Source organism: Akebia trifoliata, chromosome 8 (genome assembly GCF_017979445.1).
Source record: "Akebia trifoliata isolate Shusen 1 chromosome 8, ASM1797944v1, whole genome shotgun sequence".
NCBI classification, from domain to species: Eukaryota; Viridiplantae; Streptophyta; class Magnoliopsida; order Ranunculales; family Lardizabalaceae; genus Akebia; species Akebia trifoliata.
In genome coordinates, this window is record NC_141382.1 from 13,630,347 (window position 1) to 13,690,764 (window position 60,418).

The 60,418-nt window shown below is 37.9% G+C and overlaps 1 protein-coding gene and 1 long non-coding RNA gene across 2 annotated transcripts; one reads left to right on the plus strand and one right to left on the minus strand.

Moving 5' to 3' along the window:
- Positions 1-13,864: 13,864 nt before the first annotated feature.
- On the minus strand, positions 13,865-15,815 carry LOC147396201 (uncharacterized). The gene is made up of 3 exons (XR_015180701.1): positions 15,401-15,815; positions 14,211-15,156; positions 13,865-14,102 (listed from the first exon to the last, which is right to left on the minus strand). It is a non-coding gene; the product is annotated as an uncharacterized LOC147396201 (long non-coding RNA).
- Positions 15,816-33,013: 17,198 nt separating this feature from the next.
- LOC147396202 (uncharacterized) lies at positions 33,014-48,843 on the plus strand. Its single transcript, XM_086449874.1, has 5 exons — positions 33,014-33,168; positions 33,799-34,132; positions 35,157-35,261; positions 35,338-35,385; positions 48,259-48,843. Exons 2-5 carry the CDS (start codon positions 33,866-33,868, stop codon positions 48,496-48,498), a joined length of 660 nt encoding a protein of 219 aa, XP_086306000.1. The 5' UTR covers positions 33,014-33,168; positions 33,799-33,865; the 3' UTR covers positions 48,499-48,843.
- Positions 48,844-60,418: the final 11,575 nt, after the last annotated feature.

Genomic DNA, 60,418 nt, shown 5'->3' on the forward strand with positions numbered 1-60,418 from the left:
TCTCATCCTTCACCCCATTATACCCCTAAAATACATCCCAACTTCTATAAAAACCCCTCCATTCTCTTCCTACACTAACTAATGAAAATTTAAGAAAAAATCCTCCAAAAACTACAACCCTCTACTCTACTCTACTCTACTCTCAATACCTCACTCTCAACTCAACTCAATCTTCTACAACTTCAAGCAAGTCCAAGTCAACTCAAAAGAAGAAGATCAAGAAAAGCTTTGAAGATCAAGATTGGGACAAGGTGGGTTTGAAAAAGGATCATCCCCTTCTAACCCCCCACTTCCACTCTCCCCTCTCTCTACACCTTGCACACACCACAATGATTTGAGTCCTTCAAGGGCCCCTTTTTCAATAAGGGTGCCCTCAATGGACTAAATCAATATCAAAGCCCCTCACACTTGAGGGTACACATCAAATTATTTTTCATTTATTTTCTTTTATTTTAAAAATGACCGAATCCGAGGTTACCACATTATGTGGGTGGAGTAGGGTGCCTAACACCTTCCCTACTCCATAAATGGACCCCCTTACCTTGAATCAAGGTTGGACCAAATATGCTCTATCCATATGTGAGTCATCAAATGTCTAAATGACATGTTTTTCAAAAAATACAAATTCGGGTGACCATTCACACCCAATTCCGCATTTGAATGGTGGCGACTCCAAAACACCCCAAAGTGGAGGGATGTTTCAAAACATTGAAAATCCCGTGTCCACAGCTTGGCGACTCCACTGGGGATAGGACTAGTGGGTCCGACCCTCTTCTTCAATTCGGTTAATTTAAAAAAAAAAAAAAAATGTTGGCCTTCCTTTTGTTGTGTTTTCTTTTTGCTTATCTACTAACATTTGTTTTGTTTGTTTTATTTTATTTATTTCACAAGTTTCACATGGGAAGGGTTGTAATATTTATTTACATATGCTTTTGTTTTATTTTTATTTTTGGACAAGGTATGTAAGGATGGATACGATTCAAAAAAATGCACGCACATGCACATGCGATTCATACCCCTATGCATGAGCCACCCCCCTCCCATTTAATTTTTTAACCACGGATGCCGGTACTCTCAAGCCCCCGAGATCGCTATTTTGGGTGGCTGGGAGGAGAACATCCACCCCATTCACCAACCCAAGATGTGTGCACTTCGGTGTCCATCAAGGTTTGAAGAATGGGTAGCCGAAAAACCACCCACAAACCGCATGCATCGAAGCGTAACTAATAGACAAAGGACACTAAGGTTTCCAAATTTAATTCCGTATCCATCCCACTTGTGTGTGTTGTAATTTTATTTTATTATTTTTCTTGTAGCCCACGATGGCAAGTTGTATAGATTTTAGGATTTTTATGTTTTGCTCTCATTTATATGTCCCCCTAGGTAAAAGGGGGAAATCTATTTTTTTTTATGTCATCAATTGCATCATCCAAAAAAAAAAAAAAAAAAGTGACATTTTTTGTGGCCCAAGCCAAAAAACAGAGGCTATGTGCCTCAAAACCCAGAAATGTTGGGCCAAAATGGGATGAGGATCAAAAACAGTGCAAGGTTGGAAGGCCAGAAAAGGTTCTGGTCCGTGCTTGAAGCACGGACTCAAGAAATCTTGTCAAGTCCGTGCTTAGAAAACGGACTGGGCAAATTTTCTTAGGTCCGTGCATGAAGCACGGACCAGTAAAAAAAAAAATTTTGATGTTCTGGTCCGTACTTGAAGCACGGACCAGCCAAAAGGTGTTAGGTCCGTGCATGAAAAACGGACCCAAAAAAAAAAAAAAAAATTTTGATGTTCTGGTCCGTACTTGAAGCACGGACCAGCCAAAAAGTGTTAGGTCCGTACTTGAAAAACGGACCCTAAAAAAAAAAAAAAAAAAAAAATTTTTTTTTTTGCTCATTTTGTTCCTAACGTCAGTCTTAACAACTTTTCTTCTTGAAGTTTTTTTTATTTTGAGTTTTAAAGCTTGAAAATGATCAAATGATTCACTATACTAGAAAACTCAGGGCCTACCACTTGTAATCGATCCCGCTCCAAACGAATTTTGCCCAACGCGGCTAACTATTGATCTCGGTCATAATCAAACTTGTCCTTCATCGAGTATACACTTCAAAATGGGTCCATGACCCAGATCCATTCCGAACTGGGTCCACGACCCAGATCCGTTTCCAACTGGGTCCACGACCTAGATCCAACCGAACTGGGTCCACGGCCCAGATCCGTTTCCAACTGGGTCCCCGACCCGGATCCATGTCCGACTGGGTCCCCAACCCAGATCCACTCCAACTGGGTCCATAACCCAGATCCATTTCAGTTGGGCACGACCCAGATCCACTTCAACTGGGTCCACGACCCAGATCCATGTCAACTGGGCACGACCCAGATCCAATCAAACTGGGTCCACGACCCAGATCCATTTCAGCTGGGCATGACCCAGATCCACTTCTACTGGGTCCACGACCCAGATCCAATCCAACTGGGTTCACGACCCAGATCCACTTCAACTGGGTCTACGACCCAGATCCATATCAAACTGGGTCCACGACCCGGATCCAATCAACTGGGTTCCCGACCCAGATCCATGTCCAACTGGGTCCACGACCCAGATCCATTTCAACTGGGTCCACGACCCAGATCCATGTCCAACTGGGTCCACGACCCAGATCCATTTCAAACTGGGTCCACGACCCAGACCCATTTCAAACTGGTTCCCGACCCAGATCCATGTCAACTGGGTCCATGACTCAGATCCATTTCAAACTAGGTCCACGACCCAGACCCATTTCAAACTGGGTCTACGACCCAGATCCGTTTCCAACTGGGTCTACGACCCAGATCCAATCAACTGGGTTCCCGACCCAGATCCATGTCCAACTGGGTCCACGACCCAGATCCATTTCAACTGGGTCCACGACCCAGATCTATGTCAAACTGGGTTTACGACCCAGATCCATTTCAACCGGGTCTCTGATCCAGACCCATCTCAATTGGGTCCACAACCCAGACCAACCTCAATTGGGTCCATGACCCATATCCATTTCGAATCGGGTCCACGACCCATATCGAATCAAGTCCACGATCCATCTATGATCTAACAAAGATAACAACCGATCAATCAATTCAAATACATGCAACTTTCTCAAAAAAAAAAAAAAAAAAAAAAAAAAAGATTTCGGAAAGTACCAATTGCAGTCCTTGATCAAAGTCGGTGCCTAGAAAGATCTTACCCTGTTGATACGAGGGGGATAGACTACGTCTATTCAGGGAACAAGGTGATTTAAGAGTGCCATTGTGCGTCGCCTCTTCCTTGGAGATCGGCCTGGCCGACGATGATTTCATAGAACTGAATTGGAGGCTATCACAAACATGGGTTTTTCCAACTCGATTTATTTCAGAAACTACCATTTTAAAATATTTTACCGACTCCGTGTCGATGCCAGCTCCGTGCTGATGAAATTTCTCTTTCAAAATGATTTACCGACTCCGTGTCGATGCCAGCTCCGTGCTGAGGTAATTTCTTTTAAAATGTTTTACCGACTCCGTGTCGATGCCAGCTCCGTGCTGATGTAATTTCCTTTAAAAATGTTTTACCGACTCCGTGTCGATGCCAGCTCCGTGCTGATGTAATTTCCTTTAAAAATGTTTTACCGACTCCGTGTCGATGCCAGCTCCGTGCTGATGTAATTTCCTTTAAAAATGTTTTACCGACTCCGTGTCGATGCCAGCTCCGTGCTGATGTAATTTCTTTTTCAAAATGTTTTACCGACTCCGTGTCGATGCCAGCTCCGTGCTGATGTAATTTCTTTTTCAAAATGTTTTACCGACTCCGTGTCGATGCCAGCTCCGTGCTGAGGTAATTTCTTTTAAAATGTTTTACCGACTCCGTGTCGATGCCAGCTCCGTACTGATGTAATTTCTCTTTAAACTATTTTACCGACTCCGTGTCGATGCCAACTCCGTGCTGAAGTAATTTCTTTTTCAAAATGTTCTTCCGACTCCGGGTCGATGCCAGCTCCGTGCTGATGTAATTTCTTTTCAAACTGTTCCACCGACTCCGTGTTGATGCCAGCTCCGTGCTGATGTAATTTCTCTTCAAAATGTTCTTCCGACTCCGTGTCGATGCCAGCTCCGTGCTGATGTAATTTCTTTTCAACTGTTTTACCGACTCCGTGTCGATGCCAGCTCCGTGCTGATGACATTTCTTTCAAAATGCTTTACCGACTCCGTGTCGATGCCAGCTTCGTGCTGATGTAATTCTTTTTTCTCAAACAATCTAGCGCCACGCTGACGAACCACCAATCGAATCACCCAACAAATCACTTTCACATCTCATCCGCCCCCTCAGAGAAGGGGAGACACTACACAATTGGGAAGAATTCCCTCTAACCCTTGAGGCTACCATAGCCTCAAAAAAAAAACGCCGTTAGGCAACATCAGTTTGCCCGAGGATCATAACGAGCCCTCGTCCTCGGGTAAAGACTGTTTTAAGGGCTCCCTATCTTTACTAATGCATGATTGTTCTTCTTATTTCAGATGTCCGGAAAATAGCACTCAAAAATCAAAAAAATCAAAAAGTCTTCAAAAACCAAAAAAATCAAAAAGTCTACAAAAAACAAAAAAATCAAAAAGTTTTCAAAATCTCGAAAAAACAGATATATTCCAAAAACCAAAAAAAGAGTTTTCTCAAAATTTAAGGGATTTGTCTCAATCGAATGGACCTTTGGACAGAACAGAATATGAAAAGGACGAGTATGACTTCGATCTTGAACTCGACTTCGATCTCATGGGAATTGAAGAAGAGCCTGAGGACGAACTGGAATACCCTCCTAAAGAAATCAAGGACCTGTTAGAACGACATGAAAAAAGTGTTCAGCCAAACATTGAGGATACAGACTCAGTTAACTTTGGCACTGAAGATGACCCACGTGTTGTGAAAATCGGAGCCTTATTAACCCCTCAGCAAAAAGAAGAAATGATTGAGCTATTGCGTAATTATCAAGACATCTTCGCCTGGTCCTACAAAGATATGCCTGGGTTAGACACAGATCTCGTTGTTCACAAACTGCCAATCGCTCCTGGGAGCAAGCCGATCAAGCAAAAATTGAGAAGACTCAAGCCAGAATGGACACTCAAAGTCAAGGACGAAGTGATGAAACAGTTTCAAGCAGGATTTCTCGCAGTCTCCACGTACCCCGAATGGCTAGCCAATGTCGTTCCGGTACCAAAGAAGGATGGGAAAGTAAGAATGTGTGTCGACTATCGGGATCTGAACAGAGCCAGCCCTAAGGATGATTTTCCACTACCTCACATCGACACTCTAGTCGATAGTACAGCAGGGCATGGTATGTTCTCATTCATGGACGGGTTCTCCGGGTACAATCAGATAAAAATGGCAGAGGAAGACCAAGAAAAGACAGCATTCATTACACCCTGGGGCACTTTTCATTACAAAGTCATGCCGTTTGGGCTTAAAAACGCAGGGGCAACCTATCAACGTGCAATGACGGCTTTATTCCACGACATGATCCATAAAGAAATGGAAGTCTACGTAGATGATATGATCGCTAAATCGGGCATAAAAGAAGACCATCTTGTAAATCTGAAAAAGCTGTTCGACAGGCTAAGGAAATACAGCTTAAGGCTCAATCCAGCAAAGTGTGTCTTCGGGGTAACATCAGGCAAACTATTGGGCTTCATTGTTAGTAGAAGAGGCATTGAGATAGATCCAGCAAAGACCAAGTACATTCTTGAAATGAAAGCACCGGTATCAAAAAAGGATGTCCGAGCATTTCTGGGTAGAATACAATATATCAGCAGATTCATCGCACAACTCACGCCTATCTGTGAACCAGTATTTAAGCTGCTCAGAAAAGATATGCCAAAAGCATGGAACCAGGATTGCCAAGAAGCCTTCGACAAGATAAAAAAATATCTGCTCAATCCACCAGTTTTGGTTCCTCCTACGCCAGGACGACCCTTACTGATGTACATCTCGGTGCAAGAAACGTCTATGGGCTGTGTACTGGGGCAACACGATGAGTCAGGTAGAAAAGAGCAAGTCATTTACTATCTCAGCAAGAAATTTACTGATTATGAGGCGAAGTATTCGGCACTTGAAAAGACTTGCTGCGCATTGGTATGGGCATCTCAACGACTACGACACTACCTCCTCAGCTACTCGACTATGCTCATTGCTCGAATGGACCCGCTCAAGTATCTCTTCGAGAAGCCAGCGTTAACGAGTCGTACTGCAAAATGGCAATTACTGTTATCTGAGTTTGACATCACCTATATCACTCAAAAGGCCATCAAAGGGCAAGCCATCGCCGACCATTTAGCCGAGCACCCATTGACTGATTATGAACCATTGAAGACAAACTTTCCTGACGAAGCCATATTGCTCACTGAGATTGAAGACGATGATGAAGAACCGGGCTGGAAAATGTACTTTGACGGGGTAGCAAACCAGATGGGTCCCACGTGCCAATTGCAATCAGACTAAAGTTCCAATGTTCTAACAACGAGGCTGAATACGAAGCGTGCATAGCAGGGTTAAAGGCAGCACTGGATCTCGAGGTAGATGAGATCGATGTTTTCGGAGATTCAAGCTTAGTGGTCTATCAGACGACTGGAGAATGGAAGACCCGAGAGCAAAGATTGATCCCTTACCATGAGTATCTAGAGGAACTAAGCTCACGCTTCGATAGAATCTCATTCACTTATATGCCGAGAGCCAAGAATCAATTTGCTGATGCACTAGCAACGCTCGCTTCCATGATCAGTATCTCAGAGGACTTAGTCATTGACCCTATTGAGATTGGACTTCAAGACGAGCCAGCTTACTGCCTACCTGTCGAAGTTGAAGAATCTGAAGAAAAGCCTTGGTACTCAGACATCAAAGCCTATCTCGAAGACCGAACTCTCCCATCAGACGCAACGTCAAATGATCGAAGGACTATCCAGAAGCTAGCAGGCCAATTCTTCATGAGCAATGGCATTATGTACAAGAAATCACATCATGAAGTATTACTCCGATGTGTGGCAGAAATAGAAGCAAAACGACTGATCGAAACAATGCATGGTGGAGTCTGCGGACCTCACATGAATGGTCACATGCTTGCTAAAAAGATCATGAGAATGGGATATTACTGGACAACAATGGAAAGTGATTGTTATCAACACGTCCGTAAATGCCATCTTTGCCAGATCTATGCCAATAAGATCAACGCGCCACCATCAGAATTGCACAACATGACTACTCCCTGGCCCTTCTCACTCTGGGGCATGGACGTTATTGGACAGATTTTGCCAAAAGCTTCAAATGGGCACCGCTTCATCCTAGTCGCTATCGATTACTTTACGAAATGGGTAGAAGCAGCTTCTTATGCCAATGTCACAAAGAGCAGTGTTATGAAGTTTTTCAAGAACAATATTATCTGCAGATACGGACTTCCTAGTGGGTTGGTAACCGACAACGCCAAGAACTTCAAAAACAAGGACATGATCAAGATGTGCGAGGACTTTCAGATCACTCATCACAACTCTGTCCCTTACAGGCCCAAAATGAATGGAGCAGTTGAGGCTGCCAACAAAAACATCAAAAGAATCATCGAGAAAATGGCAGTCACCTACAAAGATTGGCACGACATGTTGCCTTTCGCCCTTCACGCTTATCGGACTTCATTTCGAACCTCAACTGGGGCAACTCCGTACTCATTGGTGTATGGAATGGAAGCAGTCTTACCCGTCGAGGTTGAGATTCCCTCCCTCCGGATCTTAAAAGAAGCAGAGTTGGATGAAACAGAATGGGTTCAAGCTCGATTTGATCAATTAAATCTAATTGAAGAGAAGCGTCTCGCAGCTATCTGTCATGGTCAAATTTACCAACGGCGAATTGCACGGGCTTACAACAAGAAAGTCAAACCTCGGAATTTCTCACCAGGAGACCTTGTCTTGAAAAAGATCTTACCAATACAAGAAGATGCTAGGGGAAAATTCAGACCAAATTATGAGGGACCATTCATTGTGCAGAAGGTGATGACGGGAGGAGCTTTGATCCTTACAGAAATGGACGGTCAAGTCTTCCTCAGCCAATCAATGCTGACACCGTTAAAAAGTACTACGCTTGAGATCTGACCCTGAGATGACGAAAGGCCATCTTTGCTATCCCAAACAAACTATCTAACCCTAGTCAAACCCCTTTGAGCCATCACATTCATTTCTTAACCCAAGACCGGGGCAAGTCAACGTTACAAAAAAAAAAAAAAAAAAAAGAGGCAAAAGAAAAAAAAAAAAAAAAAAAAAATCCAAAATGTCAAAAGCATCAAAATACTCCTGGCCCGCATGAGGATAAACTGTGAACGGCTAAAATACAAAAAAATTCAAAAATCCAAAAAACTCGGACACTTGATCTGAGCTCGACCCAAATCTCCAGTAAACAAGTTCGAGAGACGCTGGGAGGAGACATAGATCACCTTTTCGAAACAAAAATAGACGAACCCCAAGTCTAACCCACTCTAGACGCAACTACCTTAACCTTTTTGTACCTTTCCACTACACTCAGCCTTAGCCAACACTTCGTCCCATTAAAAGACCTTTCGGATCAGGGAATGTTCTAAGGCATCATAATGGCGGTGGCAGCACCAATGATCTGGCAGCTTGATCCGGACCTCAAGTCTTATTAGTCGTTGGAAGACGCAAGAGGGGAGTCCAGGTCGGAAATTCGAAAAAAAAAGAGTACTCGAAGTGTAGAGTAGCCGATCTTGCGGCTCAACTTGAGTTGCCGAACCACGAATAGTCGTCAGCAAACTCGAGAGGGGAATCTAGATCTGTTACTCAAGAAAGAGTGCCACTACAAGAGTAGAGTCGCCGATCTCGCAGCTCAACTTGAGTCACCAAGCCACAAAGACACAGAGGCTCCCACAAGATCTGTAATGAAAAAATCCAAAAAAATACAAGCACAGTCTGAAAGGGCATAGTGAAAATCCGAAAGGGCGCTATGAGTAAAAAAATCAGACTATGGCAAGATCAAAGCCACCGGCACGATGAAAACCCAAAAAGGCATCGATGCGCAAAAATGTGGAAACCGGGTCTGGTGAAAACCGTAACTGGCACCAGGGGCAATAAAGAAAAAAAAAACAAAAAAAAACAAAAAAAACAAAAAAAAAACTCCTGGCCCGCATGAGTATAAACTGTGAACGGCGAAAATTTCCCAAAATCCCAAGTCCCATGCTCAATCGATATTCACCCAGTACTGGGGCACTGGGGATGACTCTAAGAAGAACCTGAGAACTGCTGACATCTATATCCTCAGTAGTTGGCAAAAACACCAATATCATCGAGATAACAAGAGTTTTTCGAAAATCTTCATATTTTGGATCTACAATATCTATTCGACAAAGATAAATTACCAAAAATTCAAATGTTTTCAAAACTACTATTTTGGCCGATGATGAAAAATCTAGGACTTATTCAAACATCATGTTTTCAAAGCAATAGATACACCTGAGGCCAAGTAAGTAAAAAACCTATTTTCCTTCAATTTCAAAAAGTTTTACATTACATTTTGTAAACACAAAAACAAAGAAAAACAAAAAAAAAAAAAAAAAATGGTGCCAATCGCACATCTCGTTGAGAAATGAAGAAGGAATCGAGTCTCCCTTCTAAGGCGCGAATGCGGGCAGCTTGTCCCATCATTACCACCTCAGCGTCGGAAGCATCACGACTCACCAGGTAGGATGCAAAGGCATCAAAACAGGGACCTTGAGCAAGCTTCTCCCGGGGATCATCAACCTCCGCCCTCAGGATAGAAGACCCTTCATTTTTCAAAAACTCGAGTCGAGCTATCTGGTTCTTCAGATCATTCTCAGAACGTAGCCAAATCTTCTCAATCCGCTTATGAGACACCTTCATCTCCACTAGTCGATCACGGTGGTTAAAAGAACGAGAACCAGAAGATGTCCCTTGAACCAAAGGCGTGGCACAAGTTCTCTCAGCAATCTGTTGTTGCATCCAAAGTTGGTAGTTCTGAAAAGAATAATCAGGAAATACAGGATGATCAAGAGTCACCACGCTCTTCCAAGCTTTCTCTAACCGATTACGTAATTGCCATGAGGGGGGAGAAGAAGATGAAGAGAAGGAAACGAATCGAAATAGCCAAGAGAAACATTTGGCGCGACGTTTTGAATATAAAAATGTTCTGGTCCGTGCATGAAGCACGGACTGAATTAAGTTCGCGAAGTCCGTGCTTCATGCACGGACCGAAAAAAGGTTTAAACAGTCCGTGCTTCAAGAACGGACCACCAAAGAAAAAAAATAAAAATAAAAATAAAAAAATAATAAAAAATAAAAAATAAAAATAAAAAAAAATAAAAAAATAAAAAATAAAAAATAAAAAATAAATAAAAATAATAAAAAAATCAAAAATCAAAAAATCATCAAAAAATCAAAAAAATCAAAAAAATCAAAATGGTATTCTTGCAAAAGCCAAAATCAATTGTTTAAAGACTCGTTTGGAAATACCTAAGTCAAAGTTTTTCTCAAATCATCACAAATCCAAGACCTCACACGAGCTCCGCGCCACGAGGTCAAGGAAATCAATCAGCACCCTGTCAGACCCCGTGCTTGGGTAGCCATCTCTTATCCATCGAATCAAATCGGTGTTTTCAAAAACTTGTCTAAGCAAAAACCTCGGACCCGCACAAATCAGGGTTTCGTCTATTCTTTGCAGTTCTTTGCACGCAACTCCTGCAAAGAGGGGCAGCTGTAGACACCCGAATTTGAGCGGGCCCTCGACGTAAGATGCCCCCAAAAATCGAAAATTGGAATGGGCCCTGAAACCCAAACCTACACAAAACCCATTGCATTTTCCATTAATAAACGTTCGAGGCCATTTACGTAGCCCATGGACCCGCACACCTCACCACTCTCATATATCCTTAAAATCAACCCAAACTATTTTCCTAAACACCAATTCAACGTTAAACCCAACCCAATCCATTATTAAGCCCACAACCCTACCCAATCCATTATCTAAGCCACACCCTACCCAATCCATTATCTAAGTCCACAACCCTACCCAATCCATCACTAAAGCCCAAAGCCCAATCCACTACCCAAACCCAACCCAACCTATCAATTCATCAAACCAATCACCAAGAGATGACACATGTCATCATCCCCTTCCCCCTCCCTCATCTAATCAACTCAACCATAACCCTACCTAACCTAACCTATTCCCCATCCTCTCATCATCACCAACCATAACTCAACCCATAACCCTACCCTAACCTAACCATTTCCCCATCCTCTCATCATCAACACCCATAACTCAACCCATAACCCTACCCTAACCTAACCTATTCCCCACCTCTCATCATCAACAACCCACAACTCAACCCATACCCTATACACCCTAACCTATCCCTCATTCTTAACCACCCACATCACAACCCATACCTATCCATCACTTCCCTTAAACACTCCCATAAAATCACCTCAACTCATACCTCCCATACTCTTCTCTCTAATCATCTAACCACCATCACCAATCAACTAATCTCTCCATCCCTCCATTTGCCACATGTCATCATCCCTTCAATCCTCTCAAAATCAAACCAATCACCACTCATCTCTCCAAATCAAACACCATACTCCTTTAACCATCTCAACACTCCTTCTCCAAACAACTCCCTACACCACCACTCCTCCCATCAACCATCACTCATCTCACCCCACCAAAACACTCTACCCAAATGGATTTGGGTAAGATCCAAACCATTTGGGTTAAAACATAACCCATTTCCATCATTACAAAAATACCCTCATTTTCATCTCAAATTTCATACCCTTCTCCTCTCAAACCCATGCCATTAGCCACTACTCTCACTTCACCCCATTATACCCCTAAAATACATCCCAACTTCTATAAAAACCCCTCCATTCTCTTCCTACACTAACTAATGAAAATTTAAGAAAAATCCTCCAAAAACTACAACCCTCTACTCTACTCTACTCTACTCTCAATACCTCACTCTCAACTCAACTCAATCTTCTACAACTTCAAGCAAGTCCAAGTCAACTCAAAAGAAGAAGATCAGAAAAGCTTTGAAGATCAAGATTGGGACAAGGTGGGTTTGAAAAAGGATCATCCCCTTCTAACCCCCCACTTCCACTCTCCCCTCTCCTACACCTTGCACACACCCCAATGATTTGAGTCCTTCAAGGGCCCCTTTTTCAATAAGGGTGCCCTCAATGGACTAAATCAATATCAAAGCCCCTCACACTTGAGGGTACACATCAAATTATTTTTCATTTATTTTTCTTTATTTAAAAATGACCGAATCCGAGGTTACCACATTATGTGGGTGGAGTAGAGTGCCTAACACCTTCCCTACTCCATAAATGGACCCCCTTACCTTGAATCAAGGTTGGACCAAATATGCTCTATCCATATGTGAGTCATCAAATGTCTAAATGACATGTTTTTCAAAAAATACAAATTCGGGTGACCATTCACACCCAATTCCGCATTTGAATGGTGGCGACTCCAAAACACCCCAAAGTGGAGGGATGTTTCAAAACATTGAAAATCCCGTGTCCACAACGTGTTTTAGCCAGGGTATAAATGTAATATTACGAATTTCACAAGGATTTTACCAAATTTGTCCAAGTTAAAGATTTTATAGGTTGTTGAACTCATGCATTTCACGAAAGTTTTTTTTTTTTGGTGAGATATATCATTGAGTAGAAATAATTATGAAGAAAAGGTCAAAAAAAAAAAAGGAGGATCTCGTTATGGTGTCTCGTCTTGTTTGTAAACGATGTCTTGACAACTCGAGCAAATCACTTTGATCTTGGAAGAGTTTTATAATAAAATCATTATTGTTAATGGACTAATTATGAATGGTTTGATGCAAATCAGACCTCAAAATGTTAATCCAAGGTCAGGTTGTCTAATATTTGACTTGAGAGTTAAATGCGTGATTATAAATTCTTGAAAGCCAGAAGTTAGATTGATGCCATTAGTTTAATTACAGGTGAAGGAGCGAGTGAAAGGTCATAGATAAAAAAGAATTCATTTTAGTGCAATAGTAGTTGTAGAGAATGTTGAAGTATGGCTCAAAACATTTTAGGTTCGATCCAAGTGTGTGTGTTGTGTGTATGTTTTGAGTCGGTCTAAGGTAATTTGGATTGGACTTGTAACTTATATAAGTGATCCACTTATCTGGTGCTTCTCGAATGGGTTTTAATTTCGTTTATTGTAACTCCAAGTCTTAAGTTTTTTATAGATAAAGGAGTGGTGAAAGAGAAAAAACTCAAGAGATGAGAGGTTGAGAAGTTTGGGAAGATTGAGATATAGAAAAAGGTGAAGCTAAGTAATAGAGGTGACTCTGCTACTACAAAATGACTATAGACATCGATTTAAAAGTTGGTGGCTTTTGGGTGATGTCTAAGGTCTTAGACTTTAGACATAGGTTTTACCTGATGTCTAAAGAACACAAAAATAGATGACTAAAATTGAAGACATCGTTTTAAAACAGATGTCTATTGTATACGATAAAGTACAATTTAAAACTGAAGACACTATGTGAAAAAGGCCCATATTTGACGGTCTTAGCCCGTCAAATTTTGAGAAATTTGACGGACCCTCCCGTCAAATATTCTCTTGTAGAATTTTTTTTTTTACGGCCCTGGCCTATTAAATTATTGGAGAATGGACTTAAAAAAAAATCCATAGAGTATGACCGACAAATTTGGAGGTTTAACAAACAATAGCACGGTCTTCTAATTCACCAATCACAATGAACGAAATAATATATTAAAAAAATCAGAAAAAGAAAAAACAAAAAAAAAAATCATAAAACAAGTTCCAAATTAAATTAAATAACCCAAAATTAATATACATGTAAACCTCTTTATTAAGATCGAAAATTATGTCAAAGCTACAAATAACTGACAATAATTAAACTAACAAATAACTTTGTAGCAGAAACCACCTTTATATAAGAACCTTGAAGCACATCAACTTTGCATGGTAACTTCTGTATGCGCGCATTCCCAGTACCGAGTTGATAGTTTGCACCACTTCCCCAACTGAAGACCTCCGAAGAAACTGAAAACATAAGTGATCACTCATGATATCAACTAACCCATCTATGGAAGCCACAATAACAAAATGAACCTCAGAAGTTTAACATATAGTCACATTGTGATAACAAACCTGAATTACGCTCATTTCCAACAACCTGCAACACAGACCCGCAGAGGAGATCAACAGGGGTACGATTTTTGGAGTCCTCCAATGCAAGTGAAGCACCAGATTGAAGAATGCTCCCCACTACAAAGCAGATATCTTGGTGTTGTGTAAATAAATATACAACAAAATGAACTTTTTGGTAAGTAGAGATGTAGACCAACAAGGCACGCATTGTCCTAAGGAAGATTAATAGTCCCCTGCACTTGATGGTGTGTTGCTTAGAGGCTCAAGTATTTTTATCCTCAAGATTTAACAATCTTCTATCGAAGAGAAGGTATAGAACTCCATTTATCACTTGGGTTTAATTCATCAAAAAATATTAAACCAATGAAATGTTTATTTTAAAGACGAATGATTGATTTAAGACATTGTGATTGTTCAATGTATCCTATGTGTGCATGTGAACAAATGTGCTGGTTTTCCTCATTAAATCATCAAAGAGATATGACGCATGGTTGGACGAGAACCTATGCAGATGGTTACGTTCATCAATGCACCTATCTCTTTAATATGCAATTTTACAGACCAACTTGCTACCAATGAACACCATAATAAGATTGGATTGGCTAAGTGCAACTCAAATATCTTCACATACAAAATTGAACGAGGTACTGTATTCTCAGTCGGTAACAATTACAAACCAAAAGCATTAATGTTTTTCACTTACTCTATAACATGAATAGATTTCAACCAAGACTTTTTTCTTTTCTTTTCCTTTAGGAATTGAATAGTGCTCACTCTTTAATTTCTCCATTTATAATGTCTCATTTGAGACATATATTTCAGCCATACATACCTGTTGAGAGAACGCATAAGCTAGAGCCCTTTCACGCCTGGTTGTTGCTTCCAATCTATTTTGGATCCTTAGTTTCAATATGTTGCTACTCACTGTGCTGTCATCCCATTCTTCCTGCAGAATGCATTTAACATATAAAATGATTTAATCTGAATAGATGTATTCAAGGTCTAAAATGACTTAGTCAAGTGTTTAACTCATCTGAATCACCTCAGTTTAGATTCAAACAAACAAGTCAGATAAATTAAGTAATTGAAACCTTGCATAAAAAACCTAAATCTTCAATCCAGATCTAAATGTATAGGATAAAAAACCTTAATACAATATATATGAAGAAAAGAGGGATTAAAGAGAGTACCTAGCCTGAAGTCGCAATGATTCCTGGCTTGTCGCATGAGGTGATGCAGCAATCTGATCCTTCGAGCTATTAGAGACAGATAACAAGATCGATAGGTCACTTTGAGCTATCAGAGACAGGTAGCGAGGAGATACAGAAAGAACGAAGATCAAATCTAGGAGATCGATCGATCAAATAGAGTGGGAGATGAGATCTATCGAGGGAGACAGATCGAAAGAGAGATCGATTGAAAAAGAGACTGTGAGAGAGAGATAGAGAGGTCAATCGATCGTTGGAGTGGTCGATCGATCGAGAGAGCCATTGTGAGAAAGCGATGGACTGTGAGAGATCGATCGATCGATCGATGACTGAGAGAGAAGAGAGAGACTGTGAGGGAGAGAGCGTGAGAGGCGATCGATCGATGAGAGAGGCAGAGAGGTAGAGAAACAGTGAGAGAGAGAGAGAGAGAGAGAGAGAGAGAGTGAGATTATAATTTGGGTTTTAAAACGTGGTCCACGGGCCGCGGATTTTGGGTTTTAAAATTTGACGGGCCAGGCCCAACAATTTTTTTACACAAATTTAGGATTTTCACGTAGTGAGACATCTGTTTTGCCAAAACTGTTGTTTAAAGTACGATTTAAAAAAAAATGATTTTCTGGTTTTTCTGTGCATCACCTGCATCAGATAATACACCCAAAAAGAAGAATAACATCGATTTGATAAAACAAACAATGACAATACAATATATAAAAGCAATTTGATATATATAACAAAAACATGCGGGCCAAGCTCCCCAAAGGCTGTTTTTTTATATTGTTCAATCATGTGGGTACCACTAGGTGATAGTATTAAAAAGCTTTAACAACAAAATACGCCGAAAAACATTACATGGTATTGTGGTAGGTGTTCTACGGGAAATGTCCTCATATAAAGCATCTACCAGTACGGGTGTTGTTATCATTGAGGTGGTCGAGGTTGCGGGTTGTGCTGCTACTGAGGCCTTGGTTGGTTCTATTGAGGACAAGGAAACTGGTGGCCTACACTTTGCAGGCAGCTCTTCTTGATATGCCTCCATTGGCCACATTTGTACTAATTTTATCTTCCTTTCTTGATAGATTCAGCTTCTTTGGGTGCTGCTGTAAGGGCAACTCATGGGTGGTACTCCTACAGTAAGGGAAAATATGTGTCCTTTTCATGCTTGTATGAGAGCAAGTTGGAGAACACATCTCTCAGCTGCAAGCTTTCAATGCTAGCTGGAGACCCACAATTGCTATCCAAGTACACTTTGATGATGAAGAAACGAATTGATATTGACAACAACCACGTCCAAAATCTGGGTCGCTGATAAATTCATAAGTAAAAGTGGAAGCATAGGTTCAGGTTAGATTAAGAATGGATGAGCTCACCAATAATAAACCTTCACTTAGAATAGAGTATCTTCCAATAAAGTTGGCTAAATATAGGGAAATTATTTATTTGAAGATATATCAAGAGTCATGATAACCTGACTCCTCCACGTGGCATACTCAAAATACTCTATTGACATGGCATGTGCTAGAACCATAGATTTTATGCCTCAGGATACACATCTGCACATCCCCATAATATATGTGCAATTGTGTATCCTGGGGAGAAAGGAACTATGTTTCTAGCACATGCCACATCAGGAGAGTATTTTGATTATGCCACATGGGGGAGTCAGGAAATCATTAGTCATATAAGGTACAAATAGTTGAGAGCATAGACACCAGAAATCATGATGATGCTAAGATGGATGACTTTGTTTAATTGCTTTTTAAATGCATTTCCCAAATTCTTTACCTACAGAGAGTTTTTGGACTTAATTCTGATGCAAGGTGATATATAGGACAAGTTCTAAATAACTAAATGGGACACAACTCTGCCATTGTGCTCTAACCAGACTATTGCGGTCTCTCAATCTCTGCCTCTTATTATCATTGCAAACTTACTGATGGTAACTCTTGATCTTTTGTTCACAGATCCTACAACGTCCACCAATTCTATCTCCGCCAATAAGGCCTTGTCAATCAATTGTGTTTACAATTGTGTGCCCCCAGTTTGTTGTTTCTCCCAATAATTCAAAAACATTTAAATTTTAACTAAATCAGTAATATCTGGATATGATATAACTAACATGTTACCTCAATACAAAATTCCCCAGTCTCTGGTTCTTCGGCCAAAATGCTGTCAAACTTGCAGTAGAAGAGGATTTTTCAGATGTGTAGACAGATCGTGGTACTAGACTAGTGGTATACATGCAAATTAGATTGCCCATTCCACAACAAATAAGCTTACTTTGTAAGAAGAGTTAAAATTAAAACAAATAAATAGAAATATAAAAAACAAAAGTATTATCTGGGATCTCCAACAATACAGACGTTGATGTCCTCCCCTAGGCCTCTCAGCTTCATGCCTTCATGAGTGAACTTGTGGATGCCTCCCAACAGCATAAGCAGGATGGCTCGTTTGATTTCTTGGTGACCGAAGACATTGGAGCCAATGCTATCGACAAGCTTATTGAAAAATATAGGATGTTCCTGCTAGAGAACATTACAGAACATGAAAATATACGCAGAAATTAATTCAACCAAAGAAAATGAGAGTAAACTCAACACAACCTACCGCTTGATGGTGGACATGGATACAATGTGCACCATCTGTTCAAGAGAAAAGGTCATATATCAGGAAAAAGAAAATCGATGCTAGTTCAGTGCTCCACTTACAAGCATATGTAAACTTGATGTCATTTTCATTTTTGTGGCACAATCTAGGTTATATATTTTCTTTATATGTTATAGCAATGATGGCAAATCATTTTTTGACACTAATACAGAATCAACTTAATGTAAACACTAAGCCTTCACTTGGGTGGAACTCTAAGTGGGAGAAGGAACTCTTGAAGTAGTGGGGGAAAATATACACTCAAACAAAATCTAACTAGTACTCATTGAGGAATCTAAACAACTAAGACAAGTCACATTCACACCAAATTAAAAAAGAAATAATGTGATCTACTCTAGAGAAAAGGAGAAAAAGATGGCAAGAGCATAATAAATTATATTGTTTAAGATCAAGATAAATGGTATAGAACTCAAAAGAGCGATGAAAAGAAATATACATACAAATGGAAACCCAAATCCAAATATTGGTTGCACCACCTCCAGGGGCCACTGATGCTAGCAAAGATAAAGCCATTGATATCAACTTTGTAGTGGCTGGTCCAGAGGCAGCATGGCCAGTCTGGCCTTCCATAGGCTTTCTTGAACGATGGCGACATGGCCAATCTGGCCTTCCACAACTACATCACTTAAGAATGAGAATAATTTGAACAGGCTTTGAAACAGTGATGGTTTGTTGTGATGGAAACATAGGAGTAGGAGGGGGAGGGCTACCCACGCCAAAATAATTGTTAGTTAAAGTATCTAGCAAAAATGATCATACCTAAAAGAGGTGTGCATGTAATATGCATGCACCACTGATTTTTCTCAATTGGCCTCTTGCACTTTGGACATGGCTTCGAGTAAATTAATATCCTGAGCATTGGATCAGCAGTATAAATCAGTATTGTGCAGAAAATGTAGGACAATTAACACATCGAAAGAAGAAACCACCTTATATTCCAACAAGGATGGACTCCAAAAAAGTACATTACCACAACTATCACTCAAATATATATAAATTAAAAATAATAGAAGTTGTGATTTCAAATAACAGAATATGTTATTTTTTGCTAATTAAAATGGATATTTTTCATAGTGAGATACATCTAAAGTTCCATGTATCCTGCAGAAAGTTTAAGATATATGGAACTTTATCACTCCGCAAGTGTAAAAAAATAATGATATAGTAATCTTAATAAGGGATGAAACAGTGATTGTGTACATCCACAAAATCTTTCTCAATCATGATTAATGGAAGCCCTACCTAGTTTTTCAAAACCACCAAGGGCCTAAGACTAGGAGCACATCTATCCATTCCTATGTAATATCATAATTGAAGACTTTGGTAGAATTACTTCAAATCCAAGAGCCATAGGAAGCCTTCAAGGCTTTTTCAATATTGAACAAGGGCAAATGATGTCCCACCAGCAATTCACCTGGAAAATTGATCTTTGTTGATGCTTACCCCCATCACAACTTCGATTCCTCAAACAGTTGTGTTGATTCAATGCAGTGTCGAGGTTGATGGTTCACTTTTCTAAGGCCATGGTTAACCTATCCATTATTGATATTCCTCCTAACCAAAATCCCAAGATAACCCACCAATCACTTAAATACGAATGAGGTTTACAACATAGATCCTCAAGGTTGCTTTTGCCTTACTAAAATATTAATAGAGGCATTAGGAAAAAACGGGGATTATTTTTAGAAAAATGGAGGTTTGAGATATTAAATAGCCCATTACACTATTATAAAGCTACTGTTATAGCCTTGAGGCGCCTCAAATTATAGCTTAAAGGCATATGCCTCTGCAGGCTAAGGCGTAAGCCTCGATATGACCTATTGTGGCTAAAGTCCTGCATCCTACCATGGGGCAGGCATCTCAACAGATTTAAAGTGCTCCTTTCATATCATTAGTCCTCATAGTGATCCATAAATAGAACTCATAAACAACTAGAGTAATAGCTCCTAAGCATATTTGGATTAAACATAAAGCATAGACCGCTACCTAAGAGGCTCTTTTGTCTATTTAATCAAACAGCTCTTGCAATAAAAATGCACCTCATCTCGGGAAGAGAAGCACTTTATATCTATACCAATTAATCATGAAAACATACATATAAGATTAGCAAATTGTAGCAGCTTCAGTAATAAAACCATATAAAAATGAAAAGCAAAGAATAAAATAGGAAATCAAACAAGTTCACATGAATGGACATCATTTTTGTCAGGATTCAGCAAAACTATATAGATATTCCAACATTTTTCTCCCCCGCTTCATTCATAGATAACAAAGCCCATATAAGTTATTGTACCTGATACACACAGGTTCTAATGCCACTCGTGTTTTTGATTGGTTTTTGATTGATTAGCTTTCTTTTGCATGGTACTACAGCCAGCGAAGTTATATTACAAATAGATGCCTACACTTAAAAATAGATGTTCTCAAAACTGAAATGCTGTGTTTATTACTAAAACAGCAGAGAATGGCCAATCGAACCCAAACGATCAATCTTGGTTTGCATCCCACCATTTCCCAGCCATTGCAAATATTAATCATATTGACACATTCTAATATCCCTTTGAATAAATCTAATTTTCTGAAATGACTATGGTTTGATGCACCTGGTATAGTCATGTGTAACAAAGCAGAATGGAACTCAAGGTAAAACCAAAATACTACTGTTTTATATGCTGGATATTGATGGGATTTATATTAGTTGTTTATTCCCTAATCAAGGTACTAATCTACATCTCCTGTCTCACCAACTTGACACCTTCAATAAAGAAATCAGGTAGAGTACTCACTATTTTTTTCGGGTACCTGAGGTTGTCCTTTAACATCCATATTTCGGTTGGAAGGATTAATGTAATTGAACTGTGCAGGAACAGAGCCATGGACAGGGTTTCATTGGACATTAGACCTAAAAATCGAGATTTTTTAAACACGAAGGCATAACATGTTTACAAACAAATAAAGTAGTTGTACTCCTTTAGAAATAACTCAAACATGAATCAGATTTGAGACAATTCATTGTAGTTCATGAATGACAATAAATGGCAGATGTCCATAGTTCATGAATAATAAAGGCCATTGTGATGATGAAAATACCTTAATTCCAACAGTTGAGCCTATGAGAGGGCTATAAAAAATGGTGGAGGCATGTTCATGAGAGCAATAACAACATAAAATGTTTTATCCAAAACATCAAAATAATAATTTTAGTCTCAAAAGATTTACCACGAGAGACATCATTAATGGGGGGTGAGTACAAAGATGGCAAATTCTTGAAGTTTTGCAAAGAAAAAGGCATCACAAGACATTTCGCTGTGAAGAAAAATCATCAACAAATGGTGCGATCGAGAAGATGAATAGAACTCTCATGGAAAGAGAGAGAGAGAGAGAGAGATGCATGAGGCTACATGCAAGGTTGCCTGAACCATTTTGGACGGAATTAGTTAACCATACTTGTTATTTGGTTAATAAGTCACCATCAAAGTAGCTTGAATTTAATTGTGTCGAAAATATATGGATGAAAAAAGAAACTGACTACTCTACATTGAAGGTATTCGGATGCAAGACATATGTTTTCATTCCTAGTGATAAGAGAAATAAATTGCAATCAAACTCACTTAAGTGCATCTTCCTCGGATTCGAGAAGAGAGTAAAGTAAGTCAAGCTTTGGGATCTAGTAAATAAGAAGAAAATCCTTAGTAGAGATGTGGTATTTGATGAAGATTCCATGGCAAAGGAAGAATTCAAGAAAGATGATGGTGAGAAGTCGATTTTTGGTAACAAGGTAGTTGTTACCGAAATTCTTATCAGCACGGAGAAAAATATAAGGGAAAAACTAGAAATTCAATTTGAGGAGGGTAGCATATCCGGTGGGGAAGAACAACAACAAGGGAGGGTTCAAGATGAGCTTTCTAGCGTAGCACATGAAAGGCTAAGAAGAATCATCAAACCACCTCAAAGGTTTGGATGGGAAAATGAAGTGCACTTTGCACTAGTGCCAAGCGAGGGAAATCTCACTAAACCGGTTACAAGGGACAAGTTCGAGCATTGCTTGAACTTGCTTAATCTCATTGTTTATTGAGATTAAAAGGCACCTTCCCACTTGAGGTGCGTGGAGATGAGAGGTTTCTCATCAAGGCAGAGGTGTTATAAACACGTCGAGGTTCCAATGTTTCCAATAGTTGAAGAGTTGTTTTTGCCAAAACGGAGATTGTTGAAGTATGGTTCAAAACGTATTGGGCTCGATCGAAGTGTGTGTGTGTTTTTTGGGTTGTTCTAGAGTAATTTGGATTGGACTTATAACTGAAGTGAGTGGCCCACTTATGTGGTGCTTCTAAAAGGGGTTTTATTTTCTTTTATTGTAATTCCAAGTCTACGTCTTTTCTAGATAATAAAGAAGAGAAAGAGAGAAAACTCAAGAGATGAGAGGTTTGGGAAGATTGAGATCTAGAAGAAGGTGAAGCTAAGTGATAGAGGTGACTCCTTGTATCGATTTGTCCCATTTTCTTCATAGTGAAATTGAATTCCAACTCTCATACCTCCGTGGATGTAGTCTGTAATAACCCCAACCACAGGTACATGCATTCAACGTCGAAAATCTTCAAGATTTTCTATAATCTTTTATAGATATATATTTGGTTAGTTACTAAATAACATCCCTATAATCAAGGAAAATAGGTAGGTTGTTTTGATTTGTTTCTTACGATTAGGTTATTTGAATTGTTAAGTAGGACTCTTGTTTCTATAAATTGAGAGACCATTGAATAAAAAAATATAAGAATTTCATCCCAATCAGAATTTAAGAAGTTGGCTTCCTCAAATTAGCCAAAATGTTCCATTTTTTCTCTTCTTTCTCCATATTTTCTTCATTAAAGTTGCAGGTACTGTTACAAGTGGTATAAGTGTCAAAATACTTGAGAAACTAGAACATTTGAAGAGAACTTTTTGGAAGCGTTGCTCTTTGACTTCAACAACTTTGATTTTCTTCCTTTAATTCCATCTATACTTGGAATCTAATTGATTTCTAATATTCAGCATATATACATGGCAAGATAATATGTACAGCTAAGATTAGAGTCCTAAATTGTATAAACCCCTAAAATTGTATACAGTAACATCCCCCCTCAAATTGATGTTGGTAAGTCAACCAATAACAATTTGCCAACAAGAAATTGATGCTACTGTCAAGTCATAACTTTGGTGAAGACATCAGCCACTTGAAGATCAGAAAAGATGTGAGGAAGAGATATCACCCAACTTTCCAAGTATCTCGAATAGAATGACAATCAACTTCAATGTGCTTGGTGCGTTTATGGAAAACGGGATTGGTGGCAATCTGAATAGCACTAATGTTATCAACATTAAAAGGGGCAGAAGTAGTCTGAGGAAACCCAAGCTCCTCAAGAAGACCACGTAGCTATACAATTTCAAAACAAGCAGTAGACATGGCACGATACTTGGCTTCAGTAGAGGATTTAGAAACATAATATTGTTTCTTACATCTCCAAGAAATTAAGGCATCACCTAAAAACATACTCCAACCTGTAGTAGATCGACGTGTATCCGGACATCCAGCCCAATCAGTATCACTATAGGCAACAAGTTGAAGAAAGGAGCCAGTAGGAAAGAACAACCTACGAGTAGGTGAACCTCGAAGATAGTGGATGATGTGGCGAACTACAACAAGATGGAGATGGCGAGGACAAGACATAAACTGACTGACCTGATGAACAACATAAGAGATATCAGGTCAAGTAGTGGTCAAGTAGATAAGACTCCCAATCAGGCATCGATAGAGAGTAGGATCATCCAGGTTCCCTTCATCTTTCCTGTATTTGACATTTACTTCCATAGGAGTATCAACAAAAGAAGTGTCCTCCAAACCAGCCAAAGTGATAAGATCTTGAATATACTTATTCTGGTCCACGAAAATACTATGGGCTCGATGATGAACTTCCAATCATAAGAACTATGTGAGCTGGCCAAGATCTTTCATATGGAAAGTTGCATGTAACAGCTGCTGAAGCTTAGTAATCATACCATAGTCAGTGCCAGTAATGATAATATCATCCACATAAACCAAGTGAAGGACTATACCCAACGTAGACGTGTGAAACAAGAGAGAAAAATCATACTGACTTTGTGTAAAACTGAATGAAAGAAGTGTACTACGAAACTTCTCAAACCAAGCCCGGGATGCCTGCTTGAGCCCATACAGAGAACGCCTTAGCTTACAGATATCATGAGGAGAAGTAATCATACTAGAGGGAAGCTTCATGTAAATCTCTTCCTGGAGATCACCATGAAGAAAGGCATTATTCACATCCATTTGATGTATTCGCCACGACTGTGAAGCGGCAATAGCTAAGATGGTTCGAACCGTGGTCATTTTGGCAACAAGAACAATTTTCTCCTCATAATCAATCCCATATTCCTGCTTGTTACCCAAAGCTACGAGGCGAGCTTTGTACCGATCCAAATAGCCATCAGAAAGAAGTTTTACAAAGAAAACCCATTTACTCCTAATAGGTTTGACTGTAAGAGGACAAGGAACAATATCCTAAGTATGATTCTCCTCAAGTGCTTGAAGTTTTACTTACATTGCATTTTTCTATCACTCATGTTCCATGGCCTATTTGTACCAAGAGGGAATGGAAATAGTGGATAAAGTAGCGACAAGAAAGATAGGAGAGAAGAAACCATACCTATTAGGGGGTCGAGAAGGACGAGTACACCGACGAAGAGTTGTGGAAGCAGGAGCTGGATCAAGCGTCAGGTCAAGATCGGAAGGGGCACAGAGGAAGTGGGACCAAACTCATGTTGGTTACGTCTTTCATACACAAAACCAGGTTTGAACCATTCCACAATTGTTGGAGAATCAGAAAAACAAGACAAAAGAGATAAAATGCAGATGGCAACTCAACATGAGATCGAAAGAAATATTGATTTTCAAAGAAAATCACATTCCGAAAAATCCCGTATACGACGACCATTTAGATCATAACAAACATAACCCTTTTGAAGGATAGCATAACCAAGAAAAACACACTTAATAGACTGAGCAGTAAGTTTATGTCGTTCATGAGGGAGATGCACAAAACAAACACAACCAAATGTATGAAGATCAGAATATAAAGGAGAATGACCAAACAACTTAAAGAAAGGAGAAACATGATTTAATGTAGGAGAGGGGAAGCGATTGATCAAATGAAATACAGTAGAAAGTGCTTCACACCAAAAACGAGGATGAACAAATGATTCAAGTAAAAGAGTTCTTACCACATCAAGAAGGGGGCGATTTTTCCTCTCAGCAACACCGTTTTGCTGTGGTGTCGAAGGACAAGAACGCTGAGAGACGATCCCTTTGCTTTGAAGAAAGTCCTGAAATTCATTAGACATGTATTCACTGCCAAAATCAGAGCGCAAGACCTTGATGCTCTCAGAGAATTGAGTCTCAATAAGTGCAAGAAAGCGCTTAAAGACTAAACAAACTTCGAACTTAGCCCAGAGGAAGTAAACCCAAGTAAAGCGACTAAAATCATCAATGAAAGTAACAAAATATTTGTAATGCGCATGAGAAACAACAGGTGCAATCCCCCAAACATCACTATGAATAATATCAAAAAATTGTGAGACACGAGATGCATGATGAGGAAAAGGTAGAACTTTACTTTTGCCAAGTTTGCATGATGTACAATCAAAAGAAAGATCAAGAGAAGAACATGTTTTATTTCCCAATAATCTAGAATTAAACAAAGTACGAAGTACATCAGAGTTTGGGTGGCCTAGACGTCTATGCCACATCTTATTTCCAGAACCAACAACATTACATGCAAACGAAAGTAAAGGGAAACTACGAATAATAGTGGAAGGGGAGAGATGAAGAGGAAAAAATCGTCCCACTTTAGGCCCCTTCGCTATCATCTTCCCTGATACTTGATCCTACATAACATAAGTAGAACGGGAGAAATGGACATTACAATTATTATCAACCAATTGACCAATAGAAATAAGATTTGTGAAGAGGTCAGAAGACAAAAAAACATCAATTAAGGAAGAGGAAAGATTACCAATAGCATTGATAGGCAGAGAACTGCCATTAGCTTTGTTAATTTCCAGATTTCCATCATAATTTCTGACATTGGAAAGAGGAACAACAATATTGGTCATATGGTTAGAGGCTCCAGAGTCAAAATACCATGGCTTAGAAGAAACTTTATGATTACCTGAGAGCCTAAAAGTAGAAAAAACAGAAATGATCATCTATTGTACCATTTCAGAAGTGAGTGTGTTCGGGTTTGCTAAGGCTGTAAGAGCAAGAATAAGAACACCGACGAGGTAGTAGGCAATGCAGCAGAACTAACGGCACCAATGGAAGCATGATAAGTACCCTGCTTCCTTTTAGGTCAAATGGGACAAACAGAGATGATATGACCCTATTTCTTGCAGTAGTTAAGAACTTCTTGGGACAATCCCGAGCAATATGACCAAAGGCTTTACAACTAAGGCACTGGACAACATGCATGTCTCTACCCTTATTCCTCCCTTGTGCTGCATAACCCATAGAAACAAGTGCACTAACATTGGCCCAATGTTCCATGGTAGCTTGATTTACGATACATTGCTCCTCACAAAGAAGTTCACTCAAACAGGCATCCAGAGATGGTACAGGATGACGATTCATCAAATTATACCGTGCAATGTCAAAGTCAGGTCGTAGCTTCATCAAGAATTGATCACGCTTGCTGGTTGCATGCACTACTTGGACAGCAGAGAGAGTTGCAGCGAGAACATTAACATAGACAATGTTGGAATAATTAGCCCAAAGAGTTTGAAAACCAGAAAAATATTCCGCAATTGAGAGACTTCCTTGTGTGAAATTAGCCATCTCATACTCCAATTAAATCGCCTAGTAGAGTTGTCTTGATTGTAAACCGTGTTGAGATAATTCCACATAGATGTAGCAGTTTTATAAGGCCTCAAATTGATAACAAGATGAGGCTCAACCAAGCTAAGGATCCAAGTCATAACCCGCGTCCCTAATTTCCCACTTAGACAAAGCTTCGACACCTTGAGGTGCAAGAGCATTCCCATCAATATGACCCCACAATTATTTTCCTTTAACAAATAATTTAAATTGAAACTCCAAAGCAGAATAATTTTTGCCAGTAAACTTAATATGGAACGATTCCAACTTATCTGATGACATGATGCAACTAAAAGACAGAGAATATCCCACCAGAAAATTGTAACTTGCGCCGTGAAAAAAAATTACACAAACAAACACACACCAGAAAAAATATATTGCACCGAAAAGAAGCACAAACTAGGAACGTAATAGAGGGCACCAACGTACTGAGAAGAACCTGTTGACCAAAAACCAGAAACTTGCAATAGAGATCTCCGAAAGCCACAACCAATCAGAAATTAACAATAGAGGCTCCGAAAATAATATCCCAGACAAGGAAACACGACAGAAGACACCGACAACAAATAAAAAAAAGCAAAGCCAACCCAGACTTCCAGAAAAGAACTGGAAAATGCAATAGAGGTTGCCGACAGCAAGAACCGAACAAAAAACAGTCACAGGCAGAACCGAAATCACCAGAAACACCCCGAGAGAAGAAAAAAATTAACTGATGCAAGTACACGGAATCTAATTGATTCCTAATATTCAACATATATACATGGCAAGATAATATGTACAGCTAATATTAAAGTCTTAAATTATATAAACTCTTAAAATTGCATATGATAACAATAAGAGCCACTCATCCTTGGACTACTTCTTCCCCTAATTTTTTTCCTTTGGTTTATGGTCGAGACAGGCTTGCAAATGGCATCACGTAAGACAAATAGAGATTCTTTTGAGAAAAATGATGGAACTGATCAATCAACAACAACAAACCTTCAATGCTTTCAAACAACATTTTGTCTCTATGGAATCCCGACAACAAAGTCGTTTTGAGGTCATGGAAAAATAGCAACAGATATTGGCAGAATCTATTCATTGATTGGAGGGAATCCACCATAATGGAAACGTTGGGGGCCAGAATTCCAAAATTCCTTTGATGGGGTCCTATTCTATCAGCATTTGTGAGGATCAAGTGATCACACAATCCTCACAATGACAATCTATTAAGCCTGATACTATTCTACCAACATAAGGAATCATGCTACGTCCAATATGCTTGGATTTTCCCTGATTTGATGGCATAGATCCAATCGGTTAGATGTACAAGACATAACGATTTCTCAAATATCATGAGGTCCCTTCTAATCAACGTGTTTCCATGGCATCATTCCATCTCAAAAATGAAGCCATGCAATGTATCAATGGACACGAAAAAATCTTGAAATTCTTCTGTGGAAAACTTTTAAGGATGTTCTTCTATCTTGTTTTTGCCCCACTGAATTTGAGGATCATTTTGGTGATCTCACCAAGCTTTGACAAACGGGTTCCCTTTGTAAATATCAAGCAGCTTTTGAACTTCTCTCTAATCACACACCAGGAGTTTCCCAACCACTCTTAGTAAGTCGTTTTATTAACGGATTGAAGGACGACATCCATTTGGATGTCAAAAGTTGACGACCACTGACACTAGTTGAGACCATTACCTTAGCTCATTTGTATGATGAAAGGCTTTCACTTACTCGCAAGCATAACCGCTCGAACTTTACTCGATCGTACCCCTTTATGTCTCCAAACTCCACCTTTAGCTTCTACAACACCAACATCATCAAATTAGAGATGCGTGGACAACAAGAACGTGGCCTTTACTATAATTACAATGAGAAGTGTGCTCCCGACCACCATTGCAAAGCCAACAGTTCTTATTGATGGATGGCTTCAATCCCAAAGATGATGATGAGTCTCTATTAGATGATGACGTTACAAATGACCCCACTCCTCTACCTGATATTCTAGAACCTGAGCTATCACTTCATGCTTTAGTCGGGACGCAAACACCCCAAACTATGCGTGTCACAGGCCTTTTAAAGGGTCAACCTATCAAGATCTTTATTGATAGTGGAAGTACTCACAACTTCCTTCATGCACGGGTGGCTCGATGACTTGGATATGTCCCCAACATAGGAGCTGATCTCCACGTCATGGCAGCTAATGTTGAGAAGTTGAAAAGTCAAGGTTTCTGTAAGAATAGCTAGCTTTCAATCCAACAACATACTTTTTTATTGATGTTTATCTCTTGTCTTTCGGTGGGTGTGACATGGTTCTTGGAACCCAATAGTTTCGAACCTTGGCCCTATTCTTTGGGACTTTGAGAAATCATGGATGTGTTTTCATATTGGTTCTACCAAAGTCACCTTAACTAGTGAAAATAATCCAACAGTAACGGTCTTTGATCCCTCCACAATACTGAAATCATTGAGGGAAGGAGCCCCGGGAGCTTTTCTACAAATTTAGTGACGTCTTCAATGATCCAATCGACTTACCAACATATCACTCTCACGACCATTGGATTCCCCTCCTTCCAGGTCGCATGCCACCAAATGTTCGTTCATATCGATACCCGCATTTTCAGAAAGGAGAAATTGAAAAAGGTCATCCAAGAACTTGTTTGTAACGGAGTTATTCAGCCTAGTTGCAGCCCATATTCTTCATCGGTCCTACTTGTCAGTAAGAAAGACGGCTCTTGGCGTATGTGCATCGACTACCACGCTCTAAACAACATCACCATCAAGGACTTCTTTCCTATCCCTGTTATTGATGAACTCCATGGTTCGGTTTATTTTAATAAGTTGGACTTGAGATTAGGCTATCATCAAATCCGCATGGCTACAGATGATATCCCTAAAATGGCATTCCGTACTCTTGAAGGACACTACAAATTCCTTGTCATGCCATCAAATGCACCATCTACTTTTCAACACCTCATGAACAACATTTTCAAGCAGTACCGTCACATTATTGTTTTGGTTTTCTTTGACAACATTTTGATATATAGCAAAACTTGGACTAACCACCTCAATTGCATCACATTGGTGCTTACAATCCTTTGGACCAATGCCTTATTCGTCAAATGCTATAAATGTTACTTCGGTGTTACTACTATAGAGTACTTCGGTCACATCATCTCCAATAATGGTATCGCTACTGATCCTACTCTTGCTTTTATATCTCGACCAATTCCCACTTGGCTTGATTCTGTTACCCAAGAGCCTATTTCAGATCCAACACTTGTCAAAATCACAGAACAACTTCAAGTCAACCCAACCTCTGTTCCTTATTTCTCCATCATCAACGATTGATTCTGCTACAAACATCGCATTGTCGCCAACATAGATTCCCCTCATAAAATTACTATCCTCCAATATGTTCATGATAGCCCTGACGTCGGTCATTCGGGCTTCCTCAAGACTTATAAACGGGTCAAACATGTTTTTTATTGGAAAGGCATAAAGCGTGATGAAACTATACATTGCAGCCTGCGATACTTGCCAATAAAATAAGTCTGAATCCCTTGCCACCCCTGGGTTGCTTCTGCCATTACCCATTCCCCAACATATTTGGACAGAAATATCTATGGACTTTATTGAAGGTCTTCCTCCATCTCATGGAGAAAGTGTTATCTTTGTCGTGGTTGATCAACTTTCCAAAGCCCCACATTTTATTCTCCTTTCTCACCCCTTTTCGGCTACAACTATTGTTGTTGCCTTTGTTGAGCATGTTTTCTAGTTATATGGAATGCCATTGTCTATTGTTTGCGATCAAGATGTGGTATTTACTAGTAACTTTTGGCGAGAATTCTTTTGCTTACAAGGGATCGAACGAGACTTATTTGCGTTGGTAAAATGACTCTCTTGGGCAGAATGGTGGTACAACACCACTTACCATGAGTCGACACGTCTAATGCCATATGAGATAGTGTTTGGACAATGCCCTCCCACTATAGAGATGTATTTGCTTGGAATAGCCCGCGTCCAAAGTGTGGAGGATGGCTTATTGGATCGTGATCGTACCTTGTCCCTATTCAAGGATAATCTGTATCTACCTCAACACTGATTCAAACTTTCTATCGATAAACACAGAATTGAATGGGAATTTCTCATTGGTGATGAGGTCTACCTCTGTTTACAACCTTACTGTCAACATTCGGTCATTAACTCCAAATTTAATGGTCCTTACAAGATTTTGGATTGGATTGGCTTTGTGGCTTACCGTTTGGATTGCCACCCTCTTCCAAAATCCACAACGTTTTCCATGTTTCTCAACTAAAGAAGTTGGGTACATACCAACTTTTGTTGATGGAGGAGTTTTGAGCAAAGTCCCTGAGGCGATCCTCAATCGTCAGATGATCAAGCGTAACAATGCAGCTTATACGGAGGTTTTGATTAAATGGTTGGATCAACTAGTTGAAGAGACTACATGGGAATTATGGTCATCCATTACGGACCGTTTCCTAGATTTCGAGCCTTAAGGACAAGGTTTTTTTTTTTTTTTTCGATTGAGGGTATAGTGTAACAATCCCAATCACAGGCACGTGCACTCGGCGTAAGAAACCTTCAAGATTTTCTATAATGTTCTATAGATATCTATTTGGTTAGTTTCTAAATAACATCCCTGTTATCAAGGAAAGTAAGTAGGTTGTTTTGATTTGTTTCTTACATAACTGGCCTGACTGAAACTAGAAGTCCTTCTCGGAAAATCAAGCAAGCATTCTCTTTTCAAAGTGACCATCGCCTGTAACCGAACTAACGGTATGAATTCTATGATCCGCCTGGAACTACTAATCTACTCGTGAATAGAACAATCAAAGAAGTTGCTAGATATCAGGCATGGTGCCTTATACAAACAATAGTAAAAAAAAAAAAAAAGCTTATGCACGTAGCTCGAATCTCCTCACGCGGAACAAGAACTCGAAAAAGTACTTAGGTCAAAATCTACCTAATGAGATCGAAAGAATAAAACTAGGATTTATACGAGTTTACTGAAAATAACAGGACTCTACCCCGAATAGTATGATTAGGTTATTTGAATTGTTGAGTAGAACTCTTGTTTCTATAAATTAAGAGACCATTGAATGGGAAAATATAAGAATTTCATCCCAATCAAAATTTAGGAGGTTGACTTCCTCGAATTAGCCAAAGTATTCCATTTTTTTTCTCTTCCTTCTCCTTATTTTCTTCATTAAAGTTGCAGGTACTATTACATAGTCTTTGGGTGAACCATATAAAATCTCGTGTTATGGGTATTGTGTTCTTACTCTTTCTTTATGTGATTGTTTATTTTCTTTGCATTTGCTACTATTAGTTGGAAAATGTGACATATAAGGTGTTTAGTGAAATACCCAATAGGTATTTGATCAAATTACTAAGTAAGTTTCACAAAGATGCTCACATACACAACATAGGATACCTCTATTTTTACACACGAGTTGTTATAAGAAGTAATTATTTATAGGGTTGAGATTCGTAGACTCATGAAGGTGAACTCATATGTTCACACATAATCTCAACTATGTATATGTGAGATTCAACGGTTGAGATTTATCTTAGAGATCCGTGATATATTCTCAAGACACATCTTTTATCCAAGCCCTTGGATCTCACAAATAAATGATTGAGATTGTGTGTGAACATATGAGTTCACTTTTCATGAGTATACATATCCCAAGCTATGTGAAATTTTCAATTTGTTATTACAATTTGGCATGCAATTAAATATTTTGAGATCATGTACCAAAAAAGTTACTTAATACTGGAATTTAAAATTACACCAAACAAATATTGAAAATATTAAATCAAATTTATAATCACTAATGATATAATGTCATACGAAAAAATCACATTTCCACGTCAAATGTACACCGAGTATTTATTTTCTTTTTCTTTTATCCATTTTTTTTTAAGAATTATTAATTTTTAAAATGTTGAAGGATTATGCTCAAAAAGTGTAATAAATAAAGTATTTGACAAAATAAAATTGTACTAAAGAAAAGTAGCCGCCACGACCGTCTCGTTGTTTCCTTACTTTCAGATTATTCTATTGTAAACCTCTCTTTAGTTTATTCGTTGGGTTTTGAGAGAGAGAGAGAGTTCTCTCAATCACTTTGAACCGGGAATAATAAAAGGTAACAATTTCCTTGATTTTGCTGTTAGTTTGTGTATGCTTGCATGCCTTGATTTTAATTGATTATCTTTATCAAATGTTTATATCTATTTATTTAATTTCTCTGTAGTGGGGTTTTAATTCTTCAATTCTTTGCGGTGTTCGAGTCCAATTTTATTTTTTTTGTTTAAACTCAGTTTAATTTCATCTGGATTCATGACTTCCATCAGTAGATTTGGTTTACTTGCCTTCTTTTTTTGCTAGAAAATTTTGATTATGGTTATTGGGTATTGTGTGTTAGATCATTTGCAGGATTTTCTTTTTTGTTTTCTCGTTTCTGTCTTCATTTTCGTTTGGGTTTTTACTTATTTTGTTTGATACTCAGTTTATACCCTTTTTTATTTAGCAATCCTATCAAAAATTCCCTTTTGGGGGGTTTTGGGTTTTCTGTGTGATTGTCCGGAAATTTTTTGTCAAATTAAATTAAAATATAGATGATAAAGAGTCTTAGATTATTGGGTTAAGAAGGATTGTCCAAAAGATCAAGGAGGGAATTGATTTGGTTGAATTAAAGAACTACTTTTGTGACCATGTTTGTGCATCTGTAAGTCTCTGAGCATAATTTCACTTAATTCCCCATTTTTTGAGGCAGGTAACATTGGGATATTAACTTCTTTATTCGTCCAAAAGACATTGATCATTCACACCTCAATTGTTAAATGGGTTCAGAAGGGCCTTCGGTTGTAACAATCCATGTGACAGGATTTAAAAAATTTCATGGAGTCGCGGAGAATCCGACTGAGACAATTGTCAGTAATCTGAAAGAATTTGTGGAGAAAAAGGGCTTACCGAAAGGCCTTGTTATTGGGAGTGTTAATGTTCTTGAAACTGCTGGTGAGGGAGCACTTACTCGACTTCAGCAGATATTGGAGTCCGCGGTAACCAGACCTGATTCTGAACCTTTGAACTCGGGCCGGGTTATTTGGGTGCGTTCCTCTCTTGTTTCTGTCTTTTGTCATTTTAGTAACTCTTTGAATTGTAATTTTATGTTTTTTTAAATTCTTTAGAAGTTATCATGATCAGCTTTGTGAAGGACATCTGCATTCCTATTGTTAATTGTTTGAACAAGAAAGAACTGGAGATGCTTCCTTCTGCTTCACGTACACAAGTAAACAGATAATTTCATGAGGAGCAAGAATTAGAGTGGATTCCATTATGGGCTCAATTAACTATTTTTCAAATATACTCAACTGAAGTGGAATGTGCACACAACCATAGATTTTTTCCTTGTGTATCTTGAGGAAAAAAATATATGGTTCATTCGCGAGGAAAAAAATCTATGGTTCTGTGCACTTGCCACATCAGTTGAGTATTATTTTTTTTTAGACACCTTATCACGAGTCTAAGACAAATGAAAGTTTTTCTAGAACCTTAGTTTGAAATTGGTTATGTAGAACCTCTTATGATTAAACTTGGTTTGTTCCAGTTATACTTTTAATTTGTAAAATATCTATCCTGAGAACCACTCATTTACATTTTCATCTAATACACTTGCCTTGGTCAAACTTTGCTTACAACACCCAGGGGTGGATTTACAGTGGAGGCAATGGGGGGCACTTGCCCCCACAATAACTTTTAAAAACTATAACAATTAATATGCTATGGAGAAGGATAATAGAGGTGGATAACAAAATCCGCAGTTATTGCCCCCACAAAAAAATTTAAATTCTATAAGGATCTTAATAGCCCCCACATAGACAAAATCCTAGCTCTGCCCATGACAACAACCCTTTTTCAAACAAAATTTCCCATATGGGAGGAGGTGTGCCAGGATGCCTATTTTCTTGCAGTGCATTGAAATTTTCGTTATCATGAAAATTTCACCTTAATGTTGTAACCCTTAGGTTCATTTTATTTCTTTGTCTTTGCTTGGGTCTATTCTATATTGGCTCGAGAGGAGGGCTATCCTTGCATTACTTTTCATGCATGTTCTAACAATTTGTTCTTCAGCTTCACTTTGGTGTTAACAGTGGTGTGGCAAGGTTTGCAATTGAGCATCAAGCAGTTAATGAAGCTACTTTTCGTTGTCCTGATGAGCAGGGATGGAAGCCTCAGGTTAGTTGAACCTCTTGAGAAGTTCACAAGAATATATTGTAGTTTGCCCAACCTCCTCTGAATTGTTTATTTACAGAGAATCCCAATAGTTCCAGCAGATGGAGACATTTCACGAACACGAGAGGTACATGGAGTTTTGTTGTTTTTTGTTATCCATATTTTCCTACTAGTTTTCGTAACATTCTTTTTTTAGTAATAGACTAGAGTTTGCCCATGCTGTTTTGGGGTTATGGGGGGTAAAATCGGAAAAATAATAATATTGGAGAGGTATTATAAAAGAAAAATTGGGGTTTAGTGGAGCGGAGCCAAGAAGGGATGAGTGGGGGCTATAGCCCCCACTGAACTTCTGGAAAAAAAAATTATAAATTAGTGATTAGCACCGCCTATTGATTGATATTAGAGATACCTCCTCTGATATTCAAATGGATGGCATGCATGCCCCCATTTTAAACCAGAGTTTTTCTTGGCGTATCTTGCATTTTTATTAAAATAAAGCTCAACTCCAAGGGAACCTTGTTTTATCAAGTTTGTTACTCAACAAACCTTGGAGTAAGACCCAGATCATATAAAAAGATGAGTCCAACTATACTAACTTACTAAAATTTCAACTCCTACTAAGGGTCGTTGAGCTCACCTTGTGGCATCTAAAAATATGATCCGATACCAAAGGGTCGAAGAGGGCAAATTTCTATGAGTTTTGAAAAAAACATTCAAAGTTTTTTATTTTTCACCATTGAATTTTAATTTTAAATTTGGGAGTTCTATCCATTTTCAAAACCGTGGATCAAACTCCAAAAAAACTGTTTTCTGATTTTTGTTTTGGATATGAATTTTTCCATGAAATTTAGAGGGATGTGGTGTTGGATTGCCAATGTGGTAATCCATTTGAGCTCAAGGCCCTTAGTAAGAGTTAAAATCTTACAAAGTTAGCAAGGGAGGTATTTTTCTTAAAGGTTACAGAGTAATGTTAACCTTATTAACTTTGTAACATTTTAAATTTTACTAGGGGTTGTTGAGCTCACCTTTTGGCATCCAAAAAACATGATCCAGTGCAACAAGGATGCTGAGGTCAAAATTCTATGAACTTCGAAAAAATTAACTTAAAAAAAGGTTATTTCTTATCATTAAACTTTAATTTTAAATTTGGGAGTTCAGTGGGATTTTAGTAGCCATCCATTTTCAAAACCTTGTATCAAGTCCTCAAAAAATTATTTTTCTGATTTTTTTTTTATATTTGCGGGTTGTGGTGTTGGTTTGCCAATTTGGTAATCTATTTGAGCTCAACAATCCTTAGTAAGATTTGAGATCTTACTAAGTTAGGAAAATATTTTTGAAATTAAATGCTTACATTACTGATGCAGGATGATGAGGGGAGATATAAAAATGGAATTTGATTTAGGCAAAATAGGGTATTTGGGTATAGGGTAGATTTGGTTTAGGAGATTAATAAAGTAAGGTTTGAAGAAAGTGGGGAAGGATTAAAGGGTAAAACAAAATGACATTTGTAGGTTTCAAGAATCAATAAAAGAATAAAATAAAATAAAATAAAAGATTAGAAGAAGAAAGAGAAAATGATAGAAAGATAGAACCTTAGAATCACACTAAGGGCGTCTTGGAATCACATCAAGAATGGTGAAGAACTCACTTCATTCCATTAAAGAAACTCATTCTTTATTCATCAAATCTTCATTGTTCATTATTAAAAAATCCTAATACAATCTATATAAAAAAAATAAATCAAGAATCCTAGTCAAACTAAAATACCAAATAAAAAACAAATCTAATTTTCATAACTTTCTCTCTCCTTATTTTCAAATTCTAATAAATTTAAATAAAAACTAAAGTTACTAAACTACCCCTAAATATTATACTAAGACCATGGGTCAATAAAACATCAAAATAAGCTCAAAAAACATGAAAATAAAGTCCTAAAATAGAAATCTAGATAAAAACTAAAATCTACTCTTTAAGATTTGATGTCCCCATCAATTACTCTCATTTCTTTAGATAAAATTCTTGTTATACCCTCCCTCTCTCTCAAAATCATGGATCAGTGGGAATCTTTTATTACTCTTATGGAGATTATTGGTTAATCATTGTTAGTAATGACGAGTCAAACATTCGTGTAGAAAGAAACCAAGGTTATCAGTCAACCAATGTTAGCACTTAGCCCCCACTGACTAAAAATCTTGGTTCCGCCCTTGATGCCATTGCATATTGTGCAATGACATATTTTGGATGTATGCAATGACAGTGCAAATATGCGACCACATTTGACAAAATTGGCTGTAACCAATCATGTTATTCTTAAAAATGTAATGCTGGAACTTAAAACACTAAGGTAGCAATGCTTGAGCCTAAAACATGAAGAGTTTCAGTCTAGGAAACTATGTTGACAGCAAATTAGTTTGCCAGAACCGTAAATGCTTTATTTGTGGTGATATGATTTCAAGTCGTGGTCCAAGGTGGACTGCCTAGGAATGAAGCAATCTATGGTGGTCTTTCTAAGGCCTCAACTTTTTATATCGCACTAGCACTAGGCTAAGGCCTTGTGGCTTCAACAATAAGTAGATAGTAACCTATATCCTCAATAATGACTCCCATTATCAATGTAACACTTAATACTGATTACATGTAAGTTGGATCTTATCATATATCATATTCTAGATTTTAGATTTTTCACACTTCCTCCAATAATGAGTCATGTTTTTAGTCAAGCCATGCTTGTGGTGGGGAGAGTCAGGTTTACATGTGTTAGACCAATGGAGATGCAGCTCACAATTTTAGTCATGGTTGCAATCAGCAGCCGCTTGACATAACCTGACACTTATTGGCTTGTAGGACATTTGTGAGCTCAATCTTAACACAAAGACTTAAATAACAATTAAAAGTAAGAGATTCCAGCATCATGATTTTAAAATCGTTCCATATTACCTCCATAATGTATTTTTCGAAGTCTTTCAACGGTTTTCCGTTACCACCTAATTGAGTGAAATTGTTGATTACTCACAAAACTCTTTAGACAAAGAACAAAAAATACATAATTAATTAGAAAAACATATAGTCTGATCCTAGGCACAAATAGCAAAAGAATCAGCCTTATTTTTGTTTTACTAATTAAAATATAAATGAGCAAATCGTCATCCATGTCACATCGTGATCCTCCAAATTCTTTGACTAGATACTCAATTAATAATAATTATACAAATAACACTACTTGATTTTGTACTATCAAAGTTTCCAAACTTTATTAAATAAAAGAAATAAATCCACTCTAATTGATCATTCAATAATATAGTTCGTCAATAATATCCATAGAGTATTGAATACAAGAATATCTAATTCTAAAAAATAAAAAAATAATAAAAAAAAAATAAAAAATTAATACGACTTCATCAATTGGTCTTCCGTGTACACCAATGCTTGTATGTCTAAAAAAAATTAAAACATCATGAGCAAAAAGCCCCATATGATTTCCATCTATCTCATAGAAAATTAACAATCAAATAACATAAACATGTCGAGCAAAATGTGTAATCAATCAACCATAATATTACCACTTGCATACATATTTCATCATTTTAACAACAACGATTATAATAATATTAAGCCCGAATTTCACACCGACTCGGCTAGATCATCAAACTTTCACACTTGCTCAGACAAACTTTCCGAATCCCAAAACGCAGGATCTTCCTCGAGGGGGTTTAGGGACTATCCACCCAAGGACATGCCGGTCGATTTCTCACCAAGCCAAATTAATCATCATTAATTAAATGATTCCTTTCATAGGAAAATAGTAGTCTATTTGGTAGCTAATTCTATTATTTCTATGTAAGGGCATTTATGTTCATTCACTCTTTTATTATTATAAATATCTGCCAAGCTCTAATTAGAGACTTGACAATTTACTTTCTACAATTTGTCTTGGTATCAGAGCTTTAAGGATCCATCGTCCCCCCCTCTTCTCATCACTCCCTTCTCCTTTTTTCCCTTGTCAACATCCTTAGATCTTAAGACCTAATAACTTAGGTACAGCTTCGTTAGAAGGTCTCCCCTTCGAGGGTCTCTTTTTTTCTGATCCATGATCTCCTAATTGCATGTTGCGATAAGGATTATATCTTTGATCACATGCTGTGAGTTTCTATACTGTGTTCATAACCTACAATAGGGTTTTTGCCTTTCAATAGGCTACTTAGGATTATTCATAACCTGTGACAGCAAGAGAGACTTTCTTGGGAGCCTGCGACAGCAACAAGAGCATCATCTGTGACCTGCGACAACAAGGGGAACTCACCTGGAGGCCTGTCCAAGCCTGCAACAGCAACTGTAGGGAGTTTTCTGCCTTGCGGCAGCACCTATAGGGAGTCTGTTGCTTGCAACAACAACTACAGGCAGATTGCTGCCTTGGGACAGCATTGCAACAGCCCTAAGGTCATTATTGACCCATGCAACAGCAACTTTAGGTGTTTGCTGCCTTGCGACAGCCACAGAACCCTTGCAACAGCAACTTGTTGTCTTCACTATCCTGTTACAACACCTCGACAGCACTTAGGGTTACCGGACAGGCTTGTGGCAGCAGTGTTTGGCTATGTGAAGCCCTCAACAGCACCTAGGGAGATCGTGTCATCTTGTGGGAACAATTGGGCCTTGTTTTGTGTGGTTGTTTGGTTTTTATTTTTGGCAGCAAAGCTCGTTACTTAGGCAATCTTCTTTGATTAAGATTGTATGAGATCTCCCTTCAATCCACAAATACCTTTACTTCTTGTTCATAGTAAGTCATGACATCTACTCAAGAGATAAAGGACTCCCTCATTGTTCTTGGGGTAAATTCTTCTGCTCAACGGATTACCAATGCGCTATTAGATGGTCGTAATTTTCAGTCCTGGTCTCAATCTATGCGACTTTATTTGGGTAGTAGAGGTAAATCTGGTTGGTTATTTGGCACCATCCCTAAGCCACCCCTCACTGATCCCAAATTTGAACAATGGGAAATCAATAATTGTATCATTCTTAGATGGTTATTTAATTCTATGGAGCAGCGCATCTATACCATGTTCATGTACCATGAGACTGTCTCTTCTTTGTGATCAGTCATCACTCAGATATATGCGCATGCTAGGAATAACTCGAGGATTTATGAGTTTTATCGGGATATTGCCCAGGCTACCCAAGACACTCAGAGTGTGGCGGGTTATTTTGGATTCCTTCAGTCCCGTTGGGAGGAGTTCTCGTACTATGAGTCTATGGTTGAGTTGTCAGCAGAGGTAACTGGGTATGTGGTTAAGCGGATTGTTCGGCATCGAACATACCAATTCTTCATAGGTTTACGTCCTGAGTTGGAGGTACTTCGGACACAAATTCTTAACACCACTCCTTTACCCTCTTTATTTGAGACATTTGCAATCATTGATAGTGATGAGCGACGTCGCCGTGTAGTTTTTTGTCAGACTCAAGCCCTTGACATTCTCCTTGCCCCAGCTACAGATCAGATGGTTCGTACAATCAATTCAGATTTCTCTAACTCTCGTACTCAAGAACATGAGAGTCGAGGCCGTGACCGTGGTAAAGGAAGTAGCCTTGCTTGCAGCCACTGTGGGAAGATTGGACATGAGAAGGCCTGTTGCTTTCAACTCCATCCCCACCTGTTGAAATCTTCTATAGGACAACCTACTCCCAGTGCTGTTGTTGTGGAGTCCACATCAGTCCTTCAAGCTTCCCTTGGCACTAGTGATTTGAAATACCTCTAGACTCAAATTGCAACCATTGTACGAGATCAGATCCAGACTCACACTCCCTCATCCTCGACTGCCGCATCAATTATTACACTTCCATTTTACATAATTTATCTTCCCCACTACTCATAGGGAGGTTCGCCTTGCTGATGGGTCTCTTACACTTATCCACAGCAAGGGTATTATCCCCTTATCCGTTGATTTTTCTCGACTCTGTGCTTTATTTTCCTCACCAATCTCTTAACCTTTTATCTGTGAGTAGCATTACCAAATCTTTTAATTGTTCCGTAACTTTTTTTCATACTTACTGTATCTTTCAAGACTGACTTCGAGGAGGATTTTTGGCAAGGGGTATGAGAGGGATGTGCTGTACTTGTTTAGATCTCAACCTACTGCAGTTCTGGTTTCTATACTTCTATCCTTTGGGAGCCATACTTTTTCATCTCAATCTTCAGTTTTATGACATGCTCACTTAAGACATGCCAATTTTCAATACTTATGCTCTTTATTTCTTACTTTAAAAACTTCTTGTAGTGAATACAAATTTCATTGCTCTGTGTATGAACTCTCTAAACACACTTGTACCTCTTATATTCCTCGTATATATCAATTTAATGCAATATTTGATTTAGTTCATTATAATGTGTGGGAATCTTCCCCTATTACTGTGTTTAATGGTCATAGATACTATGTTACATTTATAGATGACTATTCTCATTACACTTAGGTTTATTTGATGCGTTCTCGTACTAAGATGCTCCCTATTTTTGTTAATTTTCTTAAAATGATTCAAACTCAATACAACATCACTGTTAAATCTCTTAGGTCAATAATGGGGGAGAATATATTTCTGATGGGATTCGTTTCCATTTTCATGAGAATGGTATGCTTCATCAGTTGACATGTCCTTACACTCTTGAGCAAAATGGGGTGGCGGAACATAAGAATCGCTATCTCATGAACATAGTCCGGTGTTTTCTTCGAGGAATGCATGTTCCTAAAGTATATTGGAATATGGCAGTCCTCATTGCGACTTTTCTTCTTAACCATGTTTTGAGTTGCACCTTAGGGGGATAGGTGCCTTTTTATGTTCTTCAACCTAACAACACTTTTTTCCCCATTACTCCTAGAGTCTTTGAGTGCATGTGCTTTGTTCAGGACAAGACTACCAATCGCACTAAATAAGATGATAAAGTCATTCGGTGTATCTTCTTAGGTTACTCCTTTATGTCTAAGGGGTATTTGTGTTATGATCCGGTTTCTCATCGTGTCATACATTTTCTTAATGTTACATTCTTTGAAAATGTTTAATACTTTCATATCACTCCTACTTTGTAGGACCCTTTTTCTTCGCAAGACTCATCTCCTATAGTGTGTTGCCTTCTTTAGTCTTTCCTTTGCTACTGCTTCAAGTCTACACTCGTCGCCTTTGCCCCTCTCCACCCTTGCCAACCTCCTATTTGGACTTAAGTATATCGTCTCCTACCCTTGAACCTATACTTGTGCTAATTCCTTTTGTTTCTGACTCTCACTTGCTTATTGTTATTCGCAAAGGTAAGTGGGGGTGTGTTGCTGATCATCCCATTGCTCAGTTTGTTTCCTGTTAGGGTATTTCTTTCTCTTATCAGGCCTACTTTGCTCTTATTGATTCTATTCGAGTTCATCGGTCTGTATCAGAGGCTTTGCGAGATCCTCAGTGGACTAGAGGTATGACTGCTGAGATAGATGTTTTGCAAAAAAAATAACACCTGAGAACTTGTTACCCTTTTATCTGGGGAGCGGACAATTAGGTGTAAACGAGTCTTTACTGAGAAATATCTCGTGGATGGCACTGTTGATCGGTATAAAGCACATTTAATTGCTAAGGTATTTATGCAGATTCCAGAGAAAGATTTTGGTGCCACATTTGCCCCTGCCACCAAACTTTCCACTGTTAGCATTTTTCTCTTTAGCTGCTTATCACTCATGACTCCTTCACCAACTCGATGTGAAGAATGTTTTTCTTAATGGTACCCCCTCCTGGGTTTTTTCTTTAGGAGTAGTATTCCAGAAGGTACGTCGCCTTTTCAAATCTTTGTATGGCCTGAAACAGTCCCTGCGAGATTGGTTTCAATGATTTTCAAAAGTTATTTTGTCTATGGAGTTCACCAGATACCACTTAGATCATACTTGCTTTGTTCATCGATGATTGGATGGTGGTTGTGCCATTGTCTAGTGTATGTAGATGATATTATCTTGACAGAACATGATGTACAGTGGATTGACAGGGTGAAGATGATATTGGGTTGTACCTTTGAGGTTAAGAACTTGGGTCTTCTCAAGTACTTTTTGGGGACAAAAGTAGCTCGCTCTCGGCGTGGTATTTTGCTATCTCAACACAAATACACATTGGATCTTCTTCAGGACACTGGTATACTTAGTTGTCGTCCTGCCTTTTCTCATATGGACCAGAATCATCTATTTCATGCTAAATCTGGTGATCTATTATTTAATCCTTCTTTTTATCAGAGGTTTGTAAGTCATTTGATTTATTTGACTAATACTAGACTAGATTTGACTTTTGCGGTTAGTGTAGTCAGTCAGTTTATGCATGCTCTGCGTACGTCTCATCTTGATGTTGTTTACTGTATTCTTTACTACTTGAAGTCACGTCCTGGCCTTGGGCTTTTCTACTCATCCATTACTCAACCACATCTGTCGTGTTTCACTGATGCTGACTATACGAGCTCTCTTACAGACAGGAGATCTACCTCTGATTTTTGTACTTACCATGGTGGTAACCTTATCTCGTGGAAAAGTAAGAAACAAAGTGTGGTTTATCGTTTTTCTATTGAAGCTGAGTATCGTGCTATGACTCTTAGCACGTGTGAGTTTCTTTGACTTCGATCTTTGCTGATAGAGTTGGGATTTCCTACTTCTGGCTCTTCCTCGTTGTTCTGCGACAACAAGTCTACTATTATACTTGCTTCTGACTCAGTTCTTCATGAACAAACTAAGCATATAAAGGTTGATTTTCACTTTCTCAGAGAGAAAGTTCGATCTGGTGTTCTTCAGTTAATCTTTGTATCTTCTTCAGATCAACTTGCCGAAATGCTTATGAAGTCTGTTGGTCATTTTATCTCTAACTCTCATCTTGTCAAGTTGGATTTAGTTGATATATTTGCTCCAGCTTGAGGGGGAGTGTTGGAAAATAATATTCTATTTGGTAGTTTAATTCTATTATTTCTATGTAAGGGCATTTATATCCATTCACTCTTTTATTATTATAAATATCTGCCAAGCTCTAATTAGAGACTTGACAATTTACTTTCTACAATTTTTCTCCTTTTACCGATCAAACATCTTTTTTAATCATAATATCATCAATCTTTCAAAAAAATAAATAAATATACAATTAATCATTTAAGAATTTCTAGACAATTCAATAAAGAAAAGCTCAGAATATTCTAACATCATGATCAAAATATAGATTAAAAATCTTACAAATGATATTTAACCTAACCAAATTAATCATCATTAATTAAAGGATTCCTTTTATTGATCAAACATATTTTTTAATCATAATATCATTGGCTTTTCGAAAAAATAAAAATACAATTATCATTTTAGAATTTCTATACAATTCAATGAAGTGAAAGATCAAAATATTCTAACATCATGATCAAAATATAGATTAAAATAGCATACAAATGAATCTCACGAGCTCTATTCATGGATCACTGCATATTTACATACGTGCTTTCATCATTTTTTTCTAATGTTCTAGAAGGATAGATCACCTACCTTGATCTTGAACCAATAAGAATCCTTTGGTTAATATCTTTTTTCCTTTTATATTGGCGAATTACTACTGAACTTTTAACGACAAAGAGTCCTTACTTCACTTCTTGAAGAAACTAGAGTGTATGTAGAGATGAGTGTATGAGAGAATGAGGAACAATTGAGAAATTAATGAATAAGATCTCAACCCTAGCGATGTTTGGACTTGGTGGGTTTGCCCAAAATATCCAATGATATTGGTAGTGGGCCCACTATAAGTCACGTTGTTACTTGTTTGGTGGTTTCAAACTACCTCCACTTTCTATTCTTCATTTTAGCAAACAATCAAGTGATTAAACTCCTTTCAACAAATGGTACAATCTCCTCCATACAACGCATCTCTTCGTTATTCCAATTTCTCCTAAGATGACATGTATTCCAAAACAAATTTTAAATTCAAACTTGGTGGAGAGAATCAAGAGTTGTGGTGCATCCATTTTGCCTCAGCCACATGTATGGGTGCCCCTCAATTTCTCCAGCTCACAACAACATGAATAAAATGAATACTTTGACCTCCTTTATTTAACCCTTAAAACCACATTAAATTACATGCTTCTACCCCTGCATTATTTAAAATCTAAGGGATCAAGGGTTTTCTACAGGATTTTGGATTCTCTAGGTTACCCAATCTTAGATAAATACCTACCAATTTGGATTATAATTAATAATGCATTATTAAATTGAAAATATTTTCAAATAATCTCAAAAATGTCAAAAGTATATTTTTTTTAATAAATGCTTAAGATAATGTTATACCAATTTGATATTTAAAAGCATGGACCTTTGGGTCCACCAAAATAAATACTAGAAAAACTAACATAAATAAATAAAATTCGGGTTCTCAAAATTGTTGTCACAGCCTTGTCGGTGCACTACTAGTTGGATGTGAAAAGGGTTTCGAAGATCGAGGGGTCGAAGTGGAGTTGTCACGTTCTGAAGTGAAATGGCAGGGAAGAGTGCGATTACTCTCACATTGGACCAGAGAACGTTCAGAACCTAGGTTATGAAGACAAATTAGACCCTGCATGGTACAACGCATTTTAAAGTCATGCGAGCTTTGACCCAAAGCAGAAAATGTTGTACTGTTGTGGGCCTGGGGCGTTGCAAATGATATCAGAGCTGAGGATGGCTTTTCCTGTTTGGTGGGGAGATTTTCACAGCCTTGCTGGTGCGCCACTGGCTAGGTGTGGAAAGGGCTACGGAATGGAACCGTCACTCTACGTGGTAGAATAGCAGGGAGAAGTGTGATTAGTCTCACATCAGACAGGAGAACGTTCAAAACCTAGGCTATAAGGGCAAACCAAAGTACCAAACCCTACATGGTACAACAAGTTTTAAAGTTGTGTAGGTTTCGACCCAAAGCAGACAATATTGAATTATTGTGGGCCTTGGGTTTACAATCCATTAATTGAACCAAATATTTATCCTAACAAAGAGCAATAATCTTAAAATATAAGCATTTTTTGAATCAGTCTTCTATGCTAGACATTATAAACAACCTAAATTGCTCACATTCAGCATTTAGAAATAACTGATTTTCTCCCCAAGCATTTTGTATCCTCTTCTTCAAGCTTAAGATCTCATCTTCCTCAACCTTCAAGCTATAAGAACAAGATTAGATATTTTGAAGTAAGGTGAAATTTTTAGTATAAAAATGAAAGTTGACTACAAGACATTGAAGATGAGATTAAATAGGTTAGAACAATACCATAGAGTTCAAAAACTTGAAGATTGAAGAATCTTAAATATGATTTTTGGTGAAGTTGAAGATCAATGGAATTTTGGATTGAAAAATCAAGGGTTTCTTCAAGACATATAAGTAAATAGTTGACCCTAGGGTTTAATAGCTTTAAGATTGGAAAATTTTACCTTCCTCATCAACCTTAAGATTCTATCGCCTTCAACCTTAAAACCCCAAGAATAAGATAGGATTTTTGGAGGAGAATGATGGAGTTTTGGGTAGAAAAATCAAGGAATTTCTACAATATATTGAAGAAAATAGGTTGAAGATGAGGTTCAATAAGTTGAATTTTTGACAGATTTCTAGGAAAAACAAATTAAGGATTTTTGGCATGAGGTTGAAGACATTGGCATTTATGTCATCTTCTAGTGGTCTCTAAGACTTAACCTAGGTCAAGGGGGCATGTTACAACTATGAAAACATGTATAGCGTGTTTCTAATATTGACCAAAAGTTAGTGGGGGCAATATTTAAATTCTGTTTTCTTTGTGGGAAAGTTAAGTGATGTGGGAAAGAGGAATCCCATTCTTATGGTGGGATTCTTCTTTCCCTGTTTTAAAGCCCCATTGCTCCCATTTGGATCACGTAAAAGCCCCATTGCTCCCATTTGGATCACGTAAAATCTATTAGTACTACTCAACATGTGGAACAAAGGGTATTGTGTTGGATAGTGTATCTTGTACATTACTTGGGTAGATTCTCTTGAGAGACAAACATGGCCTATTGGAAGCTAAGCGGATTGTATCACCTTCCCTTCAGCTTTATGTACAAGCCACATAATTTACTGTAGTTCTTGAAGAAACGTGAGGATGTTGGTCAATTGTCCATCTTGCTATCCCAAACAGGGTGTTATGCTTCCACCTTGTGCTCCAGCAGTCCCCATTTCATGGATGCTCTTGCATGGACCATACTGTCCCACATTGTAGTTAAGCATTTATCAGGTGGTTTCCAGAGCTAATAGATGTACAACTAGTAAGGCCCATCTAGTTTTGTGGCATGTTTACTCGTTTTCAACCTTTGGCATTTTAAGATGCCCATGGAGGAATTGTATACACTATGCACCAAGACAGGGACTAGGATGCAGGTATCACGTCCAACTAATTTATACTGTTTTAGTGTCATTTTTAGTTTTGTAAAACAAGTATCTTAAAATTTCTACATTAAAATCGAACAAGTGCCATTTTTCACTTTCCAATGACCGAAAACGTATGAAAATTATGGGGTGCTCGTATGAGTAAGGAACCTGATACAACAAGATGTGGTTAAGCAGTTCCATTCAAGTGTACATAAAGAATGCCATACAAGTATCAGTGTCATATACTGTTGGTACATCAAGCAAATAGAGCTATAGAAGTATCTTGTAATTCTCGATTGTACTTCATTTAATACAATACAGTTTTATTCTTTTAAGTTGTAATACAATACAATTACAATTTTGATTTCTGTTTTTTTTGTCTTCTGATTCTGTTGTGTGAGTTGAAGCATCTTTGAGTTCCATCCAAGTCTTAAAAGAAGGATTTTTTGTTAAGCTATTGTAGTACAGAACTATGTATGCTAAGAGTGCACAGTATGACATCGGGTTTTCCATTCAAATCATGGAATTGATATACATTTGGTAGAGGAACCATGGTATCAATGACTTTGCTTTACAGATTTCTTATTTTCTCCATTTCGCTACTCTAAAGAAATTTCTATGCATACAGACTACTCTTCCAGCTGAGGAGATTTCCAATTCATTGGCAAAGATGGATTACGAGGTGATGACCTCCTATGACGCAGGCCGGTTTGTGTGCAATTATGTCTACTATCATTCACTCCGGTTCGCAGAGCAACATGGGATCAAATCCCTCTTTGTACATGTACCCCTCTTCTTAACTATTGACGAGGAGACCCAAATGCAGTTTGCTGCTTCTTTATTGGAGGTACTTGCCTCTTTAAATTAATAATATTGTGTCATTTTTATTTGCCATGCAAGGATTCTGTCTTTTTCCTAAAATTGATGACTGAAGCACCCCTAAATTTCAAAGACTACTGGTACCCACTTTGTAGACTGCATGTAAGCAGTATTTCGAAGTTACAATCTGTGTACAACGACATCACTGGCATGATGCATGCCAACAATGTGGGTCATGGTTCTAACGTTTTTATGGGCGGTATGGTTTGTCTATGTGTGGATAGCTCAACTTGTGGACACAATATGTTTGTACTTGTATGGTTTCATGGACATGTATGTGTAAGGACTAATAAACACGTAATTCAACTTAAATATGTATTCCATTTTGTGTCAAGTTGGCAGCTTAAAACTTGTGCATGTCCATGCTCAATGACGTGCCTTGGCACCAAGGAACTTCGGTGTTATGCTTTAAAATGTCTTTTGTTTTCTTTTTGAGTCTTGCATAATATTACTTTTTAGTTACCTATTTATAGAAATTTTTGACACACAATTATAATATCTGATCAATCAATCTTGGTGTCAATAGATAGCTGTGCTATGTAATGGGAATGGTAAGGTAATAACGAAACTTATAAGCCTATCATGTTTTCTTTAGTTTTGGTGTTCGATGTGATCAATTGGCAAGCGCACAAAATACTGTTTGAACCTCTATTTATCTTTAGGTAAATTCATAAATATCAACGAGTAATTACTTTGGGTTTCATCTTGAACATTGAGAGGTGATTTAATTTGGGGAGATGTTGTAACTATGGATTTTTTCATTAGCAACCAATGATCTATTATCAAGTAAAACCACTTGGAGATTTAAGTTTATTTCAAGTGTAAATATTGTTCATCTAATCTGTATTGAACCTTAAGTGTTTTGTATTAAACATGCTGCCTGCCAATTTATCATTTGCAAGTAATCTATCATGGGGTTAATTTGTGGCCAACCACCTCTTGTGAATTGTCCAGACTTCTAAACCTATTTTCTCAATCCTCAAATCTGTCTCATTCTTTAACTGTGCCCTTCGAAGAGGTGGTCCGCATGTGGGGTCAAGCGCTGCACGCCTTCACCCCCATATCTAAACGTGGACGGTTTTCTTGACGTTTAGCTTGTTTTACCTCATTCTATAGGACATCCAAAGTCTATCTCTGAATATATAAAGATTGAATTCTGAAACGGCATTCATGTCACCGACTTCAATATTTATGATAAAGCAGTGACAATGATAATGAGCCATGACTCAGGAAATTTTAGACCGGGTTTTAAGAGCAGATCAACTCCAATACAAAGTGGGTCATCCCCTGTTAATTTCAAATCTTGATGGAGGTTATAATAGGCCACAGGCCACATGTGAAACCTACAAAAACATTTACTGATTCCAAATTTCCAATATTTCAAAATTTTAGAACATCTGTTACATTGTTCCAACCTCTTTGATATCTTTTTATTTTTTTTATTTTTTTATACTTTTGTCTACTAGAACATTTGTATAAGAGGAACTAAAACTGTTTTTTATATTTTATTTTAAAACTATATCTATATGTACCTCAACGGGCTTTTTCACTTTATGTGGTTATGTAGTGGGGAGATTCTCTTTGTATCCTCTTTTTGGATGGCTTTGGGCAGCTTTCCATACCTACATTAATGTAACATCCCTCTACTTCAAGGCAGTGAGACTTTCAGAACCTCAAAACTATAATAAAACAAAAGCAGCCTCTCCCACCCAACCCCCACTCTCCCATTTCATTTTCTTCCTTTTAACAGTCTTACTTAAATAGATGTCTTCTTAATGCGTCTGTCCAATATATGATATTCACAACAAACCCTTATGTATATGAACTCAACTCAAGTGCAATCAACTGGCTGAGATAAGTGAATTATATAGCATTATATGCGCTTTACACTGTAATTAATGGGGTTGATTATGACTCTTGAGCTATCCTTCAGAAAGATTTATTAAAATTTTTTTTTTTAAATGACAAGAAAACATTAATTTTTTATTTTTATTTTTTTAATTTATTCATTGAAAATGATGGATTATATGTTTACATCGATTAATTTAAAGAGCTTCTATTGGCACCCCAACTTTTACTTATTACACCCCAATTAAAAATAAAGAAAATAATTGATTAATTGTTGAGAATAAGTAAAAGTTGGGGTGCCAATAGAAGCTCTCTCATTGTTTTTGCTAGATTTTTATTTTTTGAGTTTTGGATTGTATATGAGCCTAGTCATAATTGTAAACAACTACTGAAATTAGTGATGTAATTTTGAAATTATAATTTAATCCCAACCTTTTTAATGTTTAAAGAGTGTGTTTCAATTTTCAATTGGAGAGAGAAATAATTTGAGAAATTGGGGTGTAATAAGTAAAAGTTGGGATGCCAATTGTAACTCTCTTAATTTAGTTGAATTACTCCTGGGAAAATGCATAGAGAACCGTGTAGATTTTATCCTTGTATCTCAAGGAAAAAAATAAATCTATGGTTCTTTACTGCCACATCAGCAGTGTCTAATGAGGTCAATCTTGGACTACTCTTACTTTTGGGGTGTGTGTAAAAGAGAGGAAAAAAAAAAAAAGTGTGGAGAGAGAGAGAGAGAGAGAGAGAATTTAAGTGCATCATAAAATCATCGAAGTTATCTTATAGATTTTTGGCTGGTTGAACAAATAATGTTCCTCTGTTCAAACTTTAAAGCCACATATTTGGTTGGAATCGTGACGATTGCACGTGATTTTGGTGTGCGGCTGACGTGGTAAGAGCATAAAATCATAGATTTTTTTCATCAGAATACATAGAAAAAAAATATGCTATTCTATGCCCTTGCCACATCAGCCACGTACCTAAACTCATACCAAAATCGGGTGCATTCATCATTATACATTTGTTTATTGAAAGTGTTTGTAGTTGCTTTTACTATCTCAAATCATTTTCTTTTGAATCCTCTCTTTGTTTTGATATAGAATTTTCAATTTGTATATTTCTGTTGATTGGGACTTCAAGGAAAAATTAATTTGGTAAATAAGAAAAATCATTTTGAAAATGAGTGATTATTCTTTTAAGAAAATCTTCAATTAAAAGTTCAATTTACTGCGTTAAACAACTAAAACAAAACCTCAATGAGACAAATATTAGAAAAATTACACAAGCAAAAGGTAGATGCTACTATTTCATCTACTTGCCTGAAGAAAGTAAGTACCTTAGTTGTCTCGATAAAAGGTGGGGCCCCACTACTAGAGTCTAGAGGAGGAGAAAATAAATAGATCAGAGTTAAAGTTTAGTAAGAATGATTTGATGACGGAGGTCTCTGAGCATTATTCTATTTATCCCACATCCTAATATTTATGAGTTATGGTGGGGGTGACATTGGGATTCTCACATTTATGACGTGGAGGTGCACACATAATCGTAGATGCTTTTTTACTCGTATCTTGAGATTTTCTTAAGACTTTTCTTATGTTTATATATGATATGTTATTTTGGCCTACTAAACCCTTGAACAAGGATACCTATACACCAAACATCAAAGGCAAAGCTATTTAAGTATAATAAATATAAAATCAATGATAAATTATTTTATTTTTAAAATCAAATGGATATAAATTTTCAATAAGAATATTTTTGTTTTTTGTATGGATAGGCCCGTCAAAGGAAGAACTAAATATTTATGATGGTTGGTAATTGGGCAGAAAGGGTAAGTTATATAGCCTTATATATAGGTTGTGAAAATGAGTTTGATGCAACTCCTCCCATTAGAAAAAGAAGAAGAAGAAAAAAACATTATGGGAAGTTGACCTGTCATTAGAAGTGTAATTTTATTATTTTCATAAATACAATATATATATATATTTGTTTTTGCTAAGCAAATGTTTTCATAAATACAATATGTTCTATGTTCTTCTCTTAAAAATACATCATTTCTCTTTTGGTTCATTATCAATAAATCTATAATAAATAAAGTTAGTGACTCGATGATAGTAGGAATTGAATTCAAATCTATGGTATCATCACTTATCGATTTTATCAACTAAGTTAATTGACACCTTAAATTTTAGTATTTCCATTAGGTAAATGTATTTTTAATGAGATTATAAAACCTTTGATGATGGGAATTGAACCATAGACCTTATCGATAAGAGTCGTGATGAATGCATGCGATTTTTAGTATGTGATTGATATGACAAAGGCACAAAATCACATATCTTTCTCTTGTGTTTGCCATGTCAGCCATGTATGTCCCTACGGCAAAAATCACATGCATTCGGGATTATTCTACCAAAAAGAGTAGTTTCATACAAACTTAAAGTAAGGTGATAAGATTTTGAGTAACAAAAAATGATTAAAAACCATGAATCAAGTTGAATATCTGTAGAGGGTTAGTGGGATAAAAAAGCCTCTTGAACATGCTGCCTAATACAACAAATATTTGCCACTCGTGACGTGTTAAAAGGGTTTGCTTAGGTTGGGTGGGCTGCTTTTGGAATTTAGAGAGTTAAATAAAAAAGGTAAGTTTGGGTGTTGGGGCATTTGGAATTAGGCTCGTGCACCGACCCGTACCTTTTCAGTGCACCCAACCCTACTCCTGTTTTCATGATTATTATAGCCGTTGCGCGTGACACATCATAGAAGAGAGAGAGAGAGAGAATTAAATCTCTCTCTCTCTTGTAAGCCGTCCAACACTCCCACTCGCTTTTTCAAGTCCAAGTCACTTTCATATTTTTAGTCAAAACTTCTTACTTTCACTCACTCTCACGAGTTATTCTCTTTTATGCTCTTTGTTTTTGTTTTTGTTATTATCTGAGTGTGTGGATCCAATAATCCATGGATTGAATATCATTACCCCCCAACTCCCAAAATCCCTTTTTCTTTTTTTTTATGTGTCATGTTGTTGGTTATTGTTTTGGTTGGCCTACCCAAAAATTAAAAAAAAAATGTTTGTTAAGAGGAAAGTCAATCAGGTATTTACAGAATCTTGGATCACCGATCACAAGAAACATCATGTGCTAAGGACGTCTCCAAATTACAAAATTATCCACGTTAGGTGTTGTGATTCAGAACGATGTCTTATTCCTAAAGCAACATAAGGTATCTACGTGACGCTGGAAAATAAATGCATTGAGTTGTATGCCATACAAAAAAAACAGCTTGGTGAGGAGTCTAATGTGTTTTAAACTCTTATTAAAACAAGTCACCTAAACATCATTCCTATGTTATAGGAACATGACTCCGTTCTGGATTCAGATTCTTGGTAAAATAGGATTTTGTGAAGAGTCGTGATAATCTGATTACCCCAAATGGCACTGTGGCGCCCCGCCAAACGCTAACACAAATCCCAAGGCCAAATCCCAAGGTACTAGGTGGCACCTCGAAATTTCGGCATGGTCTCTTCTATTTATGTTAGCGTTTCACGGAACTCAAACCTGATAAACCAATTTATAACAAAACCTGTATATAAAAATGTAGATACAGGAAAATAACAGCGGAAGACTAATTACATCTAACATGTAAGTAGATCAGAGTGCGGAAGATTTATCAATATACAGGCTTACCAAAACACTCTCACTCTAACATAGGCCTAAACTCTCAATCCAAAAACTACATACATCCTGGGTGAAACTGACAACACTAAGGGATGTGGTCCTAGTGCTCACCAGGCAATAAAATCTGATCGTCGATCTGATCGACCAGATAGTCCTCAATTACTGCCTCTACGCCTGCGTCGACAGTGCAAGTGCTGAAACTAAAAAAAATAGGAAGGAAAGGGTGAGTAACAATGGTTACCCAGTAAGTCCACAACCAATTCCTACTAATAACCCTTCCTAAGCATGATCGAATAAAGCATACTGAACATTTTAATACATGCAAGGTTTTACAAGATAAAATACGATCAACTGGTACATATAGCCAGGGATGAGCAACTAAACAGTTTAAAAATTACACATAACATCAATTATCCATACTCATTATACATTTTCCATTTTATGCAAATAATGTTGACAACATTAAAATAATAGACATGCTTCTCAGTTTGTAATTCGAAATATAACAACAGATACATAATACAAATGGTGGAGTATTGGAATTAAAGAGTTGGGATTCACGACTGGATCGCTCCCAGTCGGGACATGATGTTACAACATAAATCTGGCTTTTAGTTCCTGATTTTGTGGCCGGTCGCTGCGCTTACCACACTGGTGACCATTTATCCGGCTCAGGCTGGCCGTTTGACGTGACCGTAAGCAATGGGTCTCTTTTCGATGTGTCAGAACGTTCGACTACTACTAGATTGTTAGTGATCACTGACTAATCATCTTCGTCTATGCCTATCAGGCGTGCATGTGATTCCCAAAAGACACTCCACTCGTATACGACCACCTTTACAAAACACGTTCACTGGTAAAGATAAGAAAGGAATGGACCCGGATTCCAGTTGTGACTCCACTCTCATACGCGTCCCATACCACGTATGAGTTTGGTGGTCCCTACCGTACATCCCAGGATAGTGTACCCCTCCGGATGATGTGACACACTATCCCTTCAGGCATTCACAAACCCTTTAACAGCTCACAAAATAGCTACGTACATATATGATTTTTCATTTAAAACAAAAGAAAAATTAACAGAACAGGGTTGAGAACGGATATCCAGTTCCTACCATGCAACCGTGGCCACCCGGCCTAAAATAAATAACAGTACTCAGCGCACGCGCTAACATAATCGGAAATAAACATGCAACCCTTTCATTAATAACCTGGATATCCTTTCACCAACCTACACACAACATACAATGTAAAAGGCAGACATCACCCCTCGGGTGTGATTCTGACAATTTACCGTTTCATCCCTTTCCCATTCTTTCAACATTCACATTTTTCGTCTTTTCAAATCAACCATCCATTTCCAATCTTTCAAGGTCATTATTTCGGTCTTTCCATTAAAAACCTTCAAATTTTATTCACAAACAAGGTCCCGATGATGCACGGGGCAAAAGCTGTTAACAATAATGAAAGCTGGTGAAAATTTGGCTAAGTGTCGGAAACTCAATTTTTCAAAGTTCTCGAAATTGAAAACGGGTTTTTCGAAATGAAAGTCTCGATCATGAGATTCGACCCCATATAGTTTTTGTAATCTAATTCAAAGTTACGCGAAAGTTATTACATTTTGAAAACTTGCCGAAAACGTCGAAAATTACGTTTTGTTCTTGAAACCAAAATTCGGATTTTGATCCTTTCAGATTTGGATCTTAAAACCATTCCCATTGTTCCGAAATGGAGGGTAAAACCTTAATTTCATTAAAGAACTTAAAGTAAATGGAAAGTAAAAATTAAAGAGGACATTTACTTAAATGTTTTTAATGAAATAAAGGGTGAGAAATAGTGTATAAGGTGTGAGGAGGTCAAGCCAAGAGTCAGAACACTGTTCTGAAGAGAACTGTGTCTGTCGGTGGCTGTCGGCGGCAGCGGAGGAACAAGATGCTGTCGGTGGAACCGACATAATACACATCGGCAGATGTCGGTGGGACCGACGGTCCTGCCGACAGTGTAAAATTTCTCGCGCTGTTTAGCTTCGTCGGTGGCAAAAGCTCCATTCTGTCGGTGGGACCGACAGAATGCCTTCGGTAGGTGCCGGTGGAACCGACCCTACCCGCCTACAGCCTGAACCTCACTCGCAATTTTTGGGTTTTTCGATCCCTTTTTCGATTTCCTTTTCCATTCTTCGAACCATTCTACCCACCCACGATTTTGTTATCAAAATTCGATCAAACATAAGCAAAACACCCACCTCTACCATGAATTTGAAATCAAACACAAATTTCTATGATTTAAATGCAAACAATAAGTTTTGTTTTAAAATCCTAAATGCACATTTGAGAAATCTAAAGTTACCAATAAGAATTGGAAGTCCCTTACTTGTTTGTGAACGCCACGGGTACAAGCTAGCACTACAACTCAAGGTTGGATGGCTCAAGAGTCGAGGTTGGGCTGACTTGGATGCGAAACGAGCGAGGGTTTGCAAGCTATCCGACAATGACGTTCTCCTTCGCTTCTACAATGAAGTATAGACCTAGCTCCTAACTCGATGAAGCCCTCGGACGGAAGATGTGGAGGTTTACTCGAGCTACCCGGCTGGTTTTTGATGGAGGATGGGGAAAACGAACAAGAATGGGTAAGTAAAGATGGTGAAGTTGTAGCTCTCGACGTGGCCGACAACTTTGTCTTCTTCGTCGAGGTTCAACTCGGCTTCGTTCGGGATAGAACTTGATGGGAATGGGTTGAAACCCTTGGGTTGAGAAGTGGCTACCGTTTGGTTTCCTTGGAAAAGAAGAGAAATGAAATGAAATAAAAGAAATAAGATTTCTTTTATAATAAAGCTGATGGCATACTTGTAATTTTCCCATCATTTCTAACTTCGTTCGTAACTTAACCATTCGGACTCGGAAATTGACAAGTGAATATACCATTTCGAATAATTTTTCGCTACGGACCTAATGGTATCATCAAATCTTTCCGATTCTCGCTCTAACGAAATTCCACTATTTTGGATCCCACTTAATGCGAAATTCGAGGATTTTATAACTTTTTCCTCCTAACTCGAATTCAAACTTGCTTACAGGCTAATGTATATATTTCGATCCTTTTGAATTTAATGGCGAAGTCGATTTTCTTCAAAATTAATCATAGCAATATTCGAGTATTTTACTCTAAGTCTCTCATTCGATATTTCCCTCCGAATCTCACCATTTACTTTCCTCGAGATATGAGTTGAAAATCCGGGGTGTTACAGGCACACTCAATCGACTCTCCTGACGTGACAAGTTCGGTAATCGTAAATTTGTACGTCTCGGGATACACATTATTATGGTGAAGTGCAATTTTGTATCCCAAGGTGTACATATCTATGATTCCCAAACTTATCACATCAGGAGAGTTGATTGAGTGCCACGTAGGATAGTAAAATTATCTTGATTAATCTAACTAGCCCACTAACATACTCAGTTGATTTCTCATGATGTGACATGTGCTAGAACTATACATCTATACTCTTAGGGATACACTACTGCACAGTGCAGTAGTGTATCCCGAGGAGTATAGATCTATAATTCTTAGGTATGTCATGTCAAGGGAGTCGATTTAATATGCCACATGGGGTAGTTGGATTATCACAACTCTTATGTGAAATCATGTATTAATTCTCTCGTTGGAAAAAAAATTTCCCCCAAAAATCTATTTTTCAACATGGGGGCTTGAGCCCAAGCACTAGCTTTAATTTTTCATTAAATCATAGGTATTATACTCGGTCCAAAGATCATCAATCAAACTATTTTTCATGTTCTCAGATAATAGTGTGCTGAACATTCATGGATTGGTGGGTCTTAAAGAATGGTGGAGTTGGATAACTTTACTCTTAACCCTGAAAGTATAGGATCAACTCTGTTATTTTGTTCTCATTGGTGGATTCATCTCTCTCTCTCTCTCTCTCTCTCTCTCTCTCTCTCTCTCTCTCTCTCTCTGTATATATATATATATATATATATATATATATATGGAAATGTTCAGCAACAAACATTTTGACAAACATTTTAAACTTCTAACCCATAAAAAATGGTTTACAAAAAATGGACGGTTCACGATTTTTCAACTTGTAAACATGGGGCTAGAAGTTTTGGAATGGGCTGATTTTTGGTGAGGATCATCTCCTCACAGTAGAGATCATCCTCACCAAAAATCAGCCCATTCCGAAACCTCTAACCGATGTTTTGAAAAATGTTTTGCCAAAATGTTTGTTACTGAACGGGACCCATATATATATATATATATGGGAGCGGTTCGGCAGCCCTAAAGTTTGCCAAGTTTGGTGCCAAAATTTTTTTGTAAATCACTTTTGATGGGGTTAGAAGTTTTGGAATAGGCTGATTTTTTGTGAGGATGATCTCTACGGTGAAGAGATTATCCTCACAAAAAATCAGCTCATTTTGAAACTTCTAACCCTAGTTTACAAGTTGAAGAATCGTGGACCGTCCAATTTTTGTAAATCACTTTTGATGGGGTTAGAAGTTTTGGAAAAAGCTGATTTTTGGTGAGGATGATATAGAGATCATCCTCACAAAAATTCAGCTTATTCCAAAGCTTCTAACCCATATTTTGAAAAATGTTTAGCATCAAACTTGGCAAACTTTAAGGCTGCTGTATATATATATAGGGAAATGTTCAACACCCTAAGCTTTACCCTACACTTTAACAAATGTGTTTTGTCCTACATGGGTTGGAAGTTTTGGAATGGGCTGATTTTTGATGAGGATGATCTCTTTGATTAGAAGATCATCCTCACCAAAAATCAGCTCATTCCAAAAAATTTAACCCCATGTTTACAAGTTGAAAAATCGTGGACCATCCATTTTTTGTAAATCATTTTTGATGGGGTTAGAAGTTTTGAAATGAGCTAATTTTTGGTGAGGATGATCTCCTCACCATAGAGATCATCCTCACAAAAAATCAGTCCATTCCAAAACTTCTAACCCATGTAGGACAAAACACATTTGTTAAAGTGTAGGGTAAAGCTTAGGGTGGGGAACGAGACCCATATAGGGAAATATATATATATATATATATATAGGAGCAGTTCGGCAGCCCTAAAGTTTGCCAAGTTTGGTGCCAAACTTTTTTTGTAAATCACTTTTGATGGGGTTAGAAGTTTTGGAATAGGCTGATTTTTTGTGATGATGATCTCTACAGTGAAGAGATCATCCTCACAAAAAATCAGCTCATTTTGAAACTTCTAACCCTAGTTTACAAGTTGAAGAATCGTGGACCGTCTAATTTTTGTAAATCACTTTTGACGGGGTTAGAAGTTTTGGAATAGGCAGATTTTTGGTGAGGATGATCTCCTCATCATAGAGATCATCCTCACAAAAAATCAACTAATTCCAAAGCTTCTAACCCATATTTTGAAAAATGTTTGGCACCAAACTTGGCAAACTTTAGGGCTGTTGAACCGTCCCCTATATTATATCTATATATATATATATATATATATGGGAGCGGTTCGGCAGCCCTAAAGTTTACCAAGGTTGGTGCCAAACATTTTTGTAAATCACTTTTGATGGGGTTAGAAGTCTTGGAATAGGCTGATTTTTTGTGAGGATGATCTCTACGGTGAAGAGATCATCCTCACAAAAAATCAGCTCATTTTGAAACTTCTAACCCTAGTTTACAAGTTGAAGAATTGTGGACCGTCCAATTTTTGTAAATCACTTTTGATGGGGTTAGAAGTTTTGGAATAGGCTGATTTTTGGTGAGGATGATCTCTTCATCATAGAGATCATCCTCACAAAAAATCAGCTCATTCAAAAGCTTCTAACCCATATTTTGAAAAATGTTTGGCACCAAACTTGGCAAACTTTAGGGCTGCTGAACCGTCCCCTATATATATATATATATATTATATATATATTATATATATATATATATATATATAGATAGGGTCACGTTCCTTCGACCCTTATTACGACTCACATTGCGACATCGTTTTTGTCTTATATGGGCAAAAAGGTTTGGAATGGGCTGATTTTTTGTGAGGATGATCTCTGTGATGAGGGGATCATCCTTGCAAAAAATCATCCCATTCCAAAACTTCTAACCCCATCAAAATTGATTTACAAAAATTGGACTTACTAAAATTTTTCAACTTGTAAACATGGGGCTAGAAGTTTCATAATGAGCTGATTTTTGGCAAGGATGATTTCCTCACCATAGAGATCATCCTCACAAAAAATCAGCCCATTCCGAACATTTTTGCCCATATAAGACAAAACACGGTGTCGCAATGTGAGTCGTAATAAGGGTCATAGGAACCTGATCCATATATATATATATATGGAGCGGTTCGGCAGCCCTAAAGTTTGTCAAGTTTGGTGTCAAACATTT

Excerpts from the sequence above, each read along its gene's own strand:
- LOC147396202 (XM_086449874.1), top strand. The coding sequence starts at position 33,866 with ATGGGTTCAGAAGGGCCTTCGGTTGTAACAATCCATGTGACAGGATTT. Across the intron at positions 35,262-35,337 it reads AGCAGGGATGGAAGCCTCAG|AGAATCCCAATAGTTCCAGC; the intron begins GTTAGTTGAACC and ends GTTTATTTACAG. Across the intron at positions 35,386-48,258 it reads ACATTTCACGAACACGAGAG|ACTACTCTTCCAGCTGAGGA; the intron begins GTACATGGAGTT and ends CTATGCATACAG.